At 42.0% G+C, this 72,089-nt stretch overlaps 3 protein-coding genes and 1 long non-coding RNA gene across 6 annotated transcripts; all 4 read right to left on the bottom strand.

The window, feature by feature from the left end:
- Positions 1 to 23,926: 23,926 nt before the first annotated feature.
- LOC145444033 (cAMP-dependent protein kinase catalytic subunit-like) lies at positions 23,927 to 55,970 on the bottom strand. 3 transcript variants are annotated; one of them, XM_080321952.1, is made up of 4 exons: positions 44,929 to 55,970; positions 31,259 to 31,365; positions 28,606 to 28,767; positions 23,927 to 25,329 (listed from the first exon to the last, which is right to left on the bottom strand). In XM_080321952.1, the coding sequence occupies exons 1-4, from the start codon at positions 44,970 to 44,972 to the stop codon at positions 25,229 to 25,231; spliced, it is 414 nt and encodes a 137-aa protein (XP_080178078.1). In that variant the 5' UTR covers positions 44,973 to 55,970; the 3' UTR covers positions 23,927 to 25,228. The 3 variants fall into 3 exon arrangements, with proteins under 3 accessions (XP_080178078.1, XP_080178060.1, XP_080178070.1); XM_080321934.1 differs by lacking the exon at positions 44,929 to 55,970 and adding an exon at positions 38,724 to 40,157 and having other exon boundaries at positions 31,255 to 31,365; XM_080321944.1 differs by lacking the exon at positions 44,929 to 55,970 and adding an exon at positions 38,724 to 40,157 and having other exon boundaries at positions 28,628 to 28,767; positions 31,255 to 31,365.
- On the bottom strand, positions 40,532 to 43,134 carry LOC145437850 (uncharacterized). Its single transcript, XM_080315193.1, has one exon. The coding sequence runs from the start codon at positions 43,132 to 43,134 to the stop codon at positions 41,539 to 41,541; it is 1,596 nt and encodes a 531-aa protein (XP_080171319.1). The 3' UTR covers positions 40,532 to 41,538.
- Positions 55,971 to 61,353: 5,383 nt separating the features above from the next.
- LOC145437842 (uncharacterized) lies at positions 61,354 to 62,105 on the bottom strand. The gene has a single exon (XM_080315182.1). The coding sequence runs from the start codon at positions 61,990 to 61,992 to the stop codon at positions 61,354 to 61,356; it is 639 nt and encodes a 212-aa protein (XP_080171308.1). The 5' UTR covers positions 61,993 to 62,105.
- A 260-nt stretch (positions 62,106 to 62,365) lies between these two features.
- LOC145437841 (uncharacterized) lies at positions 62,366 to 62,804 on the bottom strand. Its single transcript, XR_013914749.1, has 3 exons — positions 62,619 to 62,804; positions 62,487 to 62,558; positions 62,366 to 62,429 (listed from the first exon to the last, which is right to left on the bottom strand). It is a non-coding gene; the product is annotated as an uncharacterized LOC145437841 (long non-coding RNA).
- Between the last annotated feature and the right edge of the window lie 9,285 nt (positions 62,805 to 72,089).

Below are 72,089 nucleotides of genomic sequence, written 5' to 3'. Positions count from 1 at the left end.
GTGTGTAGAAACGATGGTCACCAAATTCCGCTCAATTCCAACTACTGGAAGTGGAGTTATTGCCGTCGAAACATTTGGATTTGAATAAAATGATATTTACAGCGCCCGATTCATCCAATATTTATTATAGTTTTACCCGTAACCCACCCACCGTAAATACGATATCACTATATATAGACTAGTCAACCCACAATATCGTATGCTGCGATTCTAATCCTTCAGGTGCAAATCGATCACGGCTCTGACTACGAACTAGCGCTATAGCCTATATCACAATTCCTCATCAAAAATTTGCTTTGGACTATGCAAGACACACAAAAAATTCTTCACAATACCCGTAACACCTTTCTGCAGTGACCGTAAAAACAAAAAGCAAGTTGACACTTGACTTGCCAGCGATTATCTTTTCTTGCGACAATACCTCATTCCACGTCACCAAACTCCAAATCAAAGTTGTGTGTTTACGCCATCTAACGTCCAATGAACTAGCAACTTCTACTCACCAAAGCGCAAGCGCAACCTTCGTTCCCAGAAAAACTCATTAGGATTTCCGTGATCGTTGAAAGTATCTTGAATCGATGAAATTTACAACAGAAAAATGTTCATTCTCAACCGCCTTATTTCTCAGAATTTGAAAATATCCAAATATGCAGTGGCAGTGCGATGCTGCTCATACGACGTAGGTTACAATACAATGCATAATCATTTGCTGAACGATCATTACATCACATTGTGTGTCTTGTATATCGCATTGTACACTGTGTGTGTGTGTGTGTTAGGCAGATGAAAGTATGATATGACGATTATTCATATTTATTATCAGTCGTTTTCTTATTTTTAATCCGTTCAGGACGCACAGGCTACAGCAGTGGTTCCATCGGGTAAGGCCTACGGCAGTGGTTTTCAACCTTTTTGTCATCGCGGACCCCCAAAGTTTTAGAGCAAACCTAGCTCAATTATCGTGCAACCTTCATCTGTCTTGTGCAAATATCAACTGTAGGCTAGTGATAAACAGCATCAAAATGCCTTTTCCTCAAAACAACATCGTGCTATTTATGTAGAAATTGCGTAGACTTTATTTGAAAGCGATTTCTGTAGCAGTGTAGCTGCATTTCTTGAAATACATGATTGTGTCTCGAAAATCGGTGTCTTCGGTTTGATATGAACGAGCGCCGGAAATCCATTTCCGGCAATATATACGTGATGGCGAATATATTAATAACGCGATATGCTTCCGACGAGACATTTGGGCATGTGGCAACATGGAACCAAAATAGAGAAACGTATTTTTTAATGAACATATACAACGTCCAGCCTAGTCGTTTCTATCAAGTAGCTCTTTTTTCTAAGTTGTTCTGGAATATTGGTTATGTAATCACGGGAGAAAATTGGCTTTGCAAACATTTCGAAATCACCCTGATTGACCTGTACGACAGCAACATTACATATTGTGGAACGCCCTGCGCCCTCTTACGGTTCATACACCCTGTAATATAAAACACGCCATTAAATCACATTGTACCACGCCGTATATCACGTGACCACGCCCTTCTTCTTGTATCGCGCCATATATAAACGCGCACATTCAGATATCCCACATGGGACTCATACGCTACTACTGTTCATATTCATTCGACCAATACATCTATCTGAGGCAATTGTCGTCGCATGCATCGTTGAGCTGTCAGATCAAGGACTAACGCAGGGCCAGGCGTTCGCCACTGCTAGTTAAGTATTTACGTAAGTCACAACCTACGTTGGACTCAGGCTTACGGCTCTAGCAGGTTATCCGACAACGCTACGTTCTCTACAATATACAACGTCCAACTTAGTTGTTTCTATCAAGTAGCTATTTTTTCTAAGTTGTTCTGGAATATTGGTTATATGTATGTCACGAGAGAAAATTGGATTTGCAAACATTTCGAAATCACCCTGATTGACACTAACACTGTTGCCCTACCTCGCCCAGACATTGCTTCATTGATCATTTGCTACCATTGTTTAATTTTTTTTTATATTTTCCTTTCCTAACTAAACATTTTTTCACAGCCAGACTGTTCTGAGTCAAGTGTACCTGTTTGATGCTGGTGTGATCAGACTAGATGACCTTCACGGTCTTATCGATCATTCCTATCTAATACCGAATACTGTGCACGCATATTTTCTGTACCACCATCACTGCCGTTTGTTATGTATTTTGGTTCGATGAAAATAAAGACTCTCTCTCTCTCTCTCTCTCTTGACCTGCACGACAGCAACATTTATATTTTATTACAAACCCCAACAAAACTTCCATTTTGTTGATGTGCGTCCTGAGGATTTAGCAGCGACGAAGTGAATCTGCCTCATGATTTCCCTAATTTAAAGAAATACATATTAGGTTATTATCAACTCTGAAAATTTAGAGGCTTCGCTGACCTTCTGAAAATGCTTCGCGATCGGAAGTACGGCGAATTTATTTGTGTTGGGTTTTGTTATATTGCTTTATTATGTGACTACTACCGGTACCGGTAAATCAATTGAGAATGTGGTAGAGATCTTTGCCCACATTAAAATCCGGAATCCGGAAAAAAGTAATATTTGAACCACCTTGGTGTACAAAGGCCAAAACGCAGAGCGAATGTTTGTAGTTGTATAATTGTATAATCTGACTCCAGAAGGTTGCGTTCACAATTCGCTGCGTGTTTCTTCTTGCGTTCGACGGACCGGCGTCCCACACCGCAGGGGTTCGTTGGCTGACGTACCACGAAGCCTGTCTAGTGCACACGTATTAGATGGATCACACTGACGAATATATTTTGTTTCTGTCTCCGCGACTTGTAACTTTATTGAATTACGTACGACAATGCAATGGACTTCCGAATCAGCAAATAATGAATGAATGAATATCCCTACGTGGTATTACATACGCATATCTCTCATCATAGGCACGAGAGAGTACATGCACAAAAACATCGTACCATTTCATTTCATGTTATCTATGTTATCTACGTTCACACGACAAAATATACGACTCACGAAGGCCTTATCGGGTTTTTACTTCAGGGAATTAAGTAAGGTCCACCAACTCCTTATTGAATATTATTAAAATGGCGTCATACCAATATACTTCGTCAAAGGAGTTGAGCTTGGACTTTTTAAGTTTCCAACTCGATCCACCATACGCTAGCTTCGGGAAAAGATGGTTTCTGAGAATATAAAGTCGCTGCTGCGGTTTAAGCGGCGCTTTGGAAATCTCTTCCAGGCCCTGAATGAGGGTTTTTCCGAGGGTTCTGCCATCTTCTATTCCCAGGTATTCAAAAGTTTCGCGACATCCTTTTGCTGGGATGAGGATGTCACTGATTTGGAACTTAGCTGCAGTATCGATAGAGTATCTCTTTGATTTGCCATCCGCACGTATCACGAATGACCTGCATTTCGCCGCATCAAACCTCACACCGGATTCTTCTAGGCAATCCGTAAATCGCTTTAGCCGCATTCTCATTGCAACCTCGGTCACCGTCACCAGGGCGATGTCATCGGCAAACCCAATGGCACTGAGCATTTTACCCCCGATGGTCGGCCCATCTTGCGCTGAATTACATAAAGCTTCATCAAGTACTGCATTAACCAGTATGGCCGACATGGGATCTCCCCGCCTGACTCCGCGTGATACTAAAATCGATTCCCCGTAAAGGTCAGTCCTCGCCTCCGTGTAACAGCTCCTCTAAGTACTCAACAAAAGGCTCTGGAGCTCCTAACCTACGTGCTGTACGAAGGACGCTATCATGTTTTACGGAATCAAATGCTTTTTGTAGGTCCAGAAAAACCACGTTCAAGTTGGACCGATTATTTCTCGCCTGCGATATTAGGGCTTCTAGTAGTGTAACATTCTCCGAACACCCATCGGTCAGTGTAAACGCCATTTGCGTCGGAGCTAGTTTGAAATTCTGGCTCAAGCGCTGGGCCAGTATTTTATGGAATACCCTGACGAGCACAGGATCGGTGGTGATTGGGCGGCAATCTTCGGGAGTGCGCGGCTTGCTAACCGCGGGGACCAGCACAGTTCGGGCGTTGCGGAGAGGACTCGGCAGTGTTCAAGACAAGAGCCACAAATTAAACATCTTGACCAGGCACGTCAGAGGGATTCTCTTGGTATCGCGGATCGCCATTCCATCCGGACCTGATGCGTACTGGTAGGATACGGAGAGAAAATCTTCCACTTCCTGTTCTGAGATGGGATTCAACAGGTCCCAGGCAGTGTCCCTGGCTTGATCCACCTTCATATCATCACAACCGCGTTTCATCCGCATCAAGTCTCCCACAAAACTTATTATCTCCGACCGGCTCAGGTTTTTCAACCACGTCACTTGCTCTCCAGCCCCCGCTCAAGACCATACTTGCACAGGACTCTTTATCTCGTTTGTACAGCTCCTGTACCACCGCATACTCATCGCGTCTCATGCTTCTCTGTGATCGGCCTGGTACGAGAGTGTCGTAGGGCTCACGTGGTCTCCATCGGTTCGGCGAAGTTTTACTCCCGAGGCAGGACAGAAGTCCCATTGCATGGTCTTTCAACTTGCGCACAAACTCCTCTCCCGAGGCTCGGCGACTGATTAGCGAATCTAGCACACCTTCGCCGCATTTGTCCTTTGCGGCAGAAAGCTTCGAGCGTTCCAGCTTACCCAGGAATTCATACCGTCTCAAGTCCCATTCACTATGACTTCCAAGTGACTCATCTTGTTCTATTGACGCAGCTACTTCATTGCCTTTCATAAGGTGGCCTTGTTGAAGGAGGTCCTGATTGACCACACTGGCCACCTGACCAGTCCTCAAGTTCTGGCCTATTGTCTTGTGTTCATCTCGCTTAGTTCGCCATACAACAGCACCAACGGGTCTCCTGTCGTGGAGCGTTGCAGCCAAGGTAACGTCTAACAATTTCTTTCCCGAATTCTCGGGGGCTACTCCTGAACTGACCGGAACCCGCTCTTCTATGTAGCTCAACCGCGCTCTCTTACACGGTAATCCCGATACCCCTTCGTAGTTGGGATGTCCACGCATTTGCCGGGGGCCCAACCCATTCACGGTGCTGAAGGATGTGGCACAGTTGCCAACGCTCAATTTTACTCTCGATCCATGTTCGTTCGCTTGTACCGAACTCCTTTTTACTTGCTGCTTCGACAAGGCAGACAGCTGAGCAGGCCCCTTGTGTTGTGATCTTCTCTTCATCTCAGTTCTGATACGTAGCCTAATATTCGATAGGCAACACAGCTTACTATAATCTGACAGGCATGACACAATAGAGAGAAAAGATGCACATTATCTTGCCTTCCCATCACGAATAATACTCGATTCAGATTCTAATACTTGAATTATTACTTCCAGCCCTAATTGTGAGTATTTAAATCCGTATTTTTTATTGTAGGCCTACATGCTTCTTTTAGATCTCAGTTTCGAGACAGGCGGCCCAAGAATGAAACAATTATATGGCAATCCCTACCAGGGCTACTCAATCAGCTGTATACCGGGAAGCTTGATTGATACTCCACAATGCTGATCCTTTTCATCAACAGACAGATTTAGCAGTTACCATCGGAATCACCAGAAAAGGTGAACTCTCCACGGCGGCCCGCGGAACTTGTTTTACTAAACGGCGGACCGTGCGAAACTACTGACAGAGATAAATGACTCAAATCTACACAGCGGAACACGAAATACCAAACGGAGGACGGAACGGAAGTGGCGAACTATCACAAAATACACAAAGAAAGCAGCGGTCTGCGGAACAGGCACAACTCACAATACAACTTTGCTTTAGGACTAGTGCCACTTTGATAATAAGTACTGATTTTTTTAAATTGTCATGAAATATTGTCAAATAATCTAATTTTGTCTCGAGTAATGTAATCCTTGCTGTATTCTGTGACCTGAAGTAATTTTTATTCACCTTGAAAACCACTGACTCCATAGCCTACAAATTAGCAAATTAGCAGTAAATAATTTTATAGGGGGGAAGGAATCAGCAGCAAAGTAGCAAGTAGAAATCTCTACATGAACTGTTGTTGAGTTACAATTAGTTAGGTTATTAGATCATAATTACACTTCAACAGGTTGTTAAGGAAAAATACTAACTTTTCGTTTTTTGTCAAGTAAGTAGTTTATTGAAAAATCTCAATAACAAGCTGCTACACGAAATCACTGAAAAAGAATATCATAAAGTCATTCGATGAAGAGTGTGGACCACGCATACAAGGAACTCTAATTGTTGAATGTAATAAACTTGAAATCATAATCACGTTGTAATTGTTCAACCATAGCAAAGCTATCATATACAGATTATACACAGATCTAAGTTCTGCAACTGGCAATCGTGACAAATCATAATCAGTTGCTATCATTTTACAATACCATAAGAAATCGCACATCAACAGTCAATTAAGTATTTGATTTCAGAAATAAAAATGACCAAGATTACCCAACCACAATCTGACATATCTCTCTCGCCTACCGACACATGCAGCATTAATTTTCGTCACTTGCTTTTATCATCCTATGTTATTTTTTCTTCAACTCCACTGTTTATGCCTCTTACTTACATGGTGCAGGTGTAGGCCAAGGTGGGTGTCCGATTAAAAGACTATTCCAAGATGTCCCGGCACCCTCAAATCTTCTCATGATATTGAAATCTAGTTGTGTAGTGATTTAATAGTATGATGATGATTGATGATAAATCAACAGAAATTCACCAGCCATCGGATGCTGCGATTCTGAACACTCTGATACAAATCGATCGCGGTTCACGCTATGAATTAGGGCTATGCATTTCAATTCCTCGCCTGAAATCAACATGGGATTGACTAAAAAACAGATAAGTGATCTACAATACGTACAAACACCTTGAGCCGAATGGGTGAATAGCACATCGAGTTGAGACAAGAAATGCCTGTGCTTTTGTGTCTGTGTTTTTGTAGGGAATTCCCCCAACTCATCCGTATTGCGTGTACGCCATCTAACGTCCCGTAGCTCCGTGCAGTGACGTGAACTAGAAACGTGTACTCTGAGTACCGCAATCGTAAATTTCCTTCCCATGAAAGCTCGTCATGATCAGAGGTGATCAAAGAAGTCATCATCGGTACTCAAGAAGAAGTAACGTTCTCAATTTTTACTCAAGTAGAAGTACAATAGCGATTTACAAGTAGGCCTATACTTGGGGTTATCATATCATACATCCTATTTATGAGGATTTGTTCTCTTTTTTTTAAAGTGTCCTCGGAGGCTATTTCGGCAGCTGAGCCGGAAAGTTGACCCCTTTTTTTATTTAACCAACTGATCATGTGAAAGAAAGAACTGTATTCTGGGATTTGGGCCAGAAAAGTTGACCTTTTTTTAGTCAACCGACCACGAAGTGCAAAAAATTTACCACTTTTTCAAAATTTTCCTCCGGTATTGAAAGTCTGAAAATTTTGAAAAAGTGTCCTCTTTTCAGATTTCCAAAATATGGTAACCCTACCTATACCAATGATATATATGTATGTATATATATATGTATATATATCATTGCTTATACTAAGTAAAAAAAAGTACATATCCTAGACCTATTTTAGCCGTAAAAAATGGAAGCAGTTAAGTAGCTAGTCTTAAACCACATCCACTTTAGGAAGTAGTGCAAGTAGGCAAAATATATTTGAATTACTATGGAAAGTAGAAATAATTCGTTACTGAACATCTCAATCTCGTCAAGACGCCCATAATGGTTTTAAAACGTCTTGCACAGGCCTACTCCAAGTGCTAGGATGCTGCGAGCAATCTTTCCCTTTCATAGGGTGCCGTGACGTTCGTCATCTTTTGGCTGTTTCATTTCCACCAACTAACCATGAACTGTGCATGCAGTGATCTACGCATTCAATTTATTTAATTATTCATTCTCTTAAGACAGGGTTGTAATGACTCGAGTCACGACTCGACTCGAGTCAGACTCGAGTCACGATTTTCGGATGACTCGACTCGAGTCATTTTCTCAAAAGACGGAAATGACTCGACTCGAGTCAATCTGTGTATTGACTCGACTTGGACTCGAAGCAAGTCATTGACTCGAGATTCAGACGGCCAAGACCGACATTTCATTGTAATTTTGAAGCCAACACATTATTGGGATTTCGTTTGTTGGTAATGGTGCTTGAAAATGCGACCAGAAACGGCTAAAAGTGAGGAAAATTGATATATTATAAATGCGAACCATTCAATATCACCAAACAGAGTTCAAAAAGTGGGTTTAGGAAGACTTTAACTGGAAACTGAGCAGTCAACACAATGACTTGGACTCGGGTCATAATACCATGACTCGGACTCCATCCTCTGTTCGCTGACTTGGACTCGGTGGGAATTGAAAATGACTCGACTTGACTCGAGTCAAAAATATAATGCGAACCATTCAATATCACCAAACAGAGTTCAAAAAGTGGGTTTAGGAAGACTTTAACTGGAAACTGAGCAGTCAACACAATGACTTGGACTCGGGTCATAATACCATGACTCGGACTCCATCCTCTGTTCGCTGACTTGGACTCGGTGGGAATTGAAAATGACTCGACTTGACTCGAGTCAAAAATATAAAAGTGAGATTGACTTGTGACTTGGTTACAACCCTGTCTTAAGATAACGCGTGCCTAGGCATTTGTGTCATTTTGATCAATTTGACACAGTTACTGTGAGTGTTTCTACTTCGATTTCCTTTTTGCCAAGTCACGAGTGAGTTATTTGGTTCGTAGTTTGCATGATGCTGACTTCATGACATCCCGAAACCGTGCGAGATAGTGTAATGGTGATGCGTCCGGCTTATCCCGACTCGTAAAAACTTGAATCGGCCAAATAGAAGTATAGCGGAAAATCATAACCACCCGAGTATGTACAAAACCTACTATGAAAAAGCAGTACTTGGTCACTGACCATTTCTACCTAACAGCCACTGATGTCCCCTCCTAAATCATGCTCGCGGGTACTAAAGCACGTTTACAAACGCCGAGGTGAGCGTCTGATATCAAATACTACTTCAAGTCGTTTCGACACCTTTCCAGAACAGCGTTACGTTCTCAGGCGCTAAAGCCAATGCATCGACCTGTGGCGAGAGAACCTTTTCTTCCTCGGCTGCCATCCTATGGAACAATCTTCCAGTTTCTTTCGATCATATTATCTGACTCACTATATGTTTCCAAGCGCAAAATCAAAATCGTTTCATGCGAACGAACGTTCGAACTACAGTAGTGTTCATTCTGCCCTACAACTATGCACTCTGTCTTTTATACACATTGTATAGATTACTTCTATATTTTATTGCCTCTTGTGTACAGCGCCCTAGTGTAGTATAGATATATTCTTATATTCAGCACTCTATTATTTTTCATTGTTACAAAATGTTGTGGCGACTTGAAATGACGAAATTATGATACTGAGTTCAAAATCAATCCGTACTTGCAAGTGATTATTTTGCAAGTTCATACGTCGACATTGCGGCGTCGGTATAGATCTGAAACAGGTTTGCATTTTTCGGGACACGGAAAAATCAACTTCTACTTTATGTGTCCAACTAACATTAGTTTCTACCTGATCGCTATTTCCTATATCTGTCTAGTATGAAGAAATCTAATATAGCGGAAAAGTGTCAGAATCGAAATTATTTTTACAGAAAGAAAATCGCGAATAAATTCTCACACGGCACAAATCCACATATACGAGTTCTTATACCCAGGGCTGTAGTGACGGAGTTTATCTAATTTTTCGCTTAATGGGGTCGGACTCTCAAACTATTTTAGCATGTCTTGGAAACGAAGTCGGGAAAACCATAGTGGCAGGAGTTGTAGTCGTGGAAAGAATACTGACTGAAGTCGGAGTTTGTGAGAATGAGTTTGCATTTTTGTGAGAATGAGTTTGCATTTTTTAGGTTTCCAACTCGATCCACCATACGCTAGCTACGGGAAAAGATGGTCTCTGAGAATATACAGTCACTACTGAGGTATAAGCGGGGCTTTGAAAGTCTCTTGCATGCCCTGTTCAACGGTTTTCCAAGGGTTTTGCCATTTTTGATTTCCAGGTTCCAAAAGCTTCGCGACATCCTATCTCTGGGACGAGGCTGTCACCGATTTGGAACGTAGCTACCATATCAATAGAACAACTCTTTCATTTGTCATCTGCCCGTATCACCAATGACCTACATTTCGCCGCATCGAACTTCACACCGGATTCTTCCAGCCAATCCGTAAACCGCTTTAGTCGTGTTCTCATCGCAACCTCGGTCACCGTCACCAGGGCGATGTGATCGGCAAACCCAATGGCACTGACCATTCTACCCCCGATGGTCGGCCCATCTTCCGCTGAATTACATAAAGCTTCGTCAAGTACCGCATTAACCAGTATGGCCGACATGGGATCTCCCCGCCTAACTCCGCGTGATACTAAAATGGATTCCCCGTCAAGGTCAGTCCAGGCCTCTGTGTAACAGCTCTGCAAGTACTCAACGAAAGGTTCCGGAGCTCCTAACCTACGTGCGGCACGAAGGACGCTATCATGTTTTACGGAATCAAATGCTTTCCGTAAATCCAGAAAAACCACGTTCAAGTTGGACCGATTTGCTTTCGCCTGTGATATTAACCCATCCAGTAGTGTAACATTCTCCGAACACGCATTGGTCGGCATAAACGCCATCTGCGTCGGAGCTAGTTTGAAATTTTGGCTGAGGCGCTGGGCCAGTATATTATGGAATACCCTGACGAGCACCGGACCTGTGGTCATTGGCCGGTAATCTTCAGGAGTGCGCGGCTCGCTAACCACGGGGACCAGTACGGTTCGGGCGTTTCGGAAAGGTGTCGGCAGCGTCCGAGACAAGAGCCACAAATTAAACATCTTGACCAGGCACGTCAGAGAGATTCGCTTGATATCGCAGATCGTCATTCCATCCGGACCTGATGACTGGTAGGAGACGGAGAGAAAATGTTTCACTTCCTGTTCCGAGATGAACTTTAAAATGTCCCAGGCAGTGTCCCTGGCTTGATCCACCTTCCTATCATCACAACCACGTTTCGTCCGCATGATGTTTCCCCAAAAACTCATCATTTCCGACCGGCTCGGTTTTTCACAGGATTTGTCACAGTTGCCACCGCTGAATTTGTGTTCGTTGGCTTGTACTGTACTAGTTTCTACTTGCTGCTTCGACAAGGCGGTCAGATCAGCAGGTCCATTGTGCTGTAATATTCTCTTCATCTCAGTTCTGATACGTAATATTCGATACACAACTTACTATAATAATCGGATCTGCAAGACAACCAAGAGAAAAGATGCACATTATTTCGCCATTCCATCACGATTAATACTCGATTTAGATTAGAGTCCTTGACTCATTACTCATTACCTTTTTTGATGCTCTGTGCTTTTTAAAACTAATTGTCGAGACATGCGGCTCAAGCATGGAACAATTGTGGCAATCCTAGGTCTATTCAATCAGCTGTATACCGGAAAGGTTGTTGTTACTTGACAATGCTGATCGTTTTCATTAGCGGACATATTTAGCAGTTACCGTCAGAATCATCAGAAAAGGCAAACTCTACACAGCGACCCCCGGAACTTGTTTTGCTAAACGGCGGACCGTGCGAAACTACTGACAGAGATAAATGACTCAAATCTACACAGCGGAACACGCAATACCAAACGGAGGACCGAACGGAAGTGGCCAACTACCATAAAATACACAAGGAAAGCAGCGGTCTACGGAACAGGCACAACTCACAATACAATTTTGATCTAGGACTAGTGCCCCTTCGATAATAAGTACTGATTTTTTTTTAAATTGTAATGAAATATTGTCAAATAATCTAATTTTGTCAATTAATGTAATCCTTGCTGTATTCTGTGACCTGAAGTAATTTTTATTCACCTTGAAAACCATTTACTCCACAGCCTACAAATTATCAGTAAATTATTTTATTGGGGGGAAGGAATCAGTAGCAAAGTAGCAAGTAAGGATCTCTACATGAACCGTGGTTGTGTTACAATTATAGTTAGGTTATTAGATTATAGTTACACTTCAGCAGGCTTTTAAGGAAAAATAGTTGATAGTTACTTTTCGTTTTCGTCAAGTAGCAAGTAGTTTATTGATAAATCTCAATAACAAGCTGCCACACGAAATCACTGAACAAGTATATCATAAAGTCATTCAATGAAGAGGGTGGACCGCGTAAACAGAGAACTCTAATTGTTGTACCGTGTGTATGTAATAAACTTGAAATCATAATTACATGGTAATTGTTCAACCATAGCAAAGCTATCATATACAGATTATACACAGATCAAAGTTCTGCAACTGGCAATCGTGACAAATCCTAATCAGTTGCTATCATTTTACAATACCGTACGAAATCGCACATCAACAGTCAATTTAGTATTTGATTTCAGAAATAAAAATGACCAAGATTACCCAACCACAATCTGACATATCGCTCTCGCCTACCGACACATGCAGCATTCATTTTCGTCACTGGCTTTTATCGTTCTATGTTATTTTTTCTTCAACTCCAGTGTGTATGCCTCTTACTTACATGATGGAGGTGTAGGCCAAGGTGGGTGTCCGATTAAAAGACTATTCCAAGACGTTCCGGCACCCTCATTATATTGCAATCTTGTGGTGCATTGATTTGATAAAAATTTAATCGTATGATGATAAATAAACAGTAATTCACAAGGCAGCCTACGGTATCGGATGCTGCAATTCTGAACACTCTTATACAAACCGATCGCGGTTCATATTATGAATTAGGGCTATGCATTTCAATTTCTCACCTGAAATCAACATCTGATGAACTATAAAACAGAGAAGTGATCTACATTACGTACAGTCGTACAACCACCTTGAGCCGAATGCGTGAATAGCACATCGACTTGAGACAAGGGTTGCCAGTAAACTCGCCCCAAAGTAAATTCGGCCCGTCGAATTCGGCCCTCGGTCACTTTGGCCGTCGGTGAATTCGGCCCTCGGTAAATTCGGCCCTCGGTAAATTCGGCCAGGGCCAGAGTAACAATAACAGTTACAATACCATTACCTAACCTGAATCCTAACCCTAATCCTAACCCTAATCTTAACCTAACCCTAATCCTAACCTAACCCTAATCCTAACCTAACCTAACCCTAATCCTAACCCTAACCTAACCCTAATCGGCTAATCCTAACCCTAAACCTAACCCCTAACCTCCAAATCACTTGATAATATTATAATTATGTAATATAATGCACATTATTAGTTATTAGTTATTAGTAGGTTTAGGGTTAGGATTAGCGTTAGGGTTAGGATTAGGTTAGGGTTAGGTTAGGTTAGGTTAGGATTAGGGTTAGGTTAGGATTCGGTTTAGGATTAGGGTTAGGTTAGGATTAGGGTTAGGTTAGGATTAGGGTTAGGGTTAGGTTAGGATTAGGGTTAGGTTAGAATTAGGGTTAGGATTAGTGTTAGGGTTCAGGTTAGATAATATTATAATTATGTAATATAATACACATTATTAGTTCGTAATACAATTTCACACAATGTTCTCCGAGGGCCGAATATACCGATTGAAGTCGGCTGTCGGTAAATTCGGCCCCATAAACATCGGCATAAATATATACATATATGTATTTATACGCATACCCTGTTCTCCAAATCACTTGATAATAATATAATTATGAAATTAATTCACATTAATAGTTGGTAATACATTTTTATAAAAAATTCTCCGAGGGCAGAATTGACCGAGTAACCAGTGAATTGACCGGTGAATTCGGCCGTCGGTAAATTCGGTCCCCGTGAATATCCGCGCTATCTCCCGTGATTACGCGATCTACGCATACCCTGACATCCAAATCACTTAATAACAGTATAATTATGTAATTAATTCATGTTAACGGTTGGTAATACATTTTAATACAATATTCTCGGTGGGCCGAATTTACTGATGTAATGGCCGAATTTGCCTGGGCCGAATTTACTTTGGGGCGAGTTTACTGGCAACCGAGACAAGACAAGAAATGCCGGTGCTTGTGTTTTTGTAGGGAATTCCCCCAGCTCACCCGTCTTGCGTGTACGCCATCTAACGTCGTGTAGCTCCGTGCAGTGATGTGAACTAAAAACGTCCCGCAAACGCGTACTCTGAGTACCGCAATCGTAAATTTCGTTCCCATGAAAGCTCGTCATGACCGGAGGTGATCAAAGAAGTCATCATCGGCACTCTATCAGTACTCTAGCAGAAGTAACGTTGTCAATTTTTACACAAGTAGAAGTAGAATAGCAATTTACAAGTAGGCCTATACTTGGGGTTAGCATACGTCCTGTTTTTTGAAAGTGTCCTCGGCGGCTATTTCGGCAGCTGAGCCGGAAAGTTAACCTTTTTTAAGTTCACCAACTGATAATGTGAAAGAAAAAACTGTATTATGGGAGTCGAGCCAGAAAAGTCGACCTTTTTTAGTAAACCAACCACGAAGTGCCAAAAATTTACCACTTTTTCAGAATTTTCCTCCGGTATTGCAAGTCTCAAAATTTTGAAAAAATGTATTCTTTTCAGATTTCCAAAATATGGTAACCCTACCTATAGTAAGTAAAAAAAGTACATATTCTAGGCCTATTTTAGCCGCAAAAAATGAAAACAGTCAAGTAGCTAGTCTAAAACCACATCCACTTGAGGGAGTAGTAGTGCAAGTAGGCAAAATATATTTGAATTACTCTGCAAAGTAGAAATAATTCGTTACTGAACACCTCAATCTGGTCAAGACTCCCATGATGGTTTTGAAACGTCTTGCACAGGCCTACTCTAAGTGCTAGGATGCTGCGAGCAATCTTTCCCTTTCGTAGGGTGCCGTTATGTTCGACATCTTTTGGCTGTTTCATTTTCACCAACTAACCATAAACTGAGCATGCAGTGATCTACGCATCTAGTTTATTTATTTATTAATTCTCTTTATAACGCGTGGCTATGCATTTATGTCATTTTGATCAATTTGCCACAGTTACTGTGAGTGTTTCTACTTCGACTTCCTTTTTGCTGTCACGAGTGAGTTATTTGGTTCCTAGTTCGCATGATGCTGACTTCATGACATCCCGAATCCGTGCGAGATAGTGTAATGGTGATGCGTCCAGCGTCCGTCCTAGTTTAACGTAAAAACTTGAATCGGCCAAATAGAAGTATAGCGGAAAATCATAACCACCTGAGTATGTACAAAATCTACTATGAAAAAGCAGTACTTGGTCACTGACCATTTCTACCTAACAGCCACTGATGTCCCCTCCCAAATAATGCTCGCGGGTACTAAAGCACGTTTACAAACGCCGAGGTGAGCGTCTGATATCAAATACTACTTCAAGTCGTTTCGACACCTTTCCAGAACAGCGTTACGTTCTCAGGCGCAAAAGCCAATGCATCGACCTGTGGCGAGAGAACCTTTTCTTCCTCGGCTGCCATCCTATGGAACAATCTTCCAGTTTCTTTCGATCATATTATCTGACTCACTATATGTTTCCAAGCGCAAAATCAAAACCGTTTTATGCGAACGAACGTTCGAATAACAGTAGTGTTCATTCTGCCCTACAACTATGCACTCCGTCTTTTATACACATTGTATAGATTACTTCTAGATTTTATTGGCTCTTGTGTACAGCGCCCTAGTGTAGTATAGATATATTGTTATATTCAGCACACTATCATTTTTCATTGTTACAAAATCTTGTGGTGACTTGAAATGACGAAATTATGATACTGAGTTCAAAATCAATCCGTACTTGCAAGTTCACACGTCGACATTGCGGCGTCGGTATAGATCTGAAACAGGTTTGCATTTTTCAGGACACGGAAAAATCAACTTCTACTTTATGTGTCCAACTAACATTAGTTTCTACCTGATCGCTATTTCCTAAATCTGTCTAGTATGAAGAAATCTAATATAGCGGAAAAGTGTCAGAATAGAAATTATTTTTACAGAAAGAAACTCGCGAATAAATTCTCACACGGCACAAATCCACATATACGAGTTCTTATACCCAGGGCTGTAGTGACGGAGTTTGGCTAATTTTTCGCTTAATGGGGTCGGACTCTCAAAATATTTTAGCATGTCTTGGAAACGAAGTCGGGAAAACCATAGTGGCTGGAGTCGTGGAAAAAATACTGAGTGGAGTCGGAGTTTGTGAGAATGAGTTTGCATTTTTTAGGTTTCCAACTAGATCCACCATACGCTAGCTTCGGGAAAAGATGGTCTCTGAGAATATACAGTCACTACTGAGGTATAAGCGGGGCTTTGAAAGTCTCTTGCATGCCCTGTTCAACGGTTTTCCAAGGGTTTTGCCATTTTTGATTTCCAGGTATCCAAAAGCTTCGCGACATCCTATCTCTGGGACGAGGCTGTCACCGATTTGGAACGTAGCTACCATATCAATAGAACAACTCTTTCATTTGTCATCTGCCCGTATCACCAATGACCTACATTTCGCCGCATCGAACTTCACACCGGATTCTTCCAGCCAATCCGTAAATCGCTTTAGCCGTGTTTTCATCGCAACCTCGGTCACCGTCACCAGGGCGATGTGATCGACAAACCCGATGGCACTGACCATTTTACCCCCGATGGTCGGCCCCGCTTCCGCTGAAATACATAAAGCTTCGTCAAGTACCGCATTAACCAGTATGGCCGACATGGGATCTCCCCGCCTAACTCCGCGTGATACTAAAATGGATTCCCCGTAAAGGTCAGTCCACGCCTCTGTGAAACAGCTCTGCAAGTACTCGACGAAAGGTTCCGGAGCTCCCAACCTACGTGCTGCACGAAGGACGCTATCATGTTTTACGGAATCAAATGATTTCCGTAAATCCAGAAAAACCACGTTCAAGTTAGTCAGATTTGCTTTCGCCTGTGATATTAACCCATCCAGTAGTGTAACATTCTCCGAACACGCATTGGTCGGCATAAACGCCATCTGCGTCGGAGCTAGTTTGAAATTTTGACTGAGACGTTGGGCCAGTATATTATGGAATACCCTGGCGAACAACGGACCTGTGGTCATTGGCCGGTAATCTTCGGGAGTGCGCGGCTCGCTAATCACGGGGACCAGTACGGTTCGGCCGTTTCGGAAAGGTGTCGGCAGTGCCCGAGACAAGAGCCACAAATTAAACATCTTGACCAGGCACCTCAGAGAGATTCGCTTGATATCGCAGATCGTCATTCCATACGGACCTGATGACTCGTAGGAGACGGAGAGAGAATGTTTCACTTCCTGTTCCGAGATGAACTTTAAAATGTCCCAGGCAGTGTCCCTGGCTTGATCCACCTTCCTATCATCATAACCACGTTTTGTCCGCATGATGTTTCCCCAAAAACTCATAATCTCCGAATGGCTCGGTTTTTCACAGGATTTGTCACAGTTGCCACTGTTGAATTTGTGTTCGTTGGCTTGTACTGTACTTGTTTCTACTTGCTGCTTCGACAAGGCGGTCTGATCAGCACGTCCATTGTGCTGTAATATTCTCTTCATCTCAGTTCTGATACGTAATATTCGATACACAACTTACTATAATAATCGGATCTGCAAGACAACCAAGAGAAAAGATGCACATTATTTCGCCATTCCATCACGATTAATACTCGATTTAGATTAGAGTCCTTGGCTCATTACTCATTACCTTTTTTGATGCTCTGTGCTTTTTAAAACTAATTGTTGAGACATGCGGCTCAAGCATGGTACAATTGTGGCAATCCTAGGTGTATTCAATCAGCTGTATACCGGAAAGCTTGATTGTTACTCGACAATGCATATCCTTCTCATCAGCAGACAGATTTAGCAGTTACCATCAGAGTCACCAGAAAAGGTGAACTCTCCACGGCGGCCAGCGGAACTTGTTTCACTAAACGGCGGACCGTGCGAAACTACTGACAGAGATAAATGACTCAAATCTACACAGTGGAACAAGCAATACCAAACGGAGGACCGAACGAAAGTGGCAATCTATCACAAAATACACAAAGAAAGCAGCGGTCTGCGGAACAGGCACAACTCACAATACAATTTTGCTTTAAGACTACTACCACTTCGATAATAAGTCCTGATTTTCTTAAAGTGTAATGAAATATTGTCAAATAATCCAATTTTGTCTTGAGTAATGTAATCCTTGCTGTATTCTGTGACCTGAAGTAATTTTTATTCGCCTTGAAAACCATTGACTCTACAGCCTACAAATTATCAGTAAATTATTTTATTGGGGGGGAAGGAATCAGTACGCTGGTTGTGTTACAATTAGTAATGTTATTAGATTATAGTTACACTTCAACAGGTTTGTAAGGAAAAATACTAACTTTTCGTTTTTTTGTCAAAAAGCAAGTAGTTTATTGATAAATCTACATAATATGCTGCCACACGAAATCACTGAACAAGAATATCATAAAGTCATTCAATAAAGAGGGTGGACCGCGCATACACGGAACTGTCAATTGTTGTATGTAAGAAACTTGATATTATCATTACATTGTAATTGTTCAACCATAGCAGACCATACACGGACCCAAGTTCTGCAACTGGCAATCGTAACAAATCATAATCAGTTGCTATCATTTTACAATACCATAAGAAATCGCACATCAACGGTCAATTAAGTATTTGATTTCAGAAATAAAAATGACCAAGATTACCCAACCACAATCTGACATATCGCTCTCGCCTACCGACACATGCAGCATTCATTTTCGTCACTTGCTTTTATCGTTTTATGTTATTTTTTCTTCAACTCCAGTATGTATATGCCTCTTACTTATATACATGATGCAGGTGTAGGCCAAGGTGGGTGTCCGTGTCCGATTAAAAGACTACTCCAAGACGTTCCGGCACCCTCATATCTTCTCACTATATTGCAATCTTGTGGTGTATTGATTTGATAAAAAAAATTAATAGTTATGATGATGATAATCAACAGTAATTCAACAGCCAGCCTACGGTGTCGGATTCTGCGATTCTGAACCCTCATATACAAATCGATCGCGGTTCATAGTATGAATGATGGCTATGCATTTCAATTTCTCACCTGAAATCAACATCTGATTGACTACAAAACAGAGAAGTGATGTACAATACGTGCAAACACGTTGAGCTGAATGCGTGAATACTAGCACATCGACTTGAGTTGAGACAAGAAATACCCGTGCATGTGTTTTTATAGGGAATTCCCCCAACTGACCCGTGTTGCGTGTACGCCATCTAACGTCCCGTAGCTTTGTGCAGTGTGCAGTGATGTGAACTATAATAATAATAATTATATTAATCGTTGGGTTATTTTTTCGACTGAACAAGTCACACACAATGTACAATGCTATAAGACACAATTCGATGTAATGAAAAGATAGGAGGATGTCGAACGAGACGCATGCAGTTGCGATACTTTTATTCTGACCGATAAGATATAGTGTAATGGTGAAGCGCCCGGCTTCTTGACCGGTACGTCGTGGGTTCGATCCCCGACCGGGTAACCACTGGTACCCATGACTTCCTTGCTTGGTGCTCATGCATTAATGGGATAGCATGGCGGGTTGGTGCAAGACTTAGAAAACCGGAAAAGGCTATATCTGTACCTTCCTTGCAGTGGCGTAGCAGCATGAGCTGTCGCCCATGGCTTTCGTGGAAAATGCCACCCCACCCCCTAAGTAGACCGCAGCAAATTCCGACCCAGTTTCATGTCCAAGCAATCTTTTCAATACAAATTATTGCAAATAATATGATGCGTCTCGGAAGCTTGAGAAAGAAGCCTCACCGTCTCGACGCTTATGACGAGGCCCAAAATAATGAACACAAGAAACGGTGAACGAATGTAGGGAAAACTGAACTTTTCGGGTCTTCGCCGATGCGAAATCAGCGACAATATCCTTAAAATCAAGTTTTTGAACGTGGTCCCTTTCTATGGAAAGAATGGATGGATCTGATAGTCGATCACCATTCATGGTAGAACGTAAATAATTAAGACTTTATCATATTGCCGTCCCATTGGAGCCTACCGCAGAGCCATAACCGCCAAGTCCGGCGGCATATGCACATCATGTACTCATGATATGCATATATGTGACCAAAGGTATCATCATCATGTCATGGTGTGATCAAAGGTCAGGGATATCTAGATATCCCTGTCAAAGGTGATCAAAGAAGTCATCATCGGTACTCAAGCAGAGGTAACGTTCTCAATTTTTACTCAAGTAGAAGTACAATAGCGATTTACAAGTAGTGGGGTTTTATCATATCATACGTCCTCTTTTAAGAGTATTTGTCCTCTTTTTTGAAAGTGTCCTCGGCGGCTATTTCGGCAACTGAGCCGGAAAGTTGAACTTTTTTTATTTAACCAACTGATAATGTGAAAGAAAAAAACTGTATTCTGGGATTTGGGCCAGAAAAGTTGACCTATTTTAGACAACCGACCACGAAGTGCAAAAAATTTATCACTTTTTCAGAATTTTACTCCGGTAATGAAAGTCTGAAAATTTTGAAAAACTGTCCTCATTTCATATTTCCAAAATATGGTAACCCTACATATACTAAGTAAAAAAGGTAAATATTCAAGACCTATTTTAGCCGCAAAAAATGAAAACAGTCAAGTAGAACTAGTCTAAAACCACATCCACTTAAGGAAGTAGCGCAAGTAGGCAAAATATATTTGAATCACTTTGAAAAGTAGAAATATTTTGTTATGAACACTTCAATCTGGTGAAGACTTCCATTCTGGTTTTAAAAAGTCCTGCATAGGGCTACTCGAAGTGCTAGGATTCTGCGAGAAATCTTTCCCTTTCATAGGGTGCCGTAATGTTCGGCATCATTTGACTGTTTCATTTTCACCGACTAACCATATAAGCTGTGCACTGTGCATACAGTGATGTGCGCATTCAATGCATTTATATTCATTCTCTTGGTAACGCGTGTCGAGGCCTTTGTGTCATTTTGATCAATGTGTCACAGTTACAGTGAGTGTTTCTACTTCGATTTCTTTTTTGCCACGTCACGAGTGAGTTATTTTGTTCCGAGTTTGCATGATGCTAACTTTATGACATCCCGAAACCGTGCGAGATAGTGTAATGGTGATGAGTCCGGCTTCTCCGGCCTAGTTTAACGTAAAAACTTGAATCGGTCAAGTAGAAGTATAGCCGAAAATCATAGCCACTTGAGTATGTGCAAACCCGACTTTGTAAAAGTAGTACTTCGTCACTGACCAATTCTACCTAACAGTCCCTGATTACCTCTTCCAAATCAAACTAGCCGGCACTAAGGCTCGTTCACAAACGCTGAAGTGGGCGTCTCATATCAAATACTACTTCAATACTTTCGAAACAGTCCCAGAAGAGTTTTGCGTTCTCAGTCGCGGAAACTCTTGTCAGTTCCAAGAGCCGATACATCGACCTGTGGCGAGAAAACCTTTTCTTCCTCGGCCGCCACCCTGTGGAACAATCTTCAAGTTTCTTTCCATCAGACTAACTGATACACGATGTTTTCAAGGGCAAAATCAAAATCGTTTTATTCAGACGAACGTTCGAACTACATTAGTGCTCATTCTGTCCTACAACTATGCACTACGTCTTTTATATACATTGTATAAATTACTTTTATATTTTATTGCCTCTTGTGTACAGCGCCCTAGTGTAGTAGATTGGATCTAATGTTATATTCAGCACTCTCTTATTTTTCATTGTTGCAAAATATTGTGCTGATTTGAAATGATTTATTAACTGGTACTGACACAAAGTTCGAAAATCAATCCGTACTTGCAAGTCATTATTATTGTTAATATTTGTAAGTTCATACGTCGACATTGCGGAGTCGGTATAGATCTAAAATAGGTTTGGGTTTTTCGGGACACGGAAAAATCAACTCTTACTTTATGTGTATGATAATGAATGGAGTTGGAAACTAACATCCCGCTGGTCATCCGACAGTCGGCGAGCATGTCCGCATTCAAGTCGAAATACAAGCAATTACTACTTAATACATACTAGTCCATCCTCAAGATTACCGGACCACGACCTGACCTATCGTTCTTGCCTTCCGTGACATGTCACGTAGGGTTACCATACGTCCCCTTTTAAGAGGATTTGTCCTCTTTTGACCTGCTTTTTTGAGATTTTGTCCTCTTTTTTGAAAATTTAGGTCACAATTAGAGCAAAACGCGAGTGATATGCCGTAAATCAGAGGTCTCAAACTCAAATGTCCTCGCGGGCCAGTTTTTTAGTTTTGACGACGCCGCGGGCCGCATCATTTATAGGGGTATTCTATGTCTTTCCAAGAAAGCCTTATTTGGCGGGAATGAATTGTCCTATTGAAAGTGAGCCGATCCACCAGACTGACAGTAAACACACATCGTCAAAATGTGATTTACTCTTGTATCAATTTAGGCCTGAGACGAAAAGAATCATCACAGTTATAACTTATAACTATTTGAATAGAATTGTTGTTGTACTCAACTCAACGATTAAACATAATATATATTAATTATAAGATATAGACACCATATGGACGGACAAACGTATATGATGCCATCATAAAAGCTATCGGGTTATAATTTTGCCGCTACTGTATGAATATTTTGAATTTAACAGATTGATAATAGAAACTGATCTGACATCAAAACATTTTTAGGTTGATCATTGTAATTCCAATCCAGGATTCGTGTATACTTGTGATAAGTAGGCTATTAATCTCATGGCCAAATATCTTCAATAATAGGAGCAGAAAAATATAAATATAATATAAATACGCCGAACTGCCCATTGTTGTTACATCGTTGGAGCGTACCACTACGGTACTATAGGAACCTTTGAAAGACCCTAATAACATGGTTAAGCGACCAAAGATATAACTAACAGATTGCCAATGGTTGCCAAAACTACTTGCTTAGTTAGCGAAATACCAAGCTGCGACCTTCTGATCTATTACTATCCCCCTTGTATGCGACTAGTTTGTTGCTTCCATGGTTCTAATGAATTCACGGTATTCCGAGTCCACTCGAGTCATTTTCATTTTGCCATCGAGTTAGCCCAAGTCTGAGTAATTCTAAAAAAGGTCGCGTCCAAATCCAAGTCACGAATTTCAGTCACGAATCGCCTAAGGGTCAGGTTTTGTCATCATGAATTGGAAATGTGGCGAAATAGTGAATCTTCCACTGCGGCAACGTTTGCAATTGATGTGATACTGAAGTCTGATGAATAGTTTCAGGCTTTCGGGGCAATTTAAGAGGGAATATTCACTTTATAACCTGAAAAGATATATTTGACAATTCTATATTGTCAAATTAATAAAAATCTAAAACGTCGTCGCGGGCCGCACAAAATGCTCTGGCGGGCCGCATGCGGCCCGCGGGCCGCGTGTTTGAGACCTCTGCCGTAAATTAACACATAAGTGACGCCCCGGCGGGTATTTCGGAGTGATAAACGGTGATTTGAGCTCCGAGCGAAAAGTTGATTTTGTTTTAGTCAACCACCTAGCAATGTGGAGATGAAAACGGTATTGAAAGTTGACCTTTTTTTTTAGTCAACCGATCACAAAGTGGGAAAAATTCACAGATTTTTGAGAATTCCTCTCCGGTTTTGCAAGACTCAAATTTCTGAAAGAGTGTTCTCTTTTTAGATTTCCAAAATATGGTAAGCCTAATGTCACCCCAATCTTGTCGCTTGCTTTTTTTCAACACTATCTTCTTTTACTTTTCATTCAGTGTACATGCCTCCTCTTAACATCGCCTAGGCCCTAGGCCAAGGTGGGTGTCTAATTCTGTAGACTACTCGAAGACAACTTCCTATCTTTTCACTGTATCGCATTTTTGTGGTGTATGGAACTGATAAAATTGCTAACAAACCTATGATCATGATGATGAGTTTCTACCTGAACGCTATTTCCTAAATCTGTCTTGTATGAAGAAACCTAATATAGCGCAAAAGTGTCAGAAGCGAATATATTTCGGCATAAGGTTTTACAGAAAGAAAATCGTGAATAAATTCTCACGCGGTACAAATATACATAGACGAGGTCTTATAACCAGCGCTGTGGTGACGGAATTTGGCTAATCTTTTTTTTAGCGCGCCTGGAATTGACGACGAGAAACATATAGTGGCTGGAGTCGGAGTCGTGAAAAGAATACTGAGTGGAGTTTGTGAAAATGACCCCGACACTGACTTCTTTATTACGAAAACAATTGCTTAAATAGTATCTTCAAGTTGCTAATACTAACTAAAATAGGATTTTTATGTACCATCAATCAGTGTTATTAGTAACGATATTGATAAAATTGGACATTACTTGGAAATTGCCATTCAGTTGCATAGAGGAAATAAATCGTAATTGCATCTCCACGACTCTGTCACAAATTGGTGCAATTTTTGTAATTATACATCGTCTGGTTTTGTAAAGTTGTAAAATTGATGTAAATATAACCAAACGCTGCTTGCCACTTGACAAAATTAAAAATATTTGTACTGCAGCTCAGCTGTTTGGGTCGAACAATTGATCAAGAAAGACTGAGAGTCTTAGTCCTTGAATACTAAGTGCATGTAGACTAGACATATGCTATCTGACTACCGTACTTCCTAAATTTCGTTTCTGACCAATGTTTATTAGTAGTGAGAGTGTGTGTGCTTGTAACCATTATAGTGTGTAATGAGGAAATAAGGAAGTTACATCTCTGTATCAGTTGCCGACTCATACACAAGAGCTCCACTTCGATTGTTTTATTTACATTTTAATTATACAGGATTGGGTATATGTCATGTTTGAATGGTTCATATTCATACATATTAGGGTATTAGAGAGTCCATGTTATAAAAACTGATAAAATATGAAAAAAGGAAGGATATTTAGAAATGCATTTTTTCAAGGTAATTGCATAGTGAATAATTTGTGTGGGTCAAAATGAAACAACTTTGCATGCCATCGTTAATCATATGTTTGCGTATGTTTCATGGTTAACGATAGTTATTTAACCGAAGTAAATTGGTAATAGTGATGGAGTCAGAGTTCTTTCGAGAAACTAGTTGAAGTCGATATGTTTGAACACTCCGGAGTCGGAGGCGGTATAATGGAGTGGGTGGTAAAATTTACCGATTCCACAGCCAGGCTTATCCCGGAAGTGATTACGCTGCCTCTACACTTTGACCGGGCTCAATTCTCGATAGTGCAATTACCAATATGATCTCGAATACTTTGTAAATGTATCGTCCTCGGCCTGGGCGTGGTCCAAACCCGAATCAAAAGTTGACTTGCTTCCCAGTCACGTGAACTCGCAGCTGTCTCTCCTTCTCGGACTTATCCAAGGCGCGCTTCAATTTCGGACGAACGGCGATTACATCTGGTAAATAACGCACCGGGGTCAATATCTATCACCGCAGGGATCAGGGTTGTATTGTCTCGAGTCATGACTCGACTCGAGTCACGATTTTTTGACTCAAATTGACTCAAGTCATTTTCGAAAAACATTGAAGTGAATCGACTCGACTCGAGTCAATCTGTGAATTGAATTGACTTGACTTAGACTCAAGTCATTGCGTATGACTCGAACCAAGTCATATGAATCGAGACTCAGGCGGCCAAGACCAACGTTTCATTGTGATTTCGAAGAATAGTAACCACACAATTGTGATTTCGTCTATTGGTACTGGTAATTGAAAATGCGGAAAATTAGTATATTAAAAATGCGAACCATTCGATATCAACAAACAGAGTTATAGAAAGTGGGTTTAACAGGACTTTAACTGGAAACTGAGCAGTCAAATCAAAGACTTGAACTTGAGTCGTAAGACCATGACTTGGACTCGACCCACTGCTCGCTGACTTGGACTCGGACTTGACTAGGTGGTGAATTGCAAATGACTCGACTTGACTCGAGTCAAAACTATAAAAGAGAATTTGACTTGTGACTCGGAGCCTTGTGGCTTGGTTACAACTCTGGCAGGGATGTGATTGGCATTTGTCTTTCTTTTTCGAGATACTTCGGTTTTGAATTTTTAGATTTAACAAATTTCGGATAACTTTTGGGTTACCATATTTCGAAATCAGGAAAAGAGGACAATTTCTACAAAAACAAGACTACCGAAGTCCTACTATGACGTCATTTAGGTTTTGGATGACCTTTCTTGTTGTCTTTAGTCATCCTTGCCGTCCAAATCCAGATTCCCTCTCTTTTATGGCGTATTCGTTGTGCCTAGATTGCATGACTTTTAAAGTTATAAAGGAGGAAGAATTGCCAACAAGGAGGACATGAGGTATTTGGATGAAGTATGGCACCCTAAATAACGTGATGGCGACGACAGCAGGGTAGAGCAAAATCTAGAAGCTATCCGGTTGATTCGATTTCGGGTTGAGTATTTGAGTCAGCATAAGGGTAACTCGAGTCATTACCTTAACTGAATTCATTTGAGTCACTGCCGCAGCTGGGAAAAGTTGAGTACCATGGTTATTCCATTACGAATATAATGTTTGCGTCGAGTCGAGGAGTTGAATATTCAAGTCAATGTTGTGACGTGACTCAAGACAAGTCACTACACTAAACTGACTCGAAGCACTTTAAAGGGGCACTGCGCTCTAAAAATGATGTTGTCTCAAATTGAAGAACAGATCGAAAAAAAATTTTGGGCCGCGGCCATTTCGTCAGAAAGCCACCGTAATGGAGCTGCAATTAATTGATTTTTGTATAAGGTGGCGCGTCATCGGTTCTTAACCCGTTGCGAAATTTCTGGCGCTATCTTCACCGACGCACTTGCTCGACGCGACCTCCATGTTGTAGCTCAATTTCTTTATGTAGTATATGATGAACATATGCTGCGAGTGCGACACTCAGTTTGCTTCCAAGTGATACAACAGCACGGACTCTCAATGCCACGTGCAACATATGTATAACCACGATACTGTCGAGGCTATGTCGTACATTACCGGTACCATGCTGCGCCAATGCCGTCTAATCAAATAGGGAATTAATATAGATGCATAATTTGTATATCAACAAATGCACAATTCACAAAAATGATATAACGAAGGTGGTGCCGGCTGTGCCTCATTATTATTGATGTAAAATGACAGCATTTTTGTAGTGCATACGGTAAAGTACAGCGACAAACGCCATTGGCCAAGAACGTATTCGGTCGCTGTGACTTCATTTGGATAATTCCCTGTAGAGGCCAGCTGTTTCTAATATTTAAAGTGAATTTGAATGTGTCCTTGAGAATGTTCATTGTTCAGGGCTGTTCAAAAACAATTTTTTTTTCAAATTTCACTGGCTACGTGATAAAATTATTATGTTGGCTAAAACAACGCTGCACACCAAATTTGGCTCAAATCCAACCAGTAGAAACGAGATTCTTGCAGTAGAAAGTTTTGAATTTATTATATAAAAAATGAAAAGTAAAATTTCAAATTTTTTCTGTCTTCCCCTTAAAATTGTTAGGCTGTCAGTAGAGATGATGCAAACCATATTTGGCTCAATTCCAACCACTAGAAGCAAAGTTATTGCAGTAGCAAGATTTCTAATTCCATGATTTTATAATAAATAATTAAAAAGTTAGCCACTGTAAATACTATTTAATTCAAATCCAAATTTTTCTACTGTAATAACTAGTTCAATCTTGGCGAGTGTCAGATCATAAGACACTAGCACAGCACATTACATGTAGCGTACAACTGCGCCTCGACCAGTATGGTGATTATATAGGCTACATGTTGCAAGTGACATTGAGAGTACGTGCTGTTGTATCAGATGGATTGTGGCAGCAAAGTGAATGACACACCATATGTTTTCCCCGTACTACATCAAGAAATGAAGCTACAATATGGAGGTCGCGTCGAGTAAGTGAGACGGTGAAGATATCGAGCCAGAAATTTCGCAACGGGTTAAGAAACGTGGTAGCTGGAGCGTAACGGGTCTTATGCGAAATTCATTCAATTGCAGCTCCATTACGGTGGCTTTCTGCAGACAATGGCTGCGGCCAAAATCATTTTTTCGATCTGCGCTTTAAAGGGGCACTGCACTTCAAAAATGATGTGGTCTCAAATTGTAGGGCAAAACGAGATAAAAATTTTGGCCCCAGCAGTTTTCTTCAGAACGTCATTGTCATGGAGCTACAATATATTGAAATTTCCACAGGGGCATCACGCTCCAGCAGTCACGCAGAGATCAAAGTTCATATAGATGTCAGCCGATGTTATGAAGGAAATATGTCGTACACGCCAAGGTGGTTTAGATACCGCGTTCAATGGAAGATGTCCAGTCAGGAAATTTATGTAAAAATCGGGCCTAGTGTATTCTATTTCCTTCATAACATCGGCTGACAACGATATAAAGTTCAATCTCTGCGTGACTGCTGGAGCGTGAAGTTGCTATCGAAATTTCGGTGCATTGCAGCTTCATTACCGTGGCGTTCTGAAGCAAACGGGTGCGGCCAAGATTTTTATATCGTTTTGCCCTTCAATTTGAGACCACATCATTTTAGAGTGCAGTGCCCCTTAATGCGAGACCGCATCATTTTTAGAGCGCCCTATCTCCGGTAGTCAGTATAGTATCAAAGGATTTCTACTAGACACGCTCAACTGCCCAGCCCTAACTGGCCCTGAAAACCAAATGCTGTCAACTTACTTTTCTCCGGTAAATCGCGAACCAGTCGGCGGCCAAAAACCAGCGGTTCTTGACGTCTGCAACGTCGTTTCTCAGGTTGCCGTATCGTTTGGTCAGGTCGACCTGATGGAGGTTGCGGAGGAGGTATTTCAGCTCGGATGTGAAGTGGGCTGGAAACCGAACCTGGGAAAAATACAATTTGTAGAAGACGATTTGCATCAGAATTTACGATTTAAAACCAGATTTGGACACATAATTTCTGATTGTCTACAATTTCCGTGCTACTTTTTCAAGAACTCGAGTTCATGGCAAATTTGAACTGAGGCGAAACACGAATTCAGAATCACATTCAGATCAGACCAGGGTTCAGTTTTCAAAATTTGGGCACAGGATAATTTTATCGTTTTTGACTTTTGTGCGCATTGTTAAAGAGCCACTGCCGGTGCACGTTCTAAATACATTCTAGAAAAAGTTCTCACGAAAAACCACCTATTTCTTATTACCAAGACGGATTTGGAAAAAAATCATCGAAATTGCATCTAAATTTCATGGAGATACCAAGGTTCCCGATTATTTGGAGGGTATAGTTTAAGATAATAAAACCTCAAATTCAATTAAGTTTTTGAAAAGTCAACATAGAGACCTGTGTTATGCTAAGAGACGTTTGGCCTACGTCTACCTTGCTCTGAATTACAGAGCTTCACAGCAAACTCTTCTAGAAATGACTTGAAATTTGATATTTCAAAATTTCAAAATGGGATTTCACATATTCCTTCAAATTTTAGCATAACACAGCACTGTCCTAGTACTTCCTAAAGAAGGCGTTAGATTGAAAAAAGGACTTCACAATATTGAGATTTTGCATTCCCCGTGTCGGTGCATTTTTTTCTTTCAAATCCACAATCTGCAGGGTAGGACTAAACTTTTTGTTTTTTTGTATATAGCATAGCGACATCTATCGACTGTGAAAATTTCATGATGATGGGGGTAGCCATCTGAGAGTTAAGTTTTTGACTTGCTAGTCCCCTTAAAGTGCCGAGTTGATACTGTTCTCTCGCCAAACACCTGCGACCAGTAGAGAAAAAATGTTTGTCCGCAGGGTTGTAACCAAGTCATAAGGTTCCGAGTCACAAGTGAATCTCACTTTTATAGTTTTGACTCGAGTCAAGTCGAGTCATTTTCAATTCACCACCGAGTCAAGTCCAAGTCCAAGTGAGCTAGTTGAGGGTGCAGTCCGGGTCATATGGTGTTTGACTAGAGTCCGATTTCAAGTCATATTGTTCATCAGTGTTCAGTTTTGATTTCAATCCAGTTCAACCCACTTTTTCCAACTCTGCTGGAGTGGCTGGCATTCATAACATAGTAATTTTCCTCAGTCTTACCAGTTTCTGGTCGTATTTTCCAAGTATCAGGACTGATAGACGAAATACCAATATTGTGCTACCGCCTACCGGTAACTTTACTATTCTTCAAAGTTACAATGAAATGTCTTGGCCGTCCTAGTCTCGAGTCATGCACAGTATAATGACTCGAGTACAAGTTGATCAATACTAAAATTTACCCGAGTCGAGTCATTTGACACATTTGAAAAAATGACTCCAGTCAAGTCGAGTCACCAAAAAATCGCGACTTGAGTCGAGTCATTACAACCCTGTTTATCACGTGAAGAACTACCAAGTTTGATGACGTTTGGTCGGGCCATTGGCTTTTAATTTAGTCCATGGTCGAGCACGTTTGAGCTAAGCACAAGTGCGATAACAGAAGGGAAGAAACACTCAATCGCTAAATTATATAAATGAGACATGTTACCATTGCACTTAATTATTTTGGACAAAATATTGCTCTATGTATAATCCCAATATCATGTTTGTCCCTCATCAGCCAGAACTTAGGTTGGGCACAATGATTCGAATACTCGAATCTGAATTGAGTATTAATTTTAATGATTCGAGTCAAGCAGTGTGAGACGATTTTTTTCGAGTACTGAAATTATACGCTCCTCACAACTGAAACTTAATTTACTAACGAGAATTATAGTTTTGATACCAATTTTCACTGTTGAAGCCTTGAAACCTTGATTGGCCGTGTCGCAGCATATGAGACACAGTACACCTAGCTACGAACGTTACTGGGAATAACACATTTCGGAAGTCATGATTATCCCACAACATTGTCAGTAAGTGCAATGAAATCGGTATGGTCGAAAAAATATCAAAGTATCTTCAATGTGACGGACAACAGGCATTATGTTATTTGTGGTGGCATAAAAGGCACATATTTGAACTTCGACATATTACATTCTGTTGTGACGTCATAATGAGTGATACTCGAATACTCGACCCTAAGCGTAATACGTGATTATGAATCGCATCATTCAGGTACTCCATTTTGCCAAGCCCTAGTCATTGCGTTGGGATTGCAAACATTAGATTTTTTATATTTCGATAAGGCGTGGAATTTTTGACCATCATCAAGGGGGGCATGACCAAAAAGGTGGTGAACAACTGCGTTAGCCTAAAGTAGCCACCTGCGAAAAGTCTTTAAAACTACTTGCTCGAGTACTTTCATACCATTCATTTTAAACTTATAGTTGAAGTAGCTTTGACAAGCCTTCAAATTGCTATTTCTACGGGAAGAAATTTAAGGAGATTATTAATATTTATACTTTACACACGATGCTTCCATGGCATGATTGATGAGCGCATTTTCCAGTTCCAGCAAAACACCAGATAGGTATGGTTGTTCTCCAGCATCCCAGTTGAATCCTGTCGATAAAACATTCTGGAAAAAAGAATGGATGGTTGAGTCAAACAGACATGCTATGCTGTAAGCAGGGGCAGGCGGTAACATCAATCAACAACAGATTGATATCAATATTTAACAAAATCAGATATCAATGCAGTGTTCTCGAGCGAAAAACAAACCATCACATGTCCAAATAACATTTATCCAAGCCGTAAGAAACTTGAAAATAAATTTCAGGGACCGGGACAGTCAAGATTGAGGTAGCCGCTATAGCTCATAGGGTCGTGCTCTGGTCTCCAATTCGGCAGGCCAGAATTCCGAACCGACGTCACCCTAAAACCCTGCCACTGACAAGCAAAAGCGATTCCAGTGCCTATCCCAAGTCAGCACAATGGATAGGGTTGGGCAGGAAGGGAATCAAGTGCTAATCTCTGGCACAGACTATAATGCGGATCACTCATGAGCTGCGGCAACTGGCAACCCTTACGTGGGAAAAGCTGAATGACAAAGATTAATAAATTTGAAATTAAAAAATCAAATTTATCTAATTTCCATTGGACGTTAAACAAGGTGTGACAACTGACACAAGCTACCAAGATCTCAAAGAAGATCAGGATGGACCACATTTCAAGGCTGTAATGACGCGAGACATGACGCGACTTGACTCGAGTCATATTTTCAAATGCATAAAATTACTCGACTCACCCGATGCCCATTTTTGTATCGACTCGAATTGGACTCGAGTCATTGTGCATCACTCGAACCAAGTCATATGACTCGAGACTAGGACGGCCAAGACAGACATTTCATTGTAACTTTGAAGAATAATAAAGTCACCACATGATTGGTATTTCGTCTATCAGTCCTCATACTTGGAAAATATGCCCAGAAACTGCTAAGACTGAGGAAAATTACTATACCATGAATGCGAGCCATTCTATATCGCTCGAACAGAGTTGAAAAAAGTGGATTGAACTCAAAACTAGACTGCGAACATAATGACTTGAATTCGAACTCGAGTCCAAACACCATGACTTTGACTCTACCCTCTACTTTTTTGTTGTAATATTTTATTTCGGCAAAAATTCAATGAAATGAAATTGCACGTTGAAATAAATACAGTCGCGACTTCGGTCACCTTGTGAAAATGCAAAACATAATCACAGAACAATACCCGCCATTTACGGTGACGGGGAAAAAGATTTTATTTAACAAAAAATAAATGGCGAAAATCACATACTGAAAAATGCGATAATAATATAAGGGCCAGAGAAGACATGGCCAGTTCGCCCGGGGACAGGGGACACCAACACAGACAAAGGCCTCCACCAAAAACACACGATATATGTGGTGGAGGCCGACATACAACACAAAAAATAAGGGACGAACTGGCGAGGTCCGATTGCAGGCATTATCATAGTAATTGTGGTGGTGAAAAATCAAATCAAACTTTTTGTCGAGAGGTGGGGGAACTCCTCCCCTTAGCATTTAGAACCGCTCAGAAAAACAACTTCAAAAAACTAAAACTAGCAGGGGTCCATTTATGTTAATTTGGGGAGGAGTTCCGTGATACAATCCAGTGTCCAGTTGCCTGCAGTCGAACCCCGTGATGGCTAGCGGACTAAGCTAATAACCAATAACACAAAACACATAACAAATAAAAAGCACGTGAAGGGGGGGGATCAAGTCCTCTCGTGGTCCCGCACACTACACCAAGCCTTCCAGACACGATGAGAGCCGCGCTGAGAAGCGACCACGGCTCGCTCGGAGACCAGTCTGGACTCGAAGACCGAAACACCCATCGCACGTAAGGTGGTCAGGTTCCCGGGGTGGTAACTCCCCAGGGACCCGACCGCGAACGTATGCATCTCCACCACCTTGGCCGTGGCAACGCGGAGAGACTCACAGAGGTCCTTGTACTTTGAGTGTTTCAGTGCAACGGCAGCGTCCATACTGGCTACTCCATTCTCGAAGGGGCACACCACATCGATGACCAAGACCCGGCGACGATCCGCTAAGATGAGGTCGGGTCTCAGCCGCCTGTTGGCCAATGTGGCGTGCTCCTCGCAAACGCGGTCCACATCGCATCTGGAAAAAGAAGAGGAGCTTGGTATACAGTCCAGGAGCACCCCAAGTACCGAATTGTGCCTGTTCGTGATGCTATCCATCACTGGCAGGCAGTGGTTCAGTACGTGGGGCAGGGTCTCAGTATGCTGTCCGCACTTGCAGCAGACCACACTTGGCTCCACACGTTTTCTAAACCGACCCCGGATCGACCGGAGTGGTAGAAGATTCAGTCGAGCTTTAAGCATCCAGCTACGCTCGACTGCCGTCAGGACGTTGGAAGACCGGAGGAAGCGATTGGAGCTCCCGTACCGGCTGTGGCACTCCACAGTTTTGCCCTGGTCGGGAAGCTCCATCCACCGTGTCTTCCAACGTTGGTTCACCTTCAGGTGAAGGAATTTGGTAAGACGACCCAAATCCTGACAGCAGTCGGCGCCTAGAGCCAACTGGTAGAGCCCGTCTTCGGTCACGAACCAGCGAGCACCGAGACGCCTAGCAACGGGTCGGACCTCGGTCCAAAGCCCGTAGGCGTCTCCGTACGCCCTGGAATCGTGCCCTGTTAGACTCACGCAGTTCAAGAACTCGACTGTCAGGGTCTCCGACGCCTCTGGGACTCGGCAAGTCCTCCGGACGACCAGCGCCAACCTTCCACGCGCAACCGCCCGCACAGAGGGGTCAGTGGAATTGACCATTTTGACGGCCTGGGAAAGCCTCAACACATCTGCTTCGCAGCAGAGGTTGGGAATCCCCAGACCGCCAGTCGTCAGCCCAGCATGGAAGAAGGGCTGACACGCTCTGTTAGGGAGGCGGAATTCCGCCTTCACCAACGTGCGGATACGCGCATCCAGGCGACGCAGATCGCTTCGGAAAAACTTGCGGATTCTCAACTGAAAAAGGATTCTTGGAATAACGAACCTCTTCAGTGCGAGCAGCTTCTGAAATGAGGTGAGATGTGACAGGAAAAGTCTGTCACAGTAGGCCTCGAAAGTTTTAAGGGCCTTCTCACCTTTCTCGGTTGCCTGGTAACCCATGTTCTTGCCCAGGTATCGCCAGAAAGAGTCACGATCGAGGACCCGGACCTCGCCACCATCGAGGCAGAACGGGGCCGAGTCCACGATCGATCGGCTTCCCTTGAACCCCAAGGCAAGAACACGACACTTGGCGGGCTTGAATTTCATACCAGACCACCGAGAAAATTCATCGCACAGATCTAGTTGTGCTTGAAGCTGGGCGCGAGACGAAGCACACAGACAGGTGTCATCTGCGTAACCCTGAACTCTGACGGTGACGCCATCCGCTGCAGAAAACCGATAACCGCTGCTTTGAAGCCCAGCAACGCCACGCAGGAGAACCTCCATGACCAGGTTGAAGGTGATGGCCGATAAAGGGCATCCTTGACGGACACCCTTCCCCGCTGGAATGGGGTCTGTCGGACCAGAGCTGGTCGCGACTGCAAACACGTTAGACGCGTAGATATCGGTCATCACCTCCACCAGATACTCCGGGGCGTTAAAGTGCCTCAGGACCTCGATCACGGATCCATGCCGAACGGTACTGAATGCATTGCGGATGTCAAGCCAGGCAAGATAAATATCCTGCCTTGACGACTTGGCATCCGCAAGCAAGGACTCAAGCATGAACACGTGCTCGAAGACCCCCTCTCGCGGAACAAACCCCTTTTGTTCCATGGAGATAACATCTCCATCGGAAGCCCAGCTCTGAAGACGGCGAGCGATTACGGACGCGTAGATCTTATACAGCGTCCTGGATAGCGCGATGGGTCTCCAGTTACCGACGTCTTGCATGTCGCCGTCGCGGTCCTTTGGAATCAGGATTACCCGCGACGAGCGCCACACAAGTGGAATACGTCGGCAACGCCTACAGACTTCGAAAAGCTCAGAGAGGATTTCTCCCTTGGGGTCTAAGCGTTTCCAAAATCCATAGGTGAGACCATCGGAGCCTGGCGAACTACTGGTGTTTAGGGTCGCCAGCACTCCTGCTACCTCTGATGGAGTAATCGACTCGTCGTCAACAGCAGAAGCCAGGTTGCCCTGGTAACTGTGCTGAGACATCCAGCGAGGAAAAGCAGCAATATTATCAGTGACGTCAGCGGCGGCGTCAGCACGAAATTTCCGCTCGATTATGTCGGCAGGAATTTCGCACCGTTTACCGCCAGAATCATCCTCGATGATCTGTCTGACCGTTTCCTTCTGATTGCGCCAGAAAGCGGACCGAAGATGTTGGGCTGCCCCAGGTCGACACTCGCGCTGGCCATTCAATTGATTGACCTTAGCACGGCGTTGTGCTTCGCGCGAGTATCGGTTCCTAGGGCGTTTACGGCCGGGAGGGCGGCTGCAATCAGAGGCACGGTCAGTCCAGAGCTCCAGCTCACGTTCAAGGTGCCCGAAAGCCTCGATGTTGTGAGGACATTCTGACACCAAGTCCGCAAGCTCCGAGCGCAACTCGCGCAGATCGACTTTTGCACGAGGTGCGCTCGGTTCGGGAGAAGGCACGTCGACATCTACTCCGTCACGTGCACTTACCGAAGGAGGCAATCTCGTCGGGCTTTCACAGCCGCCGACAGCTCCGGTAACTTCGGAGCGTTCGACCGCTGGTCCAGCCGTCACAGCACATGTCTCGTCCGCAAGTGGGCGCGAGGGAGACATGCCCTGACCGACGGGAGGCGAGTCTACGGTGTTCGGACTCGATCCCGCCGACGATATCTGTTTCAGATCATCGCGTGTGGTGGGGAAGGGACTTCCCCGGTCCAACCTGGCAAGGAGCTCTTGAGTAGAGCTCGGGCTGCCAGGCAAAGGTGCTTTAAACAATTCCGAAAGTGATGGAATGGGGCTTGGTGAAGAGACTGGGGTCAAACGGCTCTTCACTAACGATTGGGGTGGGGAGGGAGTAAACTCCCTTGGAGGGGAAACCACAATTTTCGGGGGTGTGGTACGTCGGCCTAGGGACTGTCTGCTATCCCCGGCAGTCCGAAGCCAGGCACGGGCGGCAGGTAAGGCCCCAGTGACTGGCCTACGGACCGGGAATCGGCTGATAAGGATAGGGGAGGGGGTTCGGGGCGCAGAGGAATTTGGTGACGTCACGACTGTTGGCGAGTCGCGCGGCCCAGAGGATGTAGCAGAAGACACGGAGCTATTACTACTAGAAGAGGGATAGAATCTCATGGACTTTATTTTATTTTTTGACTTTTTAGAAGAATTGACAGAGCGTCGAGATTTATTCGAAATCCGTGACCAAGGCCTAGATGACACGGTTACCAAGGAGGTGGTATCCGACGAGAGTGAAAGATTGGCCACGGATAAGGCAGGGTCCGGTATAGTACCGGGAAAGGAAGTAGGAGAGTTTTCCGCTGCGTCAACGGCAAAGGGGACTACAGAACGCGAAGAAATAGGGGAGATCGAGTCGACTCGCGAAACAGTCGTGGACGTGGTTGGGGATAAGTTACCGGATGCAGGCACAGCTTCCCGTAGGCGGCAGGCGGACCAATGGTTCTTGGCAGCGATCATATCTGGCTGCTCAAGAATTGTCCATTGGTCACATCTGCCGCACACGACATCATAATTTATAAGATTTTTTGTGATGTCGTGCTTGCTACAAATGTGCTTCTGGAGAGAAACCAACAATTTGTACGGGAAGCCCTGCTTATTGCACCCGGTAACTGGGCAAGGATACCTAGTTGCATCCTTGCCGTTATATTTAATGGGGACCGTCAATAAAATTTCAGAGGGGATTCCAGATTGCTTAAAAGCCGAGTCCAAGGGGAGAGCAGACTCGGGGTGACTGGATTTAAAATGGTCCTTCGCTTTCGGAACCGCGTTAAAACACTTTCCACAAGTGGGGCAGGCAAACCAACTATGATGTCGCGTGCCCTTGCACCGCCTATAGTGACAGCTTATTTTATGATCAGAATCAGAAAAGAAATTACCGCATTTCATACACTTGTATATAAGACTGTCACAGCGGTGCAAAAAAGCCAAGTGTTCCACTAAGCTTATGGCTGCAGAAAAGGACGCACCGCAATTTAGTTTCGGACACGCGACATCAACGCTCGTTCCTGGACCGTGGTAAGGGACAACGAGAGGACTAGTTTTACCGCTAGCCATCGAAGAAATTTGCGGACTAAAGGCCTAAAGGTGACCGAGTCGCGACCTATTACAACGAATATAAATACAAGTAAGATCAAATCACGCACACAATTAAACGTAACGAAATGAGAATTGGGACAATAACTGGAAGCAAAGACTAAGCGGCCTGCACCAGCGTTCGCTATTAGAGGGGATAGGAAAGGCGATAAATTAAACGAATAGTAACAGACAATTAAAGGGACAATACAAAGGTTAACCAAGGGTTCGTAAAGGAATAGCGAACGCGTTAGGATACAGGCCAGACGTAATTGTGTACCCACGCCGGACTTAATTACCCCCGCGTCAGCAGCACTACTGCTACGCCCTACACGTATGTTAACGCGAACGGTAAAAACGAAATTTACCTTACGAATGCGCGTTAACACCCGGGTTTTCCTCGCCTTTGCAGATCGACGGCTCTCTGTTGATACTGATGTTATGTCCAAACGATTCGCCGTCGATCTTACGCCGTCCTTACGAAGCGATCTTGATGTTCTTGATATTCCGCTTCTTATGATGTTGTTTTGGACGGCGTAGCAGTTCGTCTCGCTGCTTTGAAGATGCTTTGCAGCGAGGTGGCGAGGAATCCCGACGTCTAGGGCCTCGACCAGAGTTGCACACGGCAGCCTTTCTGCTATAGTCGAACAGTTAAGGCAAGCGATCCAAGATCACTCCGGAGGTTGAACGACGTGTTCAAATCACACCGTACCGTGGCAAAAGCAACGGAATTGATAGGCTTCTTCGTTGCTTATCCCTTGTTGCAGCGTAGACGGCTACGCCTTAGTTGAGCAACAAGGAATCTCTGGCCGGCGTTGGAATTGTAGCTCCGGAATAACTAACCTTTCCGGAGATTCCAACGTTGTAGCAGGAGATGGTGTTCAGATGACCCACGGCAGAGGCGCGGCAAGCGGCTGCTGAGACGGAGGCGGTCGAAGAATCTTCTGGTCGAGTTGAGTGGTCCGGCGTGGGCAGCGTCTTCGGTGGTCGAACGTAGGAGTCGGCGAAACTTGATCTTAGCCATAAAGGCCGAGTACACTTGGACTCGGACTTGACTGGGAGGTGAATTGAAAATGACTCGAGTCAAAACTATAAAAGTGAGATTGACTTGTGACTCGGAACCTCGTGACTTGGTTAGACCCTGTCACATTATAACATATCGGACATTGACTACTGGTATTCACAACTGACCTTACTTAAAATCATCTCGGACGGCAGATACACGGGAGTGTCGCAGAGAGTCCAGGTGCGACCTTTTACCAGTTTTGCGAAACCGAAATCGGTCACCCGCGACAACAAGCCATAATATGAACCATCAGCCGTTAGATACAGATTGAATAAATCTGACCGTAGTTCTGGCTGCATAGATTTACGCCACTTCCATCAATGATGTTGTAATAAAACCCTGCGTTTAGGCTGGTAATTTAACCATGAATTCATGGCAGCAATAGTCATTCTGTGCGTCACGAACATCTTCCTCACAATTTTGAAAGATAAGTCACCACCGATTGACTAATCAAAGTGTGTGACGCCTCTTCTCAATTTACTTTATTAATTACTCGAGTACTATGAGATCTTTCGTATTCGACTTCTACCTCGGAGTTAATTTGAAAATTGCTATTTCTACTTGTAATTGAATAGGAATTGACGACAAGAGTGCACATTAGGTGCACAATTTTCCAAAATTTTTCTGGTTAGGCCTACTTGATAAAATTGTTAAGTTGCCTAAAAACACTGCACACCATTCATGGCTCAATTTCAACCTATAGAAGCATTACTATATAAGAAAAAAGTTTTGGATTTATTGAATTTTTATTTAAATTTTACTGGTCACCCCAAAAAGTAGTCAGGTTGTCCGAAAATACGATGGACAACAAATTTTGCCTCAATTCCAACGAGTAGAAACAGAGTTATAGGAGTAAAAAATTTGGATTTGAAAAAAATAGTAGCCTATTCATGGTGGCAGGTTCTTCAGTTATTTATTATAGATCCATACCCACCAGAAGTATTATGATTGGAAATCCTAAATTTTGGCAACTTGACAATTTTATGAATAAGTCAGTATAATATGAAAAAGAAGTTGTTTTTGAATAGCCCTAGTAGCAATTTTGAACCCCATGAACAAAGCTTCTAAAACAGCTTGGTCTGGTATGCTTTAGCGAAGAGAAGACAAATGCCAGGACGTCGGAAAAATCCTAAACATTAACATATGCTCACTATGCGTGTGTAGTGGCCTTAATTTCTTTTGCTGCCCGGTATTCGCTTTATTTGTACGAGGTAAATCCAGAATTTTTTCGCTAAGTATTTATCGTCATCAATTCCTAATGATAGCATGGGCCTTTTAGCTAACGGTACTGGAAAACCTATCATGAGATACCCACGGGTTCACAGCGTTATTTATATCTGGCGACCTTTTCAAAAAATATTTGCCATAGACTTGAAAACTTACCACGCCATTTCACGGCCAGCGATGAGATTATGACCAGCTAGCGAAGCTAGCAAAACAACAAGGTTACTCTACCGAGCTATACACTGCCCATGATGCAGCGACTGTAATAACCAGCTTTGTAATATTCCAAATAAATTTTGGTGTCTTAATAGAAAAAATGTCTGGCGGTTGATGTGAATAAATAGTGGGGCAGCATAGCAAACCTATTGTGCATTTTGTGATACAAGCACCAAATTTGGCACACATGCATATTAACATGTTCCGAACATTTTCAAATATTGAGCCACTCGGAATTCTCTCTTTATGTCCGCCATATTGGATTTCAAAATGGCCGCCATTTGAAATCTACATTTGCGATTATGTCTGGGTCAAATGCTACTATTGACGTCATTTTGGTGTCAAAATGTATGTTTTTTGGGTCAAGGAATCCAATGGTACCAATTTCACAATCCAATGCTCAAACCAATGCACAGTTCTAATGCACTAATCTAAATCAAATGCACAAATCTAAAATTTTAACGCACAAATCTATGATTATAATGCACAAATCTAAATCAAATGCACAAATCAAAAATTCTAATATGCAAATCTAAATCAAATGCAATGCACAAACCTAATCCAATGCACAATCCAATGGTACGAATTCCAACTTAATGTTATCTTTCATAGTCTGTTGTATAATTGTAATTACAACTTATCTAGGAAATATTTGATTGAACACGATACTTTGAAAAGAATGATTTTATGCAAGCATGTTAAATGGGTGTAAAAGTCTTATGTCTGTAAATGTCTTAGGTACAATTCTGACATGCTACATGGTCTAAATTCTGAGGCTAGGTGTATACTGACATTCTACAATGGTCTGGTATGATAGGTATCTGAGGCTAGGTAGCCTATATATCGGCACTGAGGATACGCGTACATAAACAGTGTCATGTTAACAAGTTCAGCACTTCCACAAGTACATGTATGTTGTGGACTCATCGTCTTGTGCAGTCCCCGTCATACACACAGAGGACTGTGCACTGAAGGCCAGCCTTCTTGCATTTGCAGCGCTTCACACCCCCTCTGGCTCTTGCAAGAAATCAGCTCAATGCAGCTGTGAGCTGCCTCAGGTAGCCTGGTCCAGTATGGTGTGTACTGTCCTCCAGTCATTGACCAACCCCAGTTGGTTGGTGGAGGGAGCTCAGGTGCTGGCAGCAATATCTCACCCCACACATATCCACCTTGATACACTGCATTCTTGACATGTTCCTCTAAAGCTGCCTTCGTTGGAGGGATAAGCTGCGCATCGTTCTTCCTTGCAAGGAGTTACCTCCTGGCCGTGTCAATGTCCGTGCATTTGCTGGTTCGATCATACAACAAGATCACAAACCTCTCGATGATGCACATTGCATCATTTGGTATGCCATGTGGTGCGGAGGACAGCAGCAGCAGCGCCTCAGTGAGTTCTGGCAGTACCGTCCAGACTGCCCGCGCAGTCTTCTGGCCATGTCTGGCAAAACTAGACACAGTGTCGCATCCAGTTAGAGCGTGGAACATTGGCAGTGCACGAGCCTATTCTGGTGCCAGTCCAGCTGCAATTTCGTGTGCTGCTAGGTATCGGAATCTTTGGCCTGTTCTGAATGCCAGCCACAGTTCTTCTTCTGGTTGCAACTCCTGTACCACGGACACTGCCAGTACCACAACATCGGTGTCTACAGTCCGGATGACTATTGAGTGGTGTCCATGCTTGGCTGCATGAGATGCATGCAGCAACATCCGACTGTCAGCCTCTTCATGGTTGCATGGGGCGAGTGAGGTCAGATCTGGTAGTAGTGGCGTGCTGAGTACTGACTCTCCATCAGTAATGACCAGTTGCTTGTCCTCCTGTTCAAACCATTCCATGAGAGCTGCTGACAGGAACTTGAACGGCTCGGTCTTGTTGCTGTCCACTCGTAGGAAATTTTGCCAGTTTCCTGGTATGGATGCGGCGGCCACCACACGACTCCGCACGCCTTGTCCCCGCTTTGCACGTGTAATACCTTTCCGCGAATCAGCAAGGTAAGTATCCCAGACCAGATCCAGGCGTGACACTGTTTGCAGCTTCGTAGACATATATCGGATGAAGATCTGATGTGCATACTCTTCAAAGGTCTTTAATGCAGCCGGCCTCAGCATCTGGACTATGGCCGCTCCATCAAGCACTATACAGGTAGTGACAGGAGTCTCTGTCCTGGGGTCGGAGACTTCTTCCAAGCATGTGATGAGATCATTCTTGGTACCAGTGAAGAGGTTTCCACCAGCAGACAGTGCAGGAGGACATGCCTGGTTCTCGTGACGAAAAAACTCCTCAAGGTTTCCATCCCTCGTCTGGCAGCTAATGTACAGGCGTGCGAAAAGTTCACGGTCATTCTTGACAGAGGTGAGCTGTTGCTGACCTTTGCTCTGGTTTCTTGGAGTTGAAGTGTTGAACACTTTCAGCTTGTTACGAGGAATGGGGTCGTCCGCTGCCTTTGTTCTGTCCAACAGACACTCTCTGGTGAAAGCCTCGAACTGCTCTTGGCCAATCCTCTTGGCATTCATCACGGTATCCACAGCAGCAGGACCTGCGATGTCCTTTGTGTCCAGTACGACTAGATCCTGACTCTCCTCCTCGAATGGGTTGCCCATCTCCTCTATGACACCGACGAGAGAGCGAATATCTTTCACAAATGAGGCCTGTACACTTGGCGTCTGATCGTGATGACGTGTGTCTGCTGTTTCCCGTCTCCAGTATTGGTTCCCGTCCTGGAATTCTTCTATCACCCTAGCAACTTCTGGTCCCGCAACCATCCAGCGACGAAGGGCCCCAGAGTTGTTAGTGAGCCCAACTGCGCCACCGTCTCCTTCAATGCAGGCATTATTTTTCTCATGTGCCTGGTCAATCGGGATTGAAGAGAACACCCTCTGTGTTTTCTGAACTGTGAAATGGCCTTCACTGAATTTCCTGACTACGTCTGGGTGTTTGGTAGTGAGTTCGGCCACGTCCTTCAGGTGCACTGGTATCCACCTAGCATACTGAGTATGATCTAGTGCGTGGAACCAGGTGACTAGCTCTGTCAGAGCATCGAGGTACATCGTCAACGATCTCTGCCTTAGAGAACGCACATACATGTAATGTGAAGCCGCCATTTTCAAATTCAATATGGCGGCTCATTGGTAAAAATACGCATTGCAGATTGATACCATTGGATTCCTTGACCCAAAAAACATACATTTAGATACCAAAATAAAGTCAATAGCAGCATTAGGCTCAGAGATAATCGCAAATGTAGATTTCAAATGGCGGCCATTTTGAAATCCAATAAGGCGGACATAAAGAGAGAATTCCGAGTGGCTCAATATCTGAAAATGTTCGCAACATGTTAATATACATGTGTGCCAAATTTGGTGCTTGTATCACAAAATGCACAATCCTTTTGAATATTTGGGCTAAACCGCCCCACTAAAAATTGAGGTACGGTAAAAATGTTTCATGTTTACCTTTTTTTAAATAATAGCGCAGGAGTCAGGAGTACTATTATTTTTTGTCAATTAAACGCTAATTCTTCATTACTCATATCAACACATCCAATCATCAGCTTGAGTTAATAATGCAATTCACTCCATTCAATTTTAAAATAAATTCGATGCATTGCAGAATATACCGTAGTTTAAACTTTCGACTCGACCGCCAAGCTATTTTCTGCCTCCTATTTGGCCGCTTTGGAAAAATAATTGCTCACCCCTGCCTTAGATATTCCGTACGATCATATTGAATTTCTTTTGTTGGACGTGGACCCACGCTATAAACAGGCCGAATTCAAGGTTGGTCATTGACACAGTCAATTAATATATAAGGCAATTCGATGTGTCTCCCATTTCCAATGAGAGCTGCAAGCGTTCGTAGATTTCAAAGACATTTAAACAAACAGAATGCATCGACTATGACCAGGTTCTCATCTACAAAAATGTTGCTGACCTTGCAATCTGGATTTTCACATTTGAGTTGACCCTCTCTTGTGATGCACTAACATTGGATGATTCAACCGGCCTCTTGGCCAGTTAGTAGTCTATAATCAGTAAATCACCGGTGCAGGGGTGACCAAGACACGGCCCGCGATCTGAATTTGGATTTAGGAAAAACGGTAAATGAAGCATTGTGAAACGCTGAAATTAATTTCAGTTTCAAAATATAGGTAGCCTATTGCTTTTTCAAAATAAGTTGGTCTTCTTTGCCCCGAATCACTATTCCTCACTAGCTAAACCGGCTTCGGTTATGGCAACAGCATTCCTCGATGGAGAATCAGCCAATATGAATGCCAGGCTAATGTCCATATTGCATTGAGGTGCAATGTCCCAGTTACTTGCAAGACCAAGATGCTTGGAAACGGTGTGGGACTGCCCCACAAAATCAAGCTTCAAGAGGAGATAGTCATTCAGCAAGTACAGTGTCTCGCTAGCCCCAATATCGATTCCTCAATTGCTGAAAAGTGTTGTCAGGTATAGTGCGCTGCTCATAGTTCAGAATAAAATGACATTGACGATGATGATATTGTTCGATGTATTTGTATTTTTTAGTAAAATAATACATACTTCTTTTGGGGTAACTATGCCTGTCTCCCACGTTAGAGAACACAGCGTTGTACTGGCGTGAGGTTTTAAAAACGCGTTTGCTAAACGGTGTGGCCTATTTCGTCTCTATATTACGTTCTTGCGGCCCGTCTCTACAAAATTTGAAAGTGGCCCGCGATCCATTTCGAGTCGGCGAACCCTGTCATAATGTGACAAACACGAATTGCACGCACTTGTGCTGTAAATAATATATCGATTTGGGTTGGAAAAAAGGACTTGAAAATTAAATGTGTTTATGACTACTATCTGGTTCTAATCTCTCACGAAAATACTTGTAACCTTATAATCTCAATGTCCACATTGGAACCTTACCTCGTGCAGCACTCAATGTACGAAATGTCCAATGCTTTCATCATCTTCTCGGCTGTCGCAGTGAAACCAGTAGTTAGCTGGTCTAAAACACATGTAGGATCGTATTTTGGTTACGTCCAGGTTCAAGTTCTTAGACGGAACAGGCGTTGTAACTATTGTTTTCAGTAACTGTATCTTTGAAGTCCGGTTGAAAATTCTGTCCCATTAACATCATGCTGTTATGCAGTAACAATTGTTCAGGCTCTGAAGTCGGCGACTGCATTCATTATGACAAAAAATTTGCCAGCGAATTTGCCGAGGACGTCACATACACATACCGCATACGGTATACACTGATTTGATGTGAAGCGATGATGCAGGATCTTGATCAGCCGCGATGCTCCAAAATCTTTGTCATTTTGAGATTTTGCGGAATCTCTTTTGTCCTCGTCCCCATAATTTGGCCATAGGAATTTAAAGATTGTCTAAGTAGTAATAAACCAAACAAGACTGCAATGAAAACAGACCAGAACCGAAGTTAACAAAGACGAACAGCTAGTGCTGTTTGAAAGCATTTTCAACAATAATGTCATGAAGCAGTAGTCGTCATTAGGGCTGGGCAAGATCGAGTACCTGAGTGATTCGATTCTGAATCACGTAATATGCTTCGAGTCGAGTAATCGAGTATCACTCATTATGACGTCATAGCAGGATGTAATATGTCGAAGTTCAAACATAAACCTTTTATGCCTCCACAAAGAACGTAATACCTGTTTTCCATCACATTAAAGATGCTTTGGTACTTTTTCGACCATACCGATTTCAGTGCACTTCTTAACAATTTTTTTAGATGATAATGACTTCGGAAATGTGTTGTTTCCAGTAACGTTCGTAGCTTTGTACTGTGCCTGGTATGCTGAAACACGGCCAATCAAGGTTTCACGGCTTCCTCAGTGGAAAATAGTATCAAAACTATGATTCTCGTCAGTAAATTATCTTTCAGTTGCGAGGATCGTATAATTTCATTACTCGAAAAAATCGTCTTTTACTACTCGACTCGAATCATTGAAATTACTACTCGATTCTGATTCGAGTACTCGAATCATTTTGCCCAGCCCTAGTCGTCATGCAATTGCGTGCAACAAATTGAAATCAGTCTCATTACAGAGGAAAGTGATATGAAATCATGGAGATAAACAGAATGAATACCAACAAAATCAACAATCGTAACCAAATGATGAAGGAAAAAACAGGCCATATGTGTACCGTTCTTCAGAGATACGACTGGTTGCTCATATCAACAATCGAATGTTCCAGCAGAAGTAATTCGAGACAAGGATCCCAGCTACAATTCTCGCTGTTGTCATGCAAATTCCCTTCAAGTTCTGGGGCAACATTAGCCAGCTATTTACTAGGGATGGTGTGAACTTGAGGTTCGCGTTCTCTGTGTGAACCTCGGAAATTTAAAGGTTCACGTTCACAAACGAAACTTGTCCGGTCTGGCCTAGACTGTTAAGGCGAAATCTTATATTCCCTTGCAAGTCCCCGTCGAAACTGTTGGCAAAGCGACGGAAGATATTGACTATATGGGATTATTAAATCATTTGATTTCCCTAGTTGATAAATTTGGCGACGTGCAAAACGTCAATATGTACTTCAGCATTGTGGCATTATGTGGGCCGGGACGTCGCTAGGTATTGTGTACATTAATATAGGCTATCACCTCACTAAAATGTAGGGTTGGTATTAGCAATATGACGTCATGTGGTTCACGTTCGTGTTCACACAGAACCTCTCAAAAAGGTTCGCAATTCGCATTCACACGAACCAGAACCTTTCAGAGGTTCACACCATCCCTACTATTTGCCGTCAGCTAACATCGGTATTTTTGCACTGTGATCAATCTTAGTATCAGTATCATCCAAAGTAATTAAATACCAAAGAAATATAAAATAAAGGTCGGTGTCAGGCGACATAAAGACTACTCAGAAGATCAGCTACGAGTAGAGTCGAGAATAAACGGGCATGGTGGAATGTCAGAAATATGAGTAACATGAGTTAGTCAGAAAACTGGAGTTCCAAGGGGGACTTTGCGTAATGAGCACAGACAAAAGGATCCAAGTCGCCGAGACGCCATCCTGCTTTATTGGAGAAGAAATTAGCTCACCAGTGAAAACTGAATAGCGTAAGCCAGTGGTTCCTGACCTTTTTTGTCCAGTGCCCCCTTTTAAAAATTGAGCTAGTCTGGTGCCCCCCTATTTTAAGGACTGTGGTAAAAAATGGGTAAGTGGTCGAAGTCCAATTTTGGGTTGGGACTTCAATATTAGACCACTCGACTGATAACGGTATAATTGTATGTGCTACTTTCGGGATCAAATTCAGGTTGTTATAATAACCATCGGGTAAGGCCTACGGGCTCATAGCATTTGGTTCGAGATCGATGTAGACATCCCGAATTCTCCTCTGTGATTGGCAATACGGGGAAGTTGATTATAATACGTTTTGTCTTATTGCTTTGTGTGACTACTAAATCAACTAAAAATGTGGTAGAGATTTGCTCACATTAAATTTCGTGCTGCACCTAGCTCTTAAATTTAACATGAATGGGGGTAACAACACTAAGCAGTATCATCCTTTGTGTTACGATGAAGAAATACTCTGACAATTTAATTTTGTAGCTCCCAAATACAAGTATATTTAGTCAATTATTTTGGCCAAAAAGCTTCAAAATATCGTTAATGTACAAAGGGCATCACTGTCAAAAGTTGTACCGTAGCCTACACTGCCTTTTCGATATCGACACGCAGTGCGCTGCAGGATAAAATACCTAGCTCAAATAGTTTTTTTTTGGAAAATAACGTGAGCTATCAGTATAAGTATCAGTTTATTAATATTTTCATCCATCATTTCAAAACATCACAAAACTGCGATACAATGAATAGATAGGAAGGTGTCGAGTAGCTAGCGTGACGGAGTGTTATAAAGCGGAATTAGCAATCCAAAAGTACGCCAAATTCATTTTACGTGAATTAAAATAAAATATTCAACAGATTACATGGGTATGTCTGTGGTGGACAGATTGAATCGAAATGGCCCAGGATGAGAGCGAGTCAGGGAAATCAGTCATTACCAAATAAGGCTGTGTACAAATAATACTTGCAAACGAGCAGGCTTCAACACCAGGTTATGAAAGAATATTTCCTCCATCTTACCAATAAACTTGATGCTGTACCAGTGGTACCACTATAAGATATATATGACACTTTTAAAAGACTTGTCAACTTGTGTGATTAGTATATATGACTGCTAGCAGTCTTGACACTGCATTTGGTGATTAATTACAGACGGCGAAAGTAGGTCTGTTTACATGTGACTTTGACCTGCACTAAAAATTCTATTAAATTGATAGAGAACATGAAGTTTTTTTCATGCAATCCGTCCACTCAAAACAACATTGCAGATGTTCGAAAATCATAACATATCATAAAAAAACAGCATTAAACTGATAAATTGGTACAAAGTCACCCGATGTTACGGGGCAGCAAAATTTTTGTAAATCACACAATTGACCAGCAAGTTTATGCCGATACATGACTAATGGGATGCAGTGTAGCCTACCCCCCAAAATACTGGATGTGCGTGGCATACCGTGCTCACTGCTCAGCCTCGCCTAGATGCATTTACAGCAATTGCAATGTTCGCGTCAAATTTACCCTTTTCCATGTCATGAATTCTTCCCACAATTAGTGATTCTTGAGACCATAATGAATTTTCATGTGCTTCTCAAGATTAGCCTTAAAAAGAGTACATTCTTTCCCACAAACAGCACATTTATGATTCTTGACACCGGAATGCATATACATGTGTGTCCTGAGGTTACCCTTCAAAGTGAATTTTTTGCCACAAACTCTACATTCGTGATTCCTGACCCCAGAATGTATATTCATGTGTACCTTTTGGTTACCCTTCAGAATGAATTCTTTTCCACAAACCTCACATTTATGGTTCTTGACACCAATATGCCTATCCATGTGTCTTTTGAGGTCACCCTTAAACGAGAATTCTTTGGCACACAGAACACATATGTGACTTCTGACACCAAAATGGATATCAAGATGCTTTTTCAAGGAACCTTTCATATCGAAAGCTTTCCCACAAATATCGCATTCATGGTTTTTGACACCAGCATGCCTATAAAGATGTCTGTTCAAGTCGGATTTTCCAGCGAATTTTTTCCCACAAACGAAACAGCTATGCTTCTTTACACCGGTGTGAATGCTCATGTGTAAGTTCAGATGACTCTTTTCCATATATTCTTTTCCACAAACATCACATTTATGTCGTCTAAGACCAGCATGCATGGCCATGTGCTGCTTGAAGTAACCCCTCCGTGAGAAATTTTTCCCACATACATCACACTTGTGATTTTTTATACCAAAATGAACGTCTTCAAGATGCAACTTCAATCTAGATTTTACAATGAATACTTTGCCACAAATCTCACATTCATGGTTTTTAAAACTAGCATGCATGACTATGTGTGTCTCGAGTCCACATTTGCGTGCAAATTCTTTCCCACATACATCACATTTATGACAGTCGATACCAGCATCCGTAACCATGCATTTTTTCAGGTCACTCTTCCGTGTGAATTTTTCCCCATGCACATCACATTTGTAGTTTTCGCAATCAGATTCGCTTTTGACATCAGCATACATTGCCATGTTGTTCTTGAATCTGCACTTCAAAACCAGAACCCTCTATGAATTTTCTTCTTGTGATGTGATCAATAAACAAATGCAATTCTAGAAATTGATATGAAAATGAGCATTGAGCATCCCTAAAATTTTATAACAGAAATTTCGCAGAATAACCAGCCATGACATCAATAAAAGTACGACACCAACATACGATGGCACAAGTAGGGTCAACACGATCGTAGTTGCATCAATTTTTATCACTTCAGAGCCTCCCACCATTATGAAGACACATTTTAAGAATGACTTGATGTCTACTAATAACACGCTCATTGAGAAGCACATCAGCAACACTAAACGCAGGAATTCCTGAGACATTTTGAGGTACAGACTGCTCATGTATGCCTTTACAAGAAACTGGTTCATTGTTAATTTTTGCGTAGCAAAAATGTTTTTGAAAGCATCAGCACAGTAGTGTAAACCTGCAAAAACTCAGATATCATGTAAATACGTACTTTGAAGTTTTAAGTGCGGACCTGCTAATAAGAACTGTTGGGAATCACTGGCTTGAAGCAAGGAAATGGTCCCCCACATTTCTTCCATTATCTCCATATTACTATTAATAGTGAATATTGAAATAACAATGCAATGTTTGCAGAGATTGTAATTACGATCTCTCAGAATAATCAAGAGAACTAAATAATATAACTTAATCTTATGGATGCACACATCGAAATCCAAACTTACACTAAATAGGCAAATGAGTTATAGGAGGAATGGAACGTAAACGACGGCAGACGGAGTGCATAATTGTACGGCAGAATGAACACTACCGTAGTTCGAACGCTCCTGTGAATAAAACGGTTTTGATTTTCCGCTTGAAAACAGTAGTGCAGGGTTGTAACCAAGTCAAAAGGTTGCGAGTCACAAGTCAAATTCACTTTCATAGTTTTGACTCGAGTCAAGTCGAGACATTTTCAATTCATCACCGAGTCAATCAATTTTCCGACTCTATTCTCAAGTATCAGGATTGATAGACAAAGGACATTAATGTGGTAACTTTAGTGTCCGTCGAAGCTACAACGAAATGCCTCGAGTACAAGTCGATTCAATACAAAAATTGACTCGAGTCGAGTCATTTTACGCATTTGAATAAATGACTCGAGTCAAGACGAGTCACCAATTTAACCGTTTCGCACCGGCGTGTCTATTTTTCGACATGCCGGTACGAGAGAAGGGTGCCGTAATTGAAACCACGATATATTACATATTAATCGTGCTAGGTCGTTGTTGTTCATTTCTGTGAATAGATATTGTTCGTACAAGTTCATTGATACCTTGTTATTTGATATTTATTATATCGAAGACGTCAAAATCGTATATCAAACACCGTAGATAATTATGTTGCAAAATGCCCTGTGTCGGCAATTCGCGCGTCATTGACCACTCTCAGATAACGTTCTGTATGTTTCGTTCTAGCCGCCTTCGGGCATAGTTGTTTCATTATGTCAATAGCTAGTGTCCATACAAGTCCACACATATCTTCATATCTGATATTAGTTACATCTAAGCTGATCAAAAGCTATGTGATAGGCCGCGTGACAAAAATATCCGCCGAAGCATCATTTCGCAGACACGCGCGTTCCTCATACCCGCCATATACACTGTCGTTTAGTTGGTTTTATTCGTCATAACCAGCTGTAGTTTGTTGCTATGAATAGCGATTGTCAGTTTCTGTTTATATTGTGCTAAAGCAACTATACTAGTTAGTTCTATACCGCTCAAGGTTTCATTTGAAAACCGGGAAGCGAATTCCGTCAGACTACCGTACCCGCCTCAAGCACATGGCTGAATACCCGTCACATAACGTGAAATATATCGTGTTCTAATAGGCATACACCTTCATAGATTGTGTCTGTGAATTGTTGTTGTCTATATGATTCTAAATAACGGCTAATGGTAAAGTATAATTCGGAATACATACAATATTACTCAGCGATTATACCTACGCAAAAGCGTGCGTCTGGGTATACAAAGAGCTGTCGTACATCGATATATATCTTACGTTGTAGTAATGATAAGCATTTGCAGTAAATCATTATGGTATCATGGTATCATTATGGACTGTAAATATCCGTCTACGAACACTAAAATGACTAATATAGGGTCACAACAGTTAGAGTTATAAGCCTTCGAAGTTACCATACGCGCGAATCACGCGCCATGACTTACTCTGTCTGCGGTCTACCGCGAGCTGACTAAAACGGTCGGCATTGTTTTGATTAGAAATTAGCGCCTGCTAGACGTAGACCGTCGACTCAGGGCTCTCTAGAACGATGAATTCTGAGCCTATACAATACACCAGACTGTATGGTCGTCGAATACCTATACTAAGGTTCATAAGGTCCGCAATTTAGCATTTCTGTTTCCAACCAACGTTTTCACGGCTTGCTCTTGATATAAGTGGCCAGACACAGAGCTCGAAATGATTTGAGTGGCGCAATCGGATCCGCGTTGAAATTCTGAATCGAACGCTACCTTGTTTACCGGGCTCCAATCCCATTAAGGCACAGTTTTTCGATTTTGAAAATTGAAGTAAAATTTTTCGAAAATTGTAGCCGTTGCCATTCGGTTAAGACAACATCATTTTTAGAGCGCAGTGCCGCTTTTATAGTTTAGCTAGTGATGGTAATCATCCCCTATTTCGCGATCAGGCCCCATCGTTTGGTAAAGACGCTAAAATAAATATTGAGGCTGGGCAAATATTTTAAGAGTTCAAGGGAGCCATTAGACTATTCTCTGCAGTCGGCTAGACTGATCTGTTTGTATCTATCGGTTCAGGGTTCACGGGGTCACTATAAACGCATAAAAACGGTACCATCAATGTTATGAAAACCAGTGTGCATGTGCATCACTACTGAGATTCTTAACCTGACTAACCTGGGGAACAACTACACTAATCTGCGAACTCATGATCCTCAAATGTTGGCGCTTCTTCGATATACGCCCCATATCGAAACAGTGTTCCCATGACACCAAGAAATGTTTCACATGGACACACTAAAATTTATAAACGTCAAAATAGGTTGTTTTTTGCCTTTGTTTTGGAAGGGTGGATATTATGGTTGGAGGAGAGGGGGATATTAGGGCTAGGGAGGGAGGGTTGCAGGAGAGAGGGATATTAGAGTTGGAGAGGGCGGATATTGGGGTTCGAGGAATGATTTTCAATATGCCTTCTACTTTGCTACAAAATTTGAACAATTACTTTTCACGTTATCTGGTGGAAATTTGCCAATTTCTGATTACTGTGAATTTTTGGTATTTTCGATTATGATGTCATAAACAAACAAGCTTAACAAACGGAATTTGCATAAAATGGTTATAGCTTTCAATACAATACCCATTGTAAAATAATATTTATTGAACTCGAAGACTTTTCGGGAGCATCTTTTTAAGAGTTAACGGCACACTAAAGGGATTTAAACAGATTTAAAAGCAAAACCAAAAAGGCAAAGTATGACGCAACAATCAAAATCACAGAAAATGAAATTTGCATTGTACCAATGGCAACAATAACAATCTATGAAGTATACGGACATACGGTACTATAGTAGCAATGCAATTCATAAATAAACATTTACACGCACGGGACAACACGCACTAATGAGAAATTTTTAGGTTATAGAGTAAATCTTTTTGTCTACATATAATAGGTTTGTTCAACTGAATAATAGTAGACTCAAGCACTTTTAGATGAAACAAAGACCTACCACGCGCAATGACAGTGAACATATTGTCATCATAGTGCTGTGCACAGGCAAGGTTTTCACTCAAATGCTGACCAATTGACGAAGCATATGCTTGGTAATCGTCATAGCAGTCTGTTTTGGCAGCCAATTTGCACTAACGTGCAAGCTCCGTGCGATCATTTACGCATGTTTTTGACCGAATCAATTTTGGGATATGCTGCTTAATACGCTCAAACAATCTTTGAGATGTACGTCCTACATACCTACTATCACAGTGGCACTGGTATTGGTGAACAACATTACTTGCTTCAAAGGCAGGAAGTACACCTTTTCGAGAGTTCGGCAACAGGGGTTTTGTTGTGTACACCATATGCGTGTTTACGCTGTAATAACAACGGTGAACAGCCGATTTAATGAGTTTTTCAAAACGGTTGGACACGTTACCTAGCCAAGGCAGGTGTAAAAATGCCGGGCATTTTTCTGGTCCGTATTTGGGAGCTATATCCGATTTTTTCAAAACCCTAGAGATGGAGCATTTAAATATGTGGTCTGGTTATGTAGGCCTACTGTAAATTAATACATGCAATCCAATCCAAATTTCACATGCCATGTGGTCTGGATTTTACAGTTTCTGTATTATGAACAACATAACTGAAAAACCACTGAAATTAATAGAAAATGTTCTCGTAATATACTTGAATGAATATGCATTAGTTTTTCATACAAAAGCATCTCAATTGCCCAATCCATGTAACATCTTCCGTTTTTTTTAAATATTGTCTTCATATATTTTCTATTGTCTGCCACTATAGCATTTGAATGCATGTCAATGCAAAGAAGTACGATACGGTATGTGAGAAAATGGGACATAATAGATATATCTTCTCTTGTTGGCCAATGAAATGAATCTGATGGATCGTGAGGATGCAGGAATTTGATTGTCGCATCATATTGCTCTTTATTTACGTCCAACACCAATCCAATCCATCATTTCCTATCATATAACCACACTTATCGGCACACTTACCAAGCCGGTATTCACGTTAAAATGTAATTTGTGGCAAATTTATTCCAATACTGCAATTTTCAGGCTGAGACATCACCTTTCTAACTATGACATTCAAAATAAGTTATTTACCTGCTGCAATTGAGACAATAAAGTTACTCACTCACTAAAATTGGACTAGTTACTCAGCCACAACTATACTGTAATTCCCAGGGCTAGTTAACTCCATTCAGCCACCTTTAACATTGGATGCATCGTGACATCACAATGAACAATGACGTAAAGGTCTGAACTCCATTGTTATTATAATCCAATCATTCATTTGAAGTTTTTTACTGGTGTAGTTGGAAATTAATGGATTGAATCATTATTAAATGAAAGACAATATATTCAAGATCACTACATCAGAATTTTGGTTTCTTAAATTTTTCCCCTAAGTTTTATTTATGGGAGTTTGAACTTTCGGTACCAAAACGAGCAGTAGGCGTCTCATGCAACATTTTTTTACATGATAACATTCTCTGAAATGTTCGAGCCATCAATTTAAGAATTCCTGGGGACCAGTGGTATCATGTCCCCAAATTTCATCCACATCAACGGCTTTTTACCTTCAAAATTACGACATTAAAAAAATAATTTACAATGTTCAATGAAGCGTGACAAGGAAAATGTTCAAACTTCGAAGCCTCATAACGTGATACTTTTTTAGAATTTTCTAAAAAAAAAATTGGATTTGACAGATCTAAAGCAATATCAACCAGTGTGCCAAATTTCATATAAATTCTCCAACCTTGGTGTAACCCCCTTGTTGATTTGGCAAGAAATTACCCGTTAGAGTTAGAGCTGGGTTAGGGTTAGGATTAGGGTATCACAAGATTCGGTTCAGGGTGAGGGACACGATATTCCACCCTAATATCCCACACTCTTCCGACCATAATATCCTCTAACCCTAATCTTGGGATACCCTAACCCCAACTTTGACCCTAACCCACCTCTAACCCTTATATCCCCCTTCCCCAACACTAATCTTGGAATAACCTCCCCTGACCCCAACCCTAATATCCTTTTCTCGTACATTAATACCCCCTCCCCAAAACCTAACCTTGGGATACCCTGACCCCAACTTTGACCCTAACCCGGAATGGAATCGGTGGCAACATCACATAGGATTTTCTGTTTATTTGCTTCAATTATTTTATACAAAAAAGCTCTCATCACGCAGGATTTATTTCAAAAAATAAACCGAGATTCCATATAGGACCCTAACCAACATCCACCCTAATATCCGTCCCTCCACAGGCAAAAACTATTTCTTTTGACGTGTATAAAAAACAATTGCTGGTGACATGTGAAACACTGTTTCGATCTGGGGCGTATATCGAAGAAGCGCCCGAATGTTTACTGGCATATCGCACCACACCACACCACGTGAATTTAGGGCGGCTGCCCGATCACCCATATGCAATGCAAAACTAATCGATCAAGCAAAATACGATATGAGCGATGCTTGTCTAGTCTAGGAATCGTAAGTCCTCATCTAAAATCTGTATCTGATTGACTGACATCAGAGAAAATTTCGCACAGTCTACGATACAAGCCACGTCGAATGTAAAAAACAGGGCGTCGATGCTTGCGCTCGTTTTCTCGAGGGGAAAGTCCCCGAAGTGAGCTTTCGAGATGTACGATTGTACCATAGTGTCCTATATGGTGTCGACACAAGCAAATCGCACGGTTCAATGAAATTGTATCACGTCACAGTTTCCATTTGGCTACAGGCAATTTGACGGTGATTTTTGACCGGCTTGCCGAGCATTAAATTTGATGAATCGGGTATCAATCGAAAGCTGACTCTGCACTGATTACGAAAATATAAATTTTATTCCGCTCGCGGCCCCGGAACCCCCACAATCAGCCCCAAATTATTCATTGTAGAGTAGATTGGCAGTGTGACCCAACAATGCTCTCTGGCAAAACGAGAGACTAGCTCAAGAGCAAGGATGCGGCCGAGCGGCGAGAGTGGGATCAGCTGACGTCGCGGCAATAGCAATGTGCAACCGCGCCACAGAGAAACGCTGCGCTGTTGATACTTTTTCTATGCGTTTCGGTACAAGCGAGCACACACCGGCCTTTCCATGACTTGTAAGGGTAGAACTGGGTCCACAGAATGTATTAGGGCCCTACCAATTTTCGCGCAATATCCTTCAGCTGATAGAAATATGTAGGCTACGTCTAAGTAGTCTACATTGGATATGTCAGATTATTATGATATCGATTGCCTTAGCCCGCTTGTTGGGTAGGGCTCCAGAGATGCGTGGCGCTGTTGATACCTTTTCTATGCGCTTCGCTAAAAGCGAGCACACACCAGCCTTTCCTTGACTTGTAAGGGTAGAACTGGGTCCACAGAATGTATTAGGGCCCTACCAATTTTCGCGCAATATCCGTCAGCTGATAGAGATATGTAGGCTACGTCTAAGTAGTCTACATTGGATATGTCAGATTATTATGATATCGATTGCCTTAGCCCGCTTGTTGCGTAGGGCTCCAGAGACACGTCGCGCTGTTGATGGCGGGTGTAGATACTTTCTATAGTCGCTTTTATGGTTAAGTGTGAGCAAGGAGCATTGAGCATGAGCATACATTACAATTAAGCTTTTATTTGATCTGTATGGGTAGGACTTGGTCCGCGAATGCAGCAGGTAAAATGTTGATTGTTGAATAAAGTTTAACAGATGGAGTGTCGAATTAAACTGGTATCGCTGTCCGGATTCAATCCGTTACTAGAAAGCTTGCGGGCCATACCTGCCAAATGATTCCAAAATGTTACCATCAAATTCATACCTCTGTTTTTCACTGGAATATATCTGATATCACTATAAACGTTGACGTTAGAATTTGGTTTAGCATTTTTCAATCACCAAACAGTTTTTTTGAATGCCGGGGACCTTTTGCGTCAAAAGTAATACAGTGCTATCACAGATATTTGAATTACTTTCATTCTGTAGCCTGTATATATATTCCTAATGTAACTTACGTAAAACGGATTTGCAGTTTTTTTTTTGCATCTGTGAATAACTGAATGTCAATTGTCCATTCGGCCCAACAGAGTTTGCACTTTTTCGCCTTCTCGGAATTTGGCAAGGTCACCGACGTGGTGCTTATGGGGACTAGAGTGAAAACTCAACACTGTAGTTGTATTACTACAATATGATATTTTTACATTATCTAAATTTGCTGTCTTGAGTGAATCTTATTACTTGAAAGTATATTTCCTTACTAGAAATATCTCTAACAGCTGAAGGATTGCGCGAAAATTGGTAGGGACCAAATACATTCTGTGGACCCAGTTCTACCCTTACAAGTCAAGGAAAGGCTGGTGTGTGCTCGCTTTTAGCGAAGCGCATAGAAAAAGTATCAACAGCGCCACGCATCTCTGGAGTCCTACGCAACAAGCGGGCTAAGGCAATCGATATCATAATAATCTGACATATCCAATGTAGACTACTTAGGCGTAGCCTACATATCTCTATCAGCTGAAGGATATTGCGCGAAAATTGGTAGGACCCTAATACATTCCGTGGACCCAGTTCTAACCTTACAAGTCAAGGAAAGGCTGGTGTGTGCTCGCTTGTACCGAAACGCATAGAAAATGTATCAACAGCGCAGCGTTTCTCTGTGGCGCGGCTGCACATTGCTATTGCCGCGGCGTCAGCTGATCCCACTCTCGCCGCTCGGCCGCATCCTTGCTCTTGAGCTAGTCTCTCGTTGCGCCAGACATCATTGTTGCGTCACACTGCCAATCTACTCGACAATGAATAATTTGGGGCAGATTGTGGGGGTTCGAGGGCCATGAGTGGAATAAAATTTATATTTTCGCAAGCAGTACAGCGTCAGCTTTCGATTGATACCCATTCATCAAATTTAATGCTCGGCAAGTCGGTCAAAAATCACCGTCAAATTGCCTGTAGCCAAGTGGAAACTGTGACGTGATACAATTTCATTGAACCGTGCGATTTGCTTGTGTCGACACCATATAGGACACTATGATTGTACTATAGAAATTGAATATGGAACGGCAACGACCGATTTTGCAGCTTCGTTCCGCTCCGCTGAGGCTGGAGTGGAGAATTGTTTTGCGTAAGCGACTGTAGGATTTCTGGCAACCAGAAAGCTATCTTCTCGAGCGCGGAAATTACTGAATCTGGTCTTGATCGAAAGCTACTGTTGCACCGATTCCGAAAATCTAAATTAAAATATCGATCAGGCACTGATCCACCTAGAATCTGTCCTCCAAGTCTGAAATATTGGCATTGTTCAGAACAATCGCGTAACCGCAACACAATGGCCATAACAATGACCCGTTGCGACTCTCCGATTGTTCGAACAATGCCGATATTTCAGATAGGAGGGTGGATTCTAAGTGGATCAGTGCCTGATCATTATTTTAATTTATATTTTCGGAATCGGTTCAACAGTAGCTTTCGATCAAGACCAGATTCAATAATTTCTGCGCTGGGGAAGATAGCTTTTAGATTGTCAGAAATCCTACAGTCGCTTACGCAAAACACTCCAGCCTCGGCGAAGCGGAACGAAGCTGCAAAATCGGTCGTTGCCGTTCCATGTTTAATTTCTATAATTGTACTATAGAAATTAAACATGGAACGGCAACGACGATTTTGCAGCTTCGTTCCGCTTCGCGGAGGCTGGAGAGGAGAATTGTTTTGCGTAAGTGACTGTAGGATTTCTGGCAATCCAAAAGCTAGCTTCCCGAGCGCAGAAATTATTTAATCTGGTCTTGATCGAAAGCTACTGTTGCACTGATTCCGAAAATATAAATTTAAATAATGATCAGGCACTGATCCACCTAGAATCTTTCCTCCAAGTCTGAAATATCGGCATTGTTCAGAACAATCGGGTAACCGCAACACAATTACCATAACAATGACCCGTTGCGACTCCCCGATTGTTCGAACAATGCCGATATTTCGACTTGGAGGGCGGATTCTAGGTGGATCAGTGCCTGATTATTATTTTACTTTATATTTTCGGAATCGGTGCAGCAGTGGCTTTCGATCAAGACCATATTCAATAATTTCCGTGCTCGGGAAGATAGCTTTTGGATTGCCAGAAATCCTAAAGTCGCCTACGCAAAACAATTCTCTTCTCCAGCCTCTGCGAAGCGGAACAAAGCTGCAAAATCGGTCGTTGCCGTTCCATGTTTAATTTCTATAATTGTACTATAGATAACTAACCTACGGATAGATACCAGAGATGAGCATGGATTAGGATTAGGTTTTGAAAAAACAGGATTTGTGAAATTTTGTCGGATTTGGATTGGATTTGGATTAGACATTTTTTTCAGAACAGATTAGGATTTGGATTGGATTTACCGATTTTCTGGGAGATTGAAATGTCGTGTGGCGAATGGCGACAAACTTTATTCAGATCAGTTATTAATGTACTTATGGTTACTAAGTTATCTTGAATCAAGTGAATCGTTGATTGTGAAAGAAAATTTTCGAATCCCTCCATTGCATAAATTAGTATTTTTCCGAATTTCCAGTTGGAATCGGATTAGGATTGGACATGGACTTGAATATGAAAAAGTTATGGATAAGGATTTGGATTTGGATTGGAAGGTTCGGATTTGGATTGGATTAGGACATCGAAATTTCAAATCCGCTCATCTCTGATAGATACCCAACACCCGTCGTCACGCTTGCTTGCTCGGAGGAAAATACCGCTCAGCAATCTGAACGCAACGTAATTGCCAATCCCATAGCTGACGACCCGAGCGCTCAAATTAAATATAGTTGATCTTATTAGAAAGCTACTGTCGCACTGATTCCGAAAATATACATTAAACTTTCATCAAGGCAAAAGAGCCAGCCCGAAATAGCGTTCAAAGTCTGAAAATCGGCATTGTTCCAGACAATCACATCGACGCACCACAATGACCATAACAATGATGACCCTTGCGTGTCTTCGATTGTTCCGAACAATGCCAATTTTCAGACTTTGAGGTGTATTTAGAGGTGGTTCTATTGCCCCAATCGGATTTTAATGTATATTTTCGGAATCAGTGCGACAGTAGCGTTCAAATAAGATCAACTTTATTCAATTTGAGCGCTCGGGTCGTCAGCTATGGGTTTGGCAATTACGTTGCGTTCAGATTGCTGAGCGGTATTTTCCTCCGAGCAAGCAAGCGTGACGACGGGTGTTGGGTATCTATCCGTAGGTTAGTTATCTGTACTTAAACATGGAACGGCAACGACCGATTTTGCAGCTTCGTTCCGCTTCGCCGGGGCTGGAGTGGAGAATTGTTTTGCGTAAGCGACTGTAGGATTTCTGGCAATCTAAAAGCTATCTTCCCGAGCGCAGAAATTATTGAATCTGGTCTTGATCGAAAGCTACTGTTGCACTGAATCCGAAAATATAAAGTGAAATAATTATCAGGCACTGATCCACCTAGAATCCACCCTCCAAGTCTGAAATATCGGTATTGTTCGAACAGTCGGAGAGTGGCAACGGGTCATTGTTATGGTCATTGTGTTGCGGTTACCCGATTGTTCTAAACAATGCCGATATTTCGGACTTAGAGGACAGATTCTAGGTGGATCAGTGCCTGATCAGTATTTTAATTTATATTTTCGGAATCGGTGCCACAGTTTTTCACTGCAATGAATGTAGTTTTGGAAGCAAATCTTGAATCCTAATAATACTATTTAAAACAGTTTACGGAAATTGATCCATTGCATTTAATAATAAAAATAGCACAGTTATTCGGGAAATCCTAATAGATCAGTTTGCGGAAATGGAACAACTGCATATAAGCAAAATGGCACAGTTATTCGTCAAATCATAATAGAATGGTTTACGGAGACTGGAAAAGAAGATTGATCCACTGCATTCACGTTACGAGGCGTAGTCCTTCATTTAATAATGATAGGAGAGTTCTCATTAATTGAAGAGGAAAATTTATCCGCATTAGTACAAATCACTTTTTGTTACAAATAGACTTCAGTGCCTTGCGTTGACTAATGTTTTGGTCCTTGTTATTTTGAAGTTCTGAGTTTATAACTCTTGCTTTCTGGTAGCAACGAATTCTGATGTAGTAACGGAAGATTTTTTCCAGTAACTGATTTGTTATGGAGTTTTGAATTGCTATGGTGAATGTTGTCAGATCTATATCCTGCATTAAATTTTCAATAATATTATGGTGTTGATAACCTGATCTAAATTTTGTCTCAATGACCATCAGTGCATTTAGTAGTCCCTGGACAGGTACTGTCAACTGGCCAAAATCCTTCTTCTGGAGTACGGATATTAATGAATTCGGCGACACGTTGTTATTGGGCTCGGAGTCAATCAATTGACATATCAAGTCAAACTCGTCTGCATCTCGGCAACGTTTTTTCATCTTCTGTAGTAGGCCTATATACCCGGCAATATACTGTATTATATACTTTTCATCCTCGGTCAGCTCACACTCCACTTCCTTCTTACCGGATTTTCTTTTTTGAAATATCGATGACGCTATGTCGAACACCCTTCGTACACTTTGGAGAAGAAATATTCTTCGCAGATTTGGGAAATGTTCTGGAAGTGTTATACCATCACAGCTGAACATCTGCATCAACTGACTTCCACTACTGGCCTTGTTAATTGTATTCTTCAAATACTCAAATAAATTTGCTGGTAGTTCTTGACCGTTGGTGCTACTGCTCCAAGCACTTTTGATTTAAGCATCTGAAACTATTCAGTAAATTCAGGCTTACGGATGGACACTTTGTAAGATGAAAACCCTAAATCAGTTCAAATATTGGCATGTGTGTATCATGTAAGGAAGAACAACGGCTTGACCGACTATGTGGTCTTGTTTTTAGCTCCTACTCTGTATGCATAGCACACAAATAGTGCTCCAAAAGCTCTGGATTTCTTATATTTATGAAACTGCCCTAGAAGTAGTTGATTTCAACCAAGTAACAATTACTACCTTAATTGGTGTTTTACTTACATTCATAATTCTCTGAACTCGTAGTGGCCTTCCCAATCATTTGATTCGGCACTGAACTGCAAGGAAAAATGTAAATAAATTTGTAAACTTCGTTTCTTCTAGGATAGAATTACATTGCTTCGTCCATGATCACCTCAATTGAAGTTGATGGGATATTTTCTTCAAATATATGATGCTGTGTGAGTCTGAAAATTGTTTAGTGTGGCTGAATGACTGAATGCACGTGTCTTAAATTGCATAATAACCTGCTTCCGTCTATTACTGTCCCTATTTCGTTCCCGATAGCATCTTCCAAGTCAACTATTACTGTTAAGCTCGAAAAACTGGCCGGGGTGGTCATATTGTAGCTAGGCAAAATGATGTATCTATCACGTAAATTACTATGAAATGGACAGTGGTAAATACTTTCTACCCATGATCATCGCAAAATACTTATTTTTAAATATGTTTTCATAACATTCCCAAGCGTTCCCAGTCGACGAGCATGTCCACATTAAAGTCGAAATACAAGCAATTACTACCAAAGAAATACTAGTTCATCCTCTATACCAGGGGTTCTCAACTTCCCTCGTATAACGGGCCGCATTTTAACAGCGGAAGAGGCCGCGGGCCGCAGAACATTATCACCGTGTATTTTTGGGCTACTGTTCAATTTAGAGGACACTATAGCCCATTTACCAGTCTTATACGGGCATTTAGTACATTTTTATGCATTATCAAGCATTGCAGTTACTGTTTTTTTGTGAGAATATCTAACTTCCAGTCAGGGTTGTGGATTCGGAGTCGGAGTCGGAGTCGGGGTAATTTTCGCTTGATGGAGTCGGAGTCGGAGTCGGAGTCGTGAAAACTGTAATAGCTGGAGTCGGAGTCGGAGTCGGAGTCGGTGGGAAAATACTGACTGGAGTCGGAGTCGGAGTTTGTGAGAATGACTATGATTTCGACTCCGACTCCGACTCCAACTTCTCTATCATGAAAACATTTGCTTTCAAAGAATTTTCAATATAATTTTTATGTACCACCAATCACTGTTATTATTAACCATACAGATCAGGTGCGGCCAGCCTGTGGCACGCAGGCCAAATTTGGCACACGAGAAGCGTATCCGGACAATACCGAGAATGCTATTACCGAGAATGCTATTACCGAGAAGGACAATACCGAGAATGGACATTACCGAGAATGGACAATACCGAGAATGGACAATACCGAGAATGGACAATACCGAGAATGGACATTACCGAAAATGGACAATACCGAGAATGGACATCACCGAGAATGGACAATTCAGAGAATACTATTACCGAGAATGGCTATTACCGAGAATAGCTATTATCGAGATTACTATTACCGAGAATGTCTATTACCGAGAATACTATTACCGAGAATGCTATTACCGAGAATGTTTATTACCGAGAATGGCTATTACCGAGAAAGCTATTACCGAGAATGTCTATTACCGAGAATACCATTACCGAGAATGACCACTACCGAGAATGGACATTACCGAGAATGCTATTACCGAGAATGACCATTACCGAGAATGGACATTACCAGGAATGCTATTACCGAGAATGACCATTACCGAGAATGGACACCAACGACAATACACTTTGGCGCACTAATACTCGGCGACCTCATGTCCCAGAGACCACCCGCGGGTGCCGACGCGATAAGCGATCTCCCCTTATGCTGTACAGACTAAGCGAACCGATCGGGCTCAGAATAGTCGTTTGAAAAATCGCAATTTTCGACTTTTACACCCGTTTTTACGAAACCTTCGAAATTTCCATCATTGTTAGCTAGACAGACAGTGTCGCAATGACCTAGATTTGTTTTGCTACACGCGTTACGAGAACACGTTGAAAATGAAGCGATTTAATATGTGAAATGGCACCAAGTGCACTTACGAGGAGTGTTTATGGTATGACGTTGGGAGATCAAGATAAACGCCGGGCACTAGCATTATAGGCTGAAACTTCGTGCTTATGGACTCAAGGTAAAGTCAAATTTAACTCAATTATCATGCAACCGTCATCAGTCTTGTGCACACATTAACTGTAGAGTGCTAAACCGGAAAAACTGTATTTTCCTGAAATATCACCATGATATATATCGTAATTCGGTGGACTTTTAATACTTCAAAACGAATTCTGTAGCTGCATTTCTTGAAATACGTGGCCGTGGCTTGAAAATCCACGCCTGTGATTTGATATGAACGACTGCCTAAAATATGTTTCCTCAAAGATAGGTGGTCGAAAATATACTATTAACGCGTAAAAGCTTCCGACGATATCTTTGGATATATTCGCAACATATGGCCCCAATATTGAGAAAGTGATTTTCGAGAATCTAGAATAGTGGTTATGTATATTGTGTATCACAGAAGAAAATATATTTCGTGGCGAGGTCTCAATAACTTTGCAGGGATGGATTAGGAATTTAAAGTCTGCAATTTCTATCCCAAAGTATTGTTTCCAATTTTGCGGGTACAAAGAACTTCAAATCCCAATTTTGCGCAAACATTCCAAAGTCACCATGACTGATCTTTTAGTACTCTAACTTTTCTTCGCACAAACCCCAACATAACATCTCTCAGCAGCAATGTTAGTATCAGTGAGCTATTGGCAATTAAAAGGAGTTTGCACAGTACGGTATATTTCATATCAAACCCCGTTCTGTTGATGTGAGTCCTGAAGCTTTTGCACTTATGAAGCGAAACTGCCTCACGATTTCCCTGATATTAGGTTATAAATCATTTTGCAAATTTAGAGGTTTCGCGTACCCCCTGAAAATGCGTCGCGGAATCCCGGTTGAGAACCACCGGTCTAGATGATGCATATCAGTATCGGTTTAATATTATTTTCATCAATTCAAAACACCACAAAACTGCGATACAATGAAAAGATAAGAAGGTGACGAAGTCTTAGAGATCCGACGCCCACCTTAGTCTAGGCCAGGGGTTCTCAACCTGGGGGGCGCGCCCCCCTTGAGGGGCGCAGGGGCTTTCAGGGGGGGCGAGAAATTTTTGTCAATGTCTGTATATATTGTGACTAAACAGGTGTTTCACAACCATTCTAAAGAGACGATTATTGAAGATTAAACTTAATTCGTATTCTAGAAAGCTTGCCATACTCAAACTCCAGCAGTCGCGCTCAACGGAGTATAGGCTGACTTCAACTTCATTTGAGCAAATTTTCCATATTCTTTGAAGATTTAGAGAAATTCTTACGTGCAAGTCATTCATTACTTTATAGCTTTGACGGTAGCCTAAATCTCTATGCGCTAGGTAGCTGTTGTTGATAGCTGGCGAACTGCACTGCCTAAGACAGATTTAGATGCGATATAGGTTGCCCGGTTTCGCCCTCAATTTGGCTGTAAATCAACACAATTTAATTCATTTCCAAAACTGATTAAATTTAGCATTGCAGGACGGAACGACGCCGTGCTCTCTGTAGTCACTACCAGCATCAGGATTAGTCTTAGTGCAACCTACCTTGAAATGAATTGATGTCCTTTTCAATGTTTTTTTTTGTTATTTTCAAACAAGGTTGGGGAAGTTTGTCAGCAATGTAAAAGCCTAAACAACGGTAATGCGGATTCAAAATTGGCGTAAGATATACCTCATGTATACTATTAGATCAGGGGTGGGCGGCCCGTACGGCCGCATGCGGCTGTAGAAGGGAATTTGTGCGGCATTTGTGTTGGCAGCCGTAGACATGCAAATTGCAATTACGAATTCACTCCCGAATTTTCGAGAGATTTTATTTAATCCGTTTAATCCGTTTAATCCGACTGAGGCTACGGTGATGAAATTTTTTTGGGCCAGTGTTATCGTCCGTCTCTAGACTAGGCCGTGCAACAAGGCCCGAGTTCTATGCCACAACTCGTATGTACCGCGTTGCACACACAGCGTCCCACAGTGCCCAGGTATAATCATCATCATCATCATTGGTTTATTAGCAATTTTTATCAGTTCAATACACCACAAAAATTGCGATACAATGAAAAGATAGGCAGGTGTCAAAAGGACTTGGCGTAGTCTTGGAAATCAGAAATGAATGAAAAGTAAAAGAAAAGATAGTATAGAAAAGCAAGCGACACAAATGGGGTGGCATTCACGGCAGGCGAGATCGATAGGTCAGGTCGTGGTCCCCCGGTCATCTTGTGGGCAGACTATAGTATTCATTTAGTAGAAATTGCTAGTATTTCGACTTGGATGCGTACATGGTCGACGACTGTCGGATATCCGGTAATGTCCATTCTCGGTAATGTCCGTTCTCGGTAATGTCCATTCTCGGTAATAGCATTCTCGCTAATGTCCATTCTCGGTATTGTCCATTCTCGGTAATATCCATTCTCGGTAATGTCCGTTCTCGGTAATGTCCATTCTCGGTAATAGCATTCTCGGTAATGTCCATTCTCGGTAATAGCATTCTCGGTAATGTCATTCTCGGTAATGTCCATTCTCGGTATTGTCCATTCTCGGTAATGTCCGTTCTCGGTAATGTCCATTCTCGGTAATAGCATTCTCGGTAATGTTCATTCTCGGTAATAGCATTCTCGGCAATGTCATTCTCGGTAATGTCCATTCTCGGTATTGTCCATTCTCGGTAATGTCCATTCTCGGTATTGTCCATTCTCGGTATTGTCCATTCTCGGTATTGTCCATTCTCGGTAATGTCCATTCTCGGTATTGTCCGTTCTCGGTAATGTCCATTCTCGGTAATAGCATTCTCGGTAATGTCCATCTCGGTAATAGCATTCTCGGTAATAGTAGGGAACCCACGAGAAGGGTAGGTGTGGCCTGCGAGGTAATTCTCGAAATTATTTATGACATCAGGTACAATTGCAAGGCCAACGAAAATTTGGTTAGCATGACCGAGAAATTTGATGATGACTAAAACAACAGTTCTGAGGCATTGACGTATCCAGGGGTCAGCCACATTTATCCGAGATCTTCGTATATGACCATGAAGTAGAATATTTCATAGCAGATTTATTTGACTTGAAATTTTTCTCGGAACTTCGCATGATTCATTGTCACTAGATTTCTTGCATTCAGTATTTTAGCCCCCTTTTGAAAATTATAAATACATATTCTTCACAGAATTGAGTCTAACTATATTCGCAATTAGGAGATACGGCTTCGCTTGTGCACTCGCAGCGAGATCGTCGACAAAACATTTGCCAAAAATGATAGAGGCATGTTCACTGATACCGTCGATTTTGCTATGTCTAAACTTCGAATAATCCTGTCCTTGCTAAATGAGCCCAGTGGTATACAGATGCGACCCCCAATGTATGTTAGCGACATATTTATTGATATTGCTATAGCCTAATTCAGTCGTTATCTTGCAAAAAAATTCGACCAGGCCATCGGCTGGTTTTGTAAAATTGTAAAAATATGTAAATATGACCAAACGATGCTTCCCATTTGACAAAATTAAAAATATTTGTAGTGTAGCTTAGCTGTTTGGGTCGAACAAATGATTAAGAAAGACTGCAAGTCCCAATCCTTGAATACTTGATTAAGTACATGCAGACTAGACATAGGCTATGGTCTTTGACTACTTAACTAAATTCCATTTATGACCAATGTCTATTACTAGTAGTAAGAGTGTTTGCGCTTGTAATCAGGATAGTGTGTAATGACAAAATTAGTAAGTTCAATTTCTTTATCAGTTGCTGAGTCATACACAAGACCTACACTTGGATTTTTTATCTATATTTTTATTATACAGGATTGGATATCTGCCATATTTGAATGATTCATACATTTCAGGATATTAGAGAGTCCATGTTATAAAAACTTGAATAAGGAAGGATATTTAGCAAATCTTTATTTCATGGATAATTCGAGCTGTGCCACAATGAAACAATTCAGCATGCCACAGTTAATCATATGTTTGCATATGTTTAATGGTTGTATGATAGTCATTCAACCGACAATGTGGCATATAATTTTCGAGGTAAATTGGTAATAATGCTGGAGTCGGAGTCGGAGTCGGGAGTCGGAGTCGGTACGTTTAAAGACCCAGGAGTCGGAGTCGGAGTCGGAGTCGGTACGTTTAAAGACTCAGGAGTCGGAGTCGGAGTCGGAGTCGGTATATTGAAAATGTGTGGAGTCGGAGTCGGAGCCGGAGTCGGTGGTAAAATTTACCGACTCCACAGCCCTGCTTCCAGTGGCGCAAGTAAATCCCTTCATTGAGCGTGCATTGCATACGTTGCCAAGTCGGTATCTGCACATGCAATCCAGGGATATCTAGAACTGCTAGTAGGCTACTCCTAGTTCTAGATATCCCTGCTTCAAACCCTTCCACAAGAGAACCGAACTCTCTGTTTCAATGCGTGAGCGAGCAAGTATAAAATTACGGCTACTGTTTCGTTACAGAGGCCAATATCACTTCTGAGCAAACCAATCAACTCTTTTCCTTTCCTTCCATGGCTGGAGCCCTACACCAATAGTTACAGAAGCCAACTTTGTAAAGTTGATGTTTTTTCACTGGTCCCCTCCCCACGTTTGCCCCGTCAGAATTTCCTCTGGAAATATGTCCAGTCTGATAAAACGCAGCTGGATGATTAGCTATGCCACGTGTGTGCAGTCGGTGGATTCGTCCAAGGCTAGGCTAAAGTATACGTGGCAACGTGTTTCAGAACATGCGATAAAAGATGGACTGACTTTGCTGTTATTATTCTGGGGAATGTTGAATCAGACAACTTTTGCTTCGAAATTTGTCAGGTGTTGTTGGACGTGCTGCAAAGTTCCGGAAACAGCGAATATTCGCACAGTACGTTAAAGTTTTATTGAAGTCACACCCTCTAACAGATTCTTGGGTTCAGCGATATTCCATGCAATTTTGAACAATGCGTCTGTAACGTATTCGGCAATTTTAACAATGCCTCGAAATATGGATTGATGGGCTTGAAACCTAGCTCGCAACGGTTTCTCTCAGATCAGGCAATATGTACATTGTACATTGTACAACTCCAGAAGAAACTATCGTGGTGTCATTTTAAGTTTCTACGCTTCGTTGCAACAACTGTACTTCGACAAATGTGACACATCGGTCTTCCATAACAATAATGTGCCAGTAGTAATCCCGTTCCTATTGAAAGATGTCGCGGGCCGCAAAATAATCGTCTGCGGGCCGCATGCGGCCCGCGGGTTGAGAACCCCTGCTCTATACTATCTTATCTACTTTTGATTCAGTGTGAATGCCTCCTCTTTACATCGCCTATGGGCCAAGGTGGGTGACTGATTCCATAGTCGCTTTGACACCTTCCTATCTTCTCATTGTATCGCATTTTTGCGGTGTATTGAACTGATATATATTGCTAATAAACCAATGACGATGAATGATGATGATGTTTTAACGCCAGTTGCTGCAGAAAGATTGCTGGCGAACCGTTTGTTTACATCGATTTCATACCCCTGGTGAAGCATGACTCGCGACGCGCTAAAACGCAGAGCTCACTGGAGTTTCCAATCATTGTATATATATCATTAGGTATACATTGTTTTTTTTTCAATTCTATGCAGTTGCATACGATTAGCTGTGACGAGTGTCGGCCGAATATTTAGGTCTATTTCTATAAAAAAAGATACAAATCAACACTTACCAGTTACCAGTTTTGATAATGTCTTCATCGCTTCTAGCTTTCTATACCATTATTTCCTGTTTCATTTAGCGGATATACCCCTTTTTAATGCATTCTTTATATCATTATTTGTGTTTTTGATTGATATATAGAGACTATTTCAGATCGTTTCATCTTCTTCCTATCGTTTCATTGTATCGCTATTCTTCTGGTATTTTGGGTGAAAATGAGTATAAACTGAGCTAAACTCTCGCTCTCACCTAGTTCTATTTACTGTACGTCCATAATAGAACATAATTGATCATGCATTTGACCACGATTGGGCCACATATACCAGTACTTATCATCGATACTTACTTGATATATTGCAGCCGGCCATGAAATTTAGTCATGGCCGGCCATGAGAATGAGTTTGACATGGCCGGCCATGGAAATTTCATGGCCGTCCATACTGAAATTTCATGGCCGGCCATGAAAATCATCATGGCTGGCCACAGAATTGCACTTGTCACCATAGTGTCCTATATGGTGTCGATACAAGCAAATCTCACGGCTCAATGAAATTGTATCACGTCACAATTTCCATTTGGCTACAGGCAATTTAACGGTTATTTTTGACCGGCTTGCCGAGCAATAAATTTGATGGATCGGGTATCAATCGAAAGCTAATTCTGCACTGATTACGAAAATATAAATTTTATTCCACTCATGGCCCTGGAACCCCCACAATCAGCCCCAAATTATTCATTGTTGAGTAGATTGGCAGTGTGACGCAACAATGCTGTCTGGCGGAACGAGAGAGAAACTCAAGAGCAAGGATGCGGCCGAGCGGCGAGAGTGGGATCAGCTGACGTCGCGGCAATGGCTATGTGCAATTGTGCAATTATAGATAACTAACCTAGCTATACTTAGACGGAAGGATCTCTATAAGTTGAAGGATATTGCAGGAAAATTCGTAGGTCCCAAATACATTCTGTGGACCCAGTTCTACCTTTACAAATCAAGGAAAGGCTGGTAATGTGTGCTCGCTTTTAGCGAAGCGCCTATAGAAAGTATCAACAGCGCCACGCGTCTCTGGAGCCCTACGCAACTAGCGGGCTAAGGCAATCGATATCATAATAATGTGACATATCCAATGTATAGACTACTTAGGCGTAGCCTACATATCTCTATCAGCTGAAGGATATTGCGCGAAAATTGGTAGGGACCAAATACATTCTGTGGACCCAGTTCTACCTTTATAAATCAAGGAAAGGCTGGTAATGTGTGCTCGCTTTTAGCGAAGCGCCTATAGAACGTATCAACAGCGCCACGCGTCTCTGGAGCCCTACGCAACTAGCGGGCTAAGGCAATCGATATCATAATAATGTGACATATCCAATGTAGACTACTTAGGCGTAGCCTACATATCTCTATCAGCTGAAGGATATTGCGCGAAAATTGGTAGGGACCAAATACATTCTGTGGACCCAGTTCTACCTTTACAAATCAAGGAAAGGCTGGTAATGTGTGCTCGCTTTTAGCGAAGCGCCTATAGAAAGTATCAACAGCGCCACGCGTCTCTGGAGCCCTACGCAACTAGCGGGCTAAGGCAATCGATATCATAATAATGTGACATATCCAATGTAGACAATTTAGACGTAGCCTAAATATCTCTATCAGTTGAAGGATAATGCGCGAAAATTGGTAGGGCCCTAATACATTCTGTGGACCCATTTCTACCCTTAAAAGTCAAGGAAAGGCTGATAAGGCGTGCTCGGTTTTACCGAAGCAAATAGAAAACGTATCAACAGCGCAGCGCTTCTCTGCGACGCGATTGCACATGCACATAGCTATTGCCGCGACGTCAGCTGATCCCACTCTCGCCGCTCGGCCGCATCCTTGCTCTTGAGTTTCTCTCTCGTTTCGCTAGACAGCATTGTTGCGACACACGGTCAATCTACTCAACAATTAATAATTTGGGGCTGATTGTGGGGGTTCCAGGGCCATGACTGGAATAAAATTTATATTTTCGTAATCAGTGCAGAGTCAGCTTTCGATTGATACCCGATTCATCAAATTTATTGCTCGGCAAACCGGTCAAAGATAACCGTCAAATTGCCTGTAGCCAAATGGAA

This window comes from Botryllus schlosseri, chromosome 1 (genome assembly GCF_051294905.1).
Source record: "Botryllus schlosseri isolate E-star chromosome 1, Bs_hap1, whole genome shotgun sequence".
Taxonomy (NCBI): domain Eukaryota; kingdom Metazoa; phylum Chordata; class Ascidiacea; order Stolidobranchia; family Styelidae; genus Botryllus; species Botryllus schlosseri.
The sequence above is the reverse complement of the archived record's forward strand: the minus strand, read 5'-3'. Positions and strand labels throughout refer to the sequence as shown.

Excerpts from the sequence above, each read along its gene's own strand:
- LOC145444033 (XM_080321934.1), bottom strand. The coding sequence starts at position 38,897 with ATGCAGCCAGAACTACGGTCAGATTTATTCAATCTGTATCTAACGGCT. Across the intron at positions 31,366-38,723 it reads CCGAGATGATTTTAAGTAAG|AATGTTTTATCGACAGGATT; the intron begins GTCAGTTGTGAA and ends TCTTTTTTCCAG. Across the intron at positions 28,768-31,254 it reads ATGCCATGGAAGCATCGTGT|GTTCGGTTTCCAGCCCACTT; the intron begins GTAAAGTATAAA and ends TATTTTTCCCAG.
- LOC145437850 (XM_080315193.1), bottom strand. The coding sequence starts at position 43,134 with ATGGCGGCTTCACATTACATGTATGTGCGTTCTCTAAGGCAGAGATCG.
- LOC145437842 (XM_080315182.1), bottom strand. The coding sequence starts at position 61,992 with ATGCAGATGTTCAGCTGTGATGGTATAACACTTCCAGAACATTTCCCA.